We start from the raw sequence: 72089 nt of genomic DNA on the forward strand, positions 1-72089 counted from the left end.
TTGTCCTCAACGCTAAGCGCTATGTTTGCCACTGATCAACACAAGAAAAGTCCATAATGTCAAAGTGAAAAATAAAATCTACAAATTGTTCTAAATTAATTACAAATATAAAACAGAAAATAATTGATTGCATAAGTATTCACCCCCTTTGCTATGACACACCTAAATAAGCTCTGGTGCAACCAATTGTCTTTAGAAGTCACATAATTAGTTGAATGGAGTCCACCTGTGTGCAATTGAGGTGTTTCACATGATTTCAGGTTAAATAGACCTGTCTCTGGGAGGTCCCACAGTTGGTTAGTACATTTCCTAACAAAAACTACATGATGAAGATGAAGGAACATTCAAAGCAAATCCGGAATAAGGTTCTTCAAAAGCACCAATCAGGGGTAGGATATAAGAACATTTCCAAGGCATTGAATATCCTCTCAGAGCACAGTAAAGTCCATTATTAAGAAATGGAGAGAATATGGCACAACTGTGAATCTGTCTAGAACAGGCCGTCCTCAAAAACGGAGTATCCGGGCGTATAGGGCACTAGTCAGGGAGGCCACCAAGAGGCCTATGGCAACTCTAAAGGAGTTACAGTGTTCCACGGCTGAGCTGGGAGACACTGTGCATATGGCAACAATAGCCCGGGTGCTTCACAAAACTGGCCTTTATGGGAGAGTGGCAAAAAGAAAGCCATTGTTGAAAAGAACTCGCATCAAATCTCGGCTAGAGTTTCCCAGAAGACATGTGGGAGACTCTGAGACCAAGTGGAAGAAGATTCTATGGTCTGATGAGACCAAAATAGAGCTTTTTGGCCTCAACGCTAAGCGTTATGTTTGCCACTGATCAACACAAGAAAAGTCCATAATGTCAAAGTGAAAAATAAAATCTACAAATTGTTCTAAATTAATTACAAATATAAAACAGAAAATAATTGATTGCATAAGTATTCATCCCCTTTGCTATGACACACCTAAATAAGCTCTGGTGCAACCAGTTGTCTTTAGAAGTCACATAATTAGTTTAATGGAGTCCACCTGTGTGCAATTAAGGTGTTTCACATGATTTCAGGTTAAATACACCTGTCTCTGGGAGGTCCCACAGTTGGTTAGTACATTTCCTAACAAAAACTACATCATGAAGATGAAGGAACATTCAAAGCAAATCCGGAATAAGGTTCTTCAAAAGCACCAATCGGGTAGGATATAAGAACATTTCCAAGGCATTGAATATCCTCTCAGACCACAGTAAAGTCCATTATTAAGAAATGGAGAGAATATGGCACAACTGTGAATCTGTCTAGAACAGGCCGTCCTCAAAAACGGAGTATCCGGGCGTATAGGGCACTAGTCAGGGAGGCCACCAAGAGGCCTATGGCAACTCTAAAGGAGTTACAGCGTTCCACGGCTGAGCTGGGAGACACTGTGCATATGGCAACAATAGCCCGGGTGCTTCACAAAACTGGCCTTTCTGGGAAAGTGGCAAAAAGAAAGCCATTGTTGAAAAAAACTCGCATCAAATCTCGGCTAGAGTTTCCCAGAAGGCATGTGGGAGACTCTGAGACCAAGTGGAAGAAGATTCTATGGTCTGATGAGACCAAAATAGAGCTTTTTGGCCTCAACGCTAAGCGCTATGTTTGCCACTGATCAACACAAGAAAAGTCCATAATGTCAAAGTGAAAAATAAAATCTACAAATTGTTCTAAATTAATTACAAATCTAAAACAGAAAATAATTGATTGCATAAGTATTCACCCCCTTTGCTATGACACACCTAAATAAGCTCTGGTGCAACCAATTGTCTTTAGAAGTCACATAATTAGTTGAATGGAGTCCACCTGTGTGCAATTAAGGTGTTTCACATGATTTCAGGTTAAATACACCTGTCTCTGGGAGGTCCCACAGTTGTTTAGTACATTTCCTAACAAAAACTACATCATGAAGATGAAGGAACATTCAAAGCAAATCCGGAATAAGGTTCTTCAAAAGCACCAATCAGGGGTAGGATATAAGAACATTTCCAAGGCATTGAATATCATCTCAGAGCACAGTAAAGTCCATTATTAAGAAATGGAGAGAATATGGCACAACTGTGAATCTGTCTAGAACAGGCCGTCCTCAAAAACGGAGTATCCGGGCGTATAGGGCACTAGTCAGGGAGGCCACCAAGAGGCCTATGGCAACTCTAAAGGAGTTACAGTGTTCCACGGCTGAGCTGGGAGACACTGTGCATATGGCAACAATAGCCCGGGTGCTTCACAAAACTGGCCTTTATGGGAGAGTGGCAAAAAGAAAGCCATTGTTGAAAAAAACTCGCATCAAATCTCGGCTAGAGTTTCCCAGAAGGCATGTGGGAGACTCTGAGACCAAGTGGAAGAAGATTCTATGGTCTGATGAGACCAAAATAGAGCTTTTTGGCCTCAAAGCTAAGCGCTATGTTTGCCACTGATCAACACAAGAAAAGTCCATAATGTCAAAGTGAAAAATAAAATCTACAAATTGTTCTAAATTAATTACAAATATAAAACAGAAAATAATTGATTGCATAAGTATTCACCCCCTTTGCTATGACACACCTAAATAAGCTCTGGTGCAACCAATTGTCTTTAGAAGTCACATAATTAGTTGAATGGAGTCCACCTGTGTGCAATTAAGGTGTTTCACATGATTTCAGGTTAAATACACCTGTCTCTGGGAGGTCCCACAGTTGGTTAGTACATTTCCTAACAAAAACTACATCATGAAGATGAAGGAACATTCAAAGCAAATCCGGAATAAGGTTCTTCAAAAGCACCAATCAGGGGTAGGATATAAGAACATTTCCAAGGCATTGAATATCCTCTCACAGCACAGTAAAGTCCATTATTAAGCAACGGAGAGAATATGGCACAACTATGAATCTGTCTAGAACAGGCCATCGTCATAAACGGAGTATCCGGGCGTATAGGGCACTAGTCAGGGAGGCCACCAAGAGGCCTATGGCAACTCTAAAGGAGTTACAGTGTTCCACGGCTGAGCTGGGAGACACTGTGCATATGGCAACAATAGCCCGGGTGCTTCACAAAACTGGCCTTTATGGGAGAGTTGCAAAAAGAAAGCCATTGTTGAAAAAAACTCGCATCAAATCTCGGCTAGAGTTTCCCAGAAGGCATGTGGGAGACTCTGAGACCAAGTGGAAGAAGATTCTATGGTCTGATGAGACCAAAATAGAGCTTTTTGGCCTCAACGCTAAGCGCTATGTTTGCCACTGATCAACACAAGAAAAGTCCATAATGTCAAAGTGAAAAATAAAATCTACAAATTGTTCTAAATTAATTACAAATATAAAACAGAAAATAATTGATTGCATAAGTATTCACCCCCTTTGCTATGACACACCTAAATAAGCTCTGGTGCAACCAGTTGTCTTTAGAAGTCACATAATTAGTTGAATGGAGTCCACCTGTGTGCAATTAAGGTGTTTCACATGATTTCAGGTTAAATACACCTGTCTCTGGGAGGTCCCACAGTTGGTTAGTACATTTCCTAACAAAAACTACATCATGAAGATGAAGGAACATTCAAAGCAAATCCGGAATAAGGTTCTTCAAAAGCACCAATCAGGGGTAGGATATAAGAACATTTCCAAGGCATTGAATATCCTCTCAGAGCACAGTAAAGTCCATTATTAAGAAATGGAGAGAATATGGCACAACTGTGAATCTGTCTAGAACAGGCCATCCTCAAAAACGGAGTATCCGGGCGTATAGGGCACTAGTCAGGGAGGCCACCAAGAGGCCTATGGCAACTCTAAAGGAGTTACAGTGTTCCACGGCTGAGCTGGGAGACACTGTGCATATGGCAACAATAGCCCGGGAGCTTCACAAATCTGGCCTTTATGGGAGAGTGGCAAAAAGAAAGCCATTGTTGAAAAAAACTTGCATCAAATCTCGGCTAGAGTTTCCCAGAAGGCATGTGGGAGACTCTGAGACCAAGTGGAAGAAGATTCTATGGTCTGATGAGACCAAAATAGAGCTTTTTGGCCTCAACACTAAGCGCTATGTTTGCCACTGATCAACACAAGAAAAGTCCATAATGTCAAAGTGAAAAATAAAATCTACAAATTGTTCTAAATTAATTACAAATATAAAACAGAAAATAATTGATTGCATAAGTATTCACCCCCTTTGCTATGACACACCTAAATAAGCTCTGGTGCAACCAGTTGTCTTTAGAAGTCACATAATTAGTTGAATGGAGTCCACCTGTGTGCAATTAAGGTGTTTCACATGATTTCAGGTTAAATACACCTGTCTCTCGGAGGTCCCACAGTTGGTTAGTACATTTCCTAACAAAAACTACATCATGAAGATGAAGGAACATTCAAAGCAAATCCGGAATAAGGTTCTTCAAAAGCACCAATCAGGGGTAGGATATAAGAACATTTCCAAGGCATTGAATATCCTCTCACAGCACAGTAAAGTCCATTATTAAGCAACGGAGAGAATATGGCACAACTGTGAATCTGTCTAGAACAGGCCGTCCTCATAAACGGAGTATCCGGGCGTATAGGGCACTAGTCAGGGAGGCCACCAAGAGGCCTATGGCAACTCTAAAGGAGTTACAGTGTTCCACGGCTGAGCTGGGAGACACTGTGCATATGGCAATAATAGCCCGGGTGCTTCATAAAACTGGCCTTTATGGGAGAGTGGCAAAAAGAAAGCCATTGTTGAAAAAAACTTGCATCAAATCTCGGCTAGAGTTTCCCAGAAGGCATGTGGGAGACTCTGAGACCAAGTGGAAGAAGATTCTATGGTCTGATGAGACCAAAATAGAGCTTTTTGGCCTCAACGCTAAGCGCTATGTTTGCCACTGATCAACACAAGAAAAGTCCATAATGTCAAAGTGAAAAATAAAATCTACAAATTGTTCTAAATTAATTACAAATATAAAACAGAAAATAATTGATTGCATAAGTATTCACCCCCTTTGCTATGACACACCTAAATAAGCTCTGGTGCAGCCAATTGTCTTTAGAAGTCACATAATTAGTTGAATGGAGTCCACCTGTGTGCAATTAAGGTGTTTCACATGATTTCAGGTTAAATACACCTGTCTCTGGGAGGTCCCACAGTTGGTTAGTACATTTCCTAACAAAAACTACATCATGAAGATGAAGGAACATTCAAAGCAAATCCGGAATAAGGTTCTTCAAAAGCACCAATCAGGGGTAGGATATAAGAACATTTCCAAGGCATTGAATATCCTCTCACAGCACAGTAAAGTCCATTATTAAGCAACGGAGAGAATATGGCACAACTGTGAATCTGTCTAGAACAGGCCATCCTCATAAACGGAGTATCCGGGCGTATAGGGCACTAGTCAGGGAGGCCACCAAGAGGCCTATGGCAACTCTAAAGGAGTTACAGTGTTCCACGGCTGAGCTGGGAGACACTGTGCATATGGCAACAATAGCCCGGGTGCTTCACAAAACTGGCCTTTATGGGAGAGTTGCAAAAAGAATGCCATTGTTGAAAAAAACTCGCATCAAATCTCGGCTAGAGTTTCCCAGAAGGCATGTGGGAGACTCTGAGACCAAGTGGAAGAAGATTCTATGGTCTGATGAGACCAAAATAGAGCTTTTTGGCCTCAACGCTAAGCGCTATGTTTGCCACTGATCAACACAAGAAAAGTCCATAATGTCAAAGTGAAAAATAAAATCTACAAATTGTTCTAAATTAATTACAAATATAAAACAGAAAATAATTGATTGCATAAGTATTCACCCCCTTTGCTATGACACACCTAAATAAGCTCTGGTGCAACCAGTTGTCTTTAGAAGTCACATAATTAGTTGAATGGAGTCCACCTGTGTGCAATTAAGGTGTTTCACATGATTTCAGGTTAAATACACCTGTCTCTGGGAGGTCCCACAGTTGGTTAGTACATTTCCTAACAAAAACTACATCATGAAGATGAAGGAACATTCAAAGCAAATCCGGAATAAGGTTCTTCAAAAGCACCAATCAGGGGTAGGATATAAGAACATTTCCAAGGCATTGAATATCATCTCAGAGCACAGTAAAGTCCATTATTAAGAAATGGAGAGAATATGGCACAACTGTGAATCTGTCTAGAACAGGCCGACCTCAAAAACTGAGTATCCGGGCGTATAGGGCACTAGTCAGGGAGGCCACCAAGAGGCCTATGGCAACTCTAAAGGAGTTACAGTGTTCCACGGCTGAGCTGGGAGACACTGTGCATATGGCAACAATAGCCCGGGAGCTTCACAAAACTGGCCTTTATGGGAGAGTGGCAAAAAGAAAGCCATTGTTGAAAAAAACTTGCATCAAATCTCGGCTAGAGTTTCCCAGAAGGCATGTGGGAGACTCTGAGACCAAGTGGAAGAAGATTCTATGGTCTGATGAGACCAAAATAGAGCTTTTTGGCCTCAACACTAAGCGCTATGTTTGCCACTGATCAACACAAGAAAAGTCCATAATGTCAAAGTGAAAAATAAAATCTACAAATTGTTCTAAATTAATTACAAATATAAAACAGAAAATAATTGATTGCATAAGTATTCACCCCCTTTGCTATGACACACCTAAATAAGCTCTGGTGCAACCAGTTGTCTTTAGAAGTCACATAATTAGTTGAATGGAGTCCACCTGTGTGCAATTAAGGTGTTTCACATGATTTCAGGTTAAATACACCTGTCTCTGGGAGGTCCCACAGTTGGTTAGTACATTTCCTAACAAAAACTACATCATGAAGATGAAGGAACATTCAAAGCAAATCCGGAATAAGGTTCTTCAAAAGCACCAATCAGGGGTAGGATATAAGAACATTTCCAAGGCATTGAATATCATCTCAGAGCACAGTAAAGTCCATTATTAAGAAATGGAGAGAATATGGCACAACTGTGAATCTGTCTAGAACAGGCCGTCCTCAAAAACGGAGTATCCGGGCGTATAGGGCAATAGTCAGGGAGGCCACCAAGAGGCCTATGGCAACTCTAAAGGAGTTACAGTGTTCCACGGCTGAGCTGGGAGACACTGTGCATATGGCAACAATAGCCCGGGTGCTTCACAAAACTGGCCTTTATGGGAGAGTGGCAAAAAGAAAGCCATTGTTGAAAAAAACTCGCATCAAATCTCGGCTAGAGTTTCCCAGAAGGCATGTGGGAGACTCTGAGACCAAGTGGAAGAAGATTCTATGGTCTGATGAGACCAAAATAGAGCTTTTTGGCCTCAACGCTAAGCGCTATGTTTGCCACTGATCAACACAAGAAAAGTCCATAATGTCAAAGTGAAAAATAAAATCTACAAATTGTTCTAAATTAATTACAAATATAAAACAGAAAATAATTGATTGCATAAGTATTCACCCCCTTTGCTATGACACACCTAAATAAGCTCTGGTGCAACCAGTTGTCTTTAGAAGTCACATAATTAGTTGAATGGAGTCCACCTGTGTGCAATTAAGGTGTTTCACATGATTTCAGGTTAAATACACCTGTCTCTGGGAGGTCCCACAGTTGGTTAGTACATTTCCTAACAAAAACTACATCATGAAGATGAAGGAACATTCAAAGCAAATCCGGAATAAGGTTCTTCAAAAGCACCAATCAGGGGTAGGATATAAGAACATTTCCAAGGCATTGAATATCCTCTCAGAGCACAGTAAAGTCCATTATTAAGAAATGGAGAGAATATGGCACAACTGTGAATCTGTCTAGAACAGGCCGTCCTCAAAAACGGAGTATCCGGGCGTATAGGGCACTAGTCAGGGAGGCCACCAAGAGGCCTATGGCAACTCTAAAGGAGTTACAGTGTTCCACGGCTGAGCTGGGAGACACTGTGCATATGGCAACAATAGCCCGGGTGCTTCACAAAACTGGCCTTTATGGGAGAGTGGCAAAAAGAAAGCCATTGTTGAAAAAAACTCGCATCAAATCTCGGCTAGAGTTTCCCAGAAGGCATGTGGGAGACTCTGAGACCAAGTGGAAGAAGATTCTATGGTCTGATGAGACCAAAATAGAGCTTTTTGGCCTCAACGCTAAGCGCTATGTTTGCCACTGATCAACACAAGAAAAGTCCATAATGTCAAAGTGAAAAATAAAATCTACAAATTGTTCTAAATTAATTACAAATATAAAACAGAAAATAATTGATTGCATAAGTATTCACCCCCTTTGCTATGACACACCTAAGTAAGCTCTGGTGCAACCAATTGTCTTTAGAAGTCACATAATTAGTTGAATGGAGTCCACCTGTGTGCAATTAAGGTGTTTAACATGATTTCAGGTTAAATACACCTGTCTCTGGGAGGTCCCACAGTTGGTTAGTACATTTCCTAACAAAAACTACATGATGAAGATGAAGGAACATTCAAAGCAAATCCGGAATAAGGTTCTTCAAAAGCACCAATCAGGGGTAGGATATAAGAACATTTCCAAGGCATTGAATATCCTCTCAGACCACAGTAAAGTCCATTATTAAGAAATGGAGAGAAAATAGCACAACTGTGAATCTGTCTAGAACAGGCCGTCCTCAAAAACGGAGTATCCGGGCGAGAAGTGCACTAGTCAGGGAGGCCACCAAGAGGCCTATGGCAACTCTAAAGGAGTTACAGTGTTCCACGTCTGAGCTGGGAGACACTGTGCATATGGCAACAATAGCCCGGGTGCTTCACAAAACTGGCCTTTCTGGGAAAGTGGCAAAAAGAAAGCCATTGTTGAAAAAAACTCGCATCAAATCTCGGCTAGAGTTTCCCAGAAGGCATGTGGGAGACACTGAGACCAAGTGGAAGAAGATTCTATGGTCTGATGAGACCAAAATAGAGCTTTTTGCCCTCAACGCTAAGCGCTATGTTTCCCACTGATCAACACAAGAAAAGTCCATAATGTCAAAGTGAAAAATAAAATCTACAAATTGTTCTAAATTAATTACAAATATAAAACAGAAAATAATTGATTGCATAAGTATTCACCCCCTTTGCTATGACACACCTAAATAAGCTCTGGTGCAACCAGTTGTCTTTAGAAGTCACATAATTAGTTGAATGGAGTCCACCTGTGTGCAATTAAGGTGTTTCACATGATTTCAGGTTAAATAGACCTGTCTCTGGGAGGTCCCACAGTTGGTTAGTACATTTCCTAACAAAAACTACATCATGAAGATGAAGGAACATTCAAAGCAAATCCGGAATAAGGTTCTTCAAAAGCACCAATCAGGGGTAGGATATAAGAACATTTCCAAGGCATTGAATATCATCTCAGAGCACAGTAAAGTCCATTATTAAGAAATGGAGAGAATATGGCACAACTGTGAATCTGTCTAGAACAGGCCGACCTCAAAAACTGAGTATCCGGGCGTATAGGGCACTAGTCAGGGAGGCCACCAAGAGGCCTATGGCAACTCTAAAGGAGTTACAGTGTTCCACGGCTGAGCTGGGAGACACTGTGCATATGGCAACAATAGCCCGGGAGCTTCACAAAACTGGCCTTTATGGGAGAGTGGCAAAAAGAAAGCCATTGTTGAAAAAAACTTGCATCAAATCTCGGCTAGAGTTTCCCAGAAGGCATGTGGGAGACTCTGAGACCAAGTGGAAGAAGATTCTATGGTCTGATGAGACCAAAATAGAGCTTTTTGGCCTCAACACTAAGCGCTATGTTTGCCACTGATCAACACAAGAAAAGTCCATAATGTCAAAGTGAAAAATAAAATCTACAAATTGTTCTAAATTAATTACAAATATAAAACAGAAAATAATTGATTGCATAAGTATTCACCCCCTTTGCTATGACACACCTAAATAAGCTCTGGTGCAACCAGTTGTCTTTAGAAGTCACATAATTAGTTGAATGGAGTCCACCTGTGTGCAATTAAGGTGTTTCACATGATTTCAGGTTAAATACACCTGTCTCTGGGAGGTCCCACAGTTGGTTAGTACATTTCCTAACAAAAACTACATCATGAAGATGAAGGAACATTCAAAGCAAATCCGGAATAAGGTTCTTCAAAAGCACCAATCAGGGGTAGGATATAAGAACATTTCCAAGGCATTGAATATCATCTCAGAGCACAGTAAAGTCCATTATTAAGAAATGGAGAGAATATGGCACAACTGTGAATCTGTCTAGAACAGGCCGTCCTCAAAAACGGAGTATCCGGGCGTATAGGGCACTAGTCAGGGAGGCCACCAAGAGGCCTATGGCAACTCTAAAGGAGTTACAGTGTTCCACGGCTGAGCTGGGAGACACTGTGCATATGGCAACAATAGCCCGGGTGCTTCACAAAACTGGCCTTTATGGGAGAGTGGCAAAAAGAAAGCCATTGTTGAAAAAAACTCGCATCAAATCTCGGCTAGAGTTTCCCAGAAGGCATGTGGGAGACTCTGAGACCAAGTGGAAGAAGATTCTATGGTCTGATGAGACCAAAATAGAGCTTTTTGGCCTCAACGCTAAGCGCTATGTTTGCCACTGATCAACACAAGAAAAGTCCATAATGTCAAAGTGAAAAATAAAATCTACAAATTGTTCTAAATTAATTACAAATATAAAACAGAAAATAATTGATTGCATAAGTATTCACCCCCTTTGCTATGACACACCTAAATAAGCTCTGGTGCAACCAATTGTCTTTAGAATTCACATAATTAGTTGAGTGGAGTCCACCTGTGTGCAATTAAGGTGTTTCACATGATTTCAGGTTAAATACACCTGTCTCTGGGAGGTCCCACAGTTGGTTAGTACATTTCCTAACAAAAACTACATCATGAAGATGAAGGAACATTCAAAGCAAATCCGGAATAAGGTTCTTCAAAAGCACCAATCAGGGGTAGGATATAAGAACATTTCCAAGGCATTGAATATCATCTCAGAGCACAGTAAAGTCCATTATTAAGAAATGGAGAGAATATGGCACAACTGTGAATCTGTCTAGAACAGGCCGTCCTCAAAAACGGAGTATCCGGGCGTATAGGGCACTAGTCAGGGAGGCCACCAAGAGGCCTATGGCAACTCTAAAGGAGTTACAGTGTTCCACGGCTGAGCTGGGAGACACTGTGCATATGGCAACAATAGCCCGGGTGCTTCACAAAACTGGCCTTTATGGGAGAGTGGCAAAAAGAAAGCCATTGTTGAAAAAAACTCGCATCAAATCTCGGCTAGAGTTTCCCAGAAGGCATGTGGGAGACTCTGAGACCAAGTGGAAGAAGATTCTATGGTCTGATGAGACCAAAATAGAGCTTTTTGGCCTCAACGCTAAGCGCTATGTTTGCCACTGATCAACACAAGAAAAGTCCATAATGTCAAAGTGAAAAATAAAATCTACAAATTGTTCTAAATTAATTACAAATATAAAACAGAAAATAATTGATTGCATAAGTATTCACCCCCTTTGCTATGACACACCTAAATAAGCTCTGGTGCAACCAATTGTCTTTAGAATTCACATAATTAGTTGAGTGGAGTCCACCTGTGTGCAATTAAGGTGTTTCACATGATTTCAGGTTAAATACACCTGTCTCTGGGAGGTCCCACAGTTGGTTAGTACATTTCCTAACAAAAACTACATCATGAAGATGAAGGAACATTCAAAGCAAATCCGGAATAAGGTTCTTCAAAAGCACCAATCAGGGGTAGGATATAAGAACATTTCCAAGGCATTGAATATCCTCTCAGAGCACAGTAAAGTCCATTATTAAGAAATGGAGAGAATATGGCACAACTGTGAATCTGTCTAGAACAGGCCGTCCTCAAAAACGGAGTATCTGGGCGTATAGGGCACTAGTCAGGGAGGCCACCAAGAGGCCTATGGCAACTCTAAAGGAGTTACAGTGTTCCACGGCTGAGCTGGGAGACACTGTGCATATGGCAACAATAGCCCGGGTGCTTCACAAAACTGGCCTTTATGGGAGAGTGGCAAAAAGAAAGCCATTGTTGAAAAAAACTCGCATCAAATCTCGGCTAGAGTTTCCCAGAAGGCATGTGGGAGACTCTGAGACCAAGTGGAAGAAGATTCTATGGTCTGATGAGACCAAAATAGAGCTTTTTGGCCTCAAAGCTAAGCGCTATGCTTGCCACTGATCAACACAAGAAAAGTCCATAATGTCAAAGTGAAAAATAAAATCTACAAATTGTTCTAAATTAATTACAAATATAAAACAGAAAATAATTGATTGCATAAGTATTCACCCCCTTTGCTATGACACACCTAAATAAGCTCTGGTGCAACCAATTGTCTTTAGAAGTCACATAATTAGTTGAGTGGAGTCCACCTGTGTGCAATTAAGGTGTTTCACATGATTTCAGGTTAAATACACCTGTCTCTGGGAGGTCCCACAGTTGGTTAGTACATTTCCTAACAAAAACTACACGATGAAGATGAAGGAACATTCAAAGCAAATCCGGAATAAGGTTCTTCAAAAGCACCAATCAGGGGTAGGATATAAGAACATTTCCAAGGCATTGAATATCATCTCAGAGCACAGTAAAGTCCATTATTAAGAAATGGAGAGAATATGGCACAACTGTGAATCTGTCTAGAACAGGCCGTCCTCAAAAACGGAGTATCCGGGCGTATAGGGCAATAGTCAGGGAGGCCACCAAGAGGCCTATGGCAACTCTAAAGGAGTTACAGTGTTCCACGGCTGAGCTGGGAGACACTGTGCATATGGCAACAATAGCCCGGGTGCTTCACAAAACTGGCCTTTATGGGAGAGTGGCAAAAAGAAAGCCATTGTTGAAAAAAACTCGCATCAAATCTCGGCTAGAGTTTCCCAGAAGGCATGTGGGAGACTCTGAGACCAAGTGGAAGAAGATTCTATGGTCTGATGAGACCAAAATAGAGCTTTTTGGCCTCAACGCTAAGCGCTATGTTTGCCACTGATCAACACAAGAAAAGTCCATAATGTCAAAGTGAAAAATAAAATCTACAAATTGTTCTAAATTAATTACAAATATAAAACAGAAAATAATTGATTGCATAAGTATTCACCCCCTTTGCTATGACACACCTAAATAAGCTCTGGTGCAACCAATTGTCTTTAGAATTCACATAATTAGTTGAGTGGAGTCCACCTGTGTGCAATTAAGGTGTTTCACATGATTTCAGGTTAAATACACCTGTCTCTGGGAGGTCCCACAGTTGGTTAGTACATTTCCTAACAAAAACTACATCATGAAGATGAAGGAACATTCAAAGCAAATCCGGAATAAGGTTCTTCAAAAGCACCAATCAGGGGTAGGATATAAGAACATTTCCAAGGCATTGAATATCCTCTCAGAGCACAGTAAAGTCCATTATTAAGAAATGGAGAGAATATGGCACAACTGTGAATCTGTCTAGAACAGGCCGTCCTCAAAAACGGAGTATCTGGGCGTATAGGGCACTAGTCAGGGAGGCCACCAAGAGGCCTATGGCAACTCTAAAGGAGTTACAGTGTTCCACGGCTGAGCTGGGAGACACTGTGCATATGGCAACAATAGCCCGGGTGCTTCACAAAACTGGCCTTTATGGGAGAGTGGCAAAAAGAAAGCCATTGTTGAAAAAAACTCGCATCAAATCTCGGCTAGAGTTTCCCAGAAGGCATGTGGGAGACTCTGAGACCAAGTGGAAGAAGATTCTATGGTCTGATGAGACCAAAATAGAGCTTTTTGGCCTCAAAGCTAAGCGCTATGTTTGCCACTGATCAACACAAGAAAAGTCCATAATGTCAAAGTGAAAAATAAAATCTACAAATTGTTCTAAATTAATTACAAATATAAAACAGAAAATAATTGATTGCATAAGTATTCACCCCCTTTGCTATGACACACCTAAATAAGCTCTGGTGCAACCAATTGTCTTTAGAAGTCACATAATTAGTTGAGTGGAGTCCACCTGTGTGCAATTAAGGTGTTTCACATGATTTCAGGTTAAATACACCTGTCTCTGGGAGGTCCCACAGTTGGTTAGTACATTTCCTAACAAAAACTACATGATGAAGATGAAGGAACATTCAAAGCAAATCCGGAATAAGGTTCTTCAAAAGCACCAATCAGGGGTAGGATATAAGAACATTTCCAAGGCATTGAATATCATCTCAGAGCACAGTAAAGTCCATTATTAAGAAATGGAGAGAATATGGCACAACTGTGAATCTGTCTAGAACAGGCCGTCCTCAAAAACGGAGTATCTGGGCGTATAGGGCACTAGTCAGGGAGGCCACCAAGAGGCCTATGGCAACTCTAAAGGAGTTACAGTGTTCCACGGCTGAGCTGGGAGACACTGTGCATATGGCAACAATAGCCCGGGTGCTTCACAAAACTGGTCTTTATGGGAGAGTGGCAAAAAGAAAGCCATTGTTGAAAAAAACTCGCATCAAATCTCGGCTAGAGTTTCCCAGAAGGCATGTGGGAGACTCTGAGACCAAGTGGAAGAAGATTCTATGGTCTGATGAGACCAAAATAGAGCTTTTTGGCCTCAAAGCTAAGCGCTATGTTTGCCACTGATCAACACAAGAAAAGTCCATAATGTCAAAGTGAAAAATAAAATCTACAAATTGTTCTAAATTAATTACAAATATAAAACAGAAAATAATTGATTGCATAAGTATTCACCCCCTTTGCTATGACACACCTAAATAAGCTCTGGTGCAACCAATTGTCTTTAGAAGTCACATAATTAGTTGAGTGGAGTCCACCTGTGTGCAATTAAGGTGTTTCACATGATTTCAGGTTAAATACACCTGTCTCTGGGAGGTCCCACAGTTGGTTAGTACATTTCCTAACAAAAACTACACGATGAAGATGAAGGAACATTCAAAGCAAATCCGGAATAAGGTTCTTCAAAAGCACCAATCAGGGGTAGGATATAAGAACATTTCCAAGGCATTGAATATCATCTCAGAGCACAGTAAAGTCCATTATTAAGAAATGGAGAGAATATGGCACAACTGTGAATCTGTCTAGAACAGGCCGTCCTCAAAAACGGAGTATCCGGGCGTATAGGGCAATAGTCAGGGAGGCCACCAAGAGGCCTATGGCAACTCTAAAGGAGTTACAGTGTTCCACGGCTGAGCTGGGAGACACTGTGCATATGGCAACAATAGCCCGGGTGCTTCACAAAACTGGCCTTTATGGGAGAGTGGCAAAAAGAAAGCCATTGTTGAAAAAAACTCGCATCAAATCTCGGCTAGAGTTTCCCAGAAGGCATGTGGGAGACTCTGAGACCAAGTGGAAGAAGATTCTATGGTCTGATGAGACCAAAATAGAGCTTTTTGGCCTCAACGCTAAGCGCTATGTTTGCCACTGATCAACACAAGAAAAGTCCATAATGTCAAAGTGAAAAATAAAATCTACAAATTGTTCTAAATTAATTACAAATATAAAACAGAAAATAATTGATTGCATAAGTATTCACCCCCTTTGCTATGACACACCTAAATAAGCTCTGGTGCAACCAATTGTCTTTAGAATTCACATAATTAGTTGAGTGGAGTCCACCTGTGTGCAATTAAGGTGTTTCACATGATTTCAGGTTAAATACACCTGTCTCTGGGAGGTCCCACAGTTGGTTAGTACATTTCCTAACAAAAACTACATCATGAAGATGAAGGAACATTCAAAGCAAATCCGGAATAAGGTTCTTCAAAAGCACCAATCAGGGGTAGGATATAAGAACATTTCCAAGGCATTGAATATCATCTCAGAGCACAGTAAAGTCCATTATTAAGAAATGGAGAGAATATGGCACAACTGTGAATCTGTCTAGAACAGGCCGTCCTCAAAAACGGAGTATCCGGGCGTATAGGGCACTAGTCAGGGAGGCCACCAAGAGGCCTATGGCAACTCTAAAGGAGTTACAGTGTTCCACGGCTGAGCTGGGAGACACTGTGCATATGGCAACAATAGCCCGGGTGCTTCACAAAACTGGCCTTTATGGGAGAGTGGCAAAAAGAAAGCCATTGTTGAAAAAAACTCGCATCAAATCTCGGCTAGAGTTTCCCAGAAGGCATGTGGGAGACTCTGAGACCAAGTGGAAGAAGATTCTATGGTCTGATGAGACCAAAATAGAGCTTTTTGGCCTCAACGCTAAGCGCTATGTTTGCCACTGATCAACACAAGAAAAGTCCATAATGTCAAAGTGAAAAATAAAATCTACAAATTGTTCTAAATTAATTACAAATATAAAACAGAAAATAATTGATTGCATAAGTATTCACCCCCTTTGCTATGACACACCTAAATAAGCTCTGGTGCAACCAATTGTCTTTAGAATTCACATAATTAGTTGAGTGGAGTCCACCTGTGTGCAATTAAGGTGTTTCACATGATTTCAGGTTAAATACACCTGTCTCTGGGAGGTCCCACAGTTGGTTAGTACATTTCCTAACAAAAACTACATCATGAAGATGAAGGAACATTCAAAGCAAATCCGGAATAAGGTTCTTCAAAAGCACCAATCAGGGGTAGGATATAAGAACATTTCCAAGGCATTGAATATCCTCTCAGAGCACAGTAAAGTCCATTATTAAGAAATGGAGAGAATATGGCACAACTGTGAATCTGTCTAGAACAGGCCGTCCTCAAAAACGGAGTATCTGGGCGTATAGGGCACTAGTCAGGGAGGCCACCAAGAGGCCTATGGCAACTCTAAAGGAGTTACAGTGTTCCACGGCTGAGCTGGGAGACACTGTGCATATGGCAACAATAGCCCGGGTGCTTCACAAAACTGGCCTTTATGGGAGAGTGGCAAAAAGAAAGCCATTGTTGAAAAAAACTCGCATCAAATCTCGGCTAGAGTTTCCCAGAAGGCATGTGGGAGACTCTGAGACCAAGTGGAAGAAGATTCTATGGTCTGATGAGACCAAAATAGAGCTTTTTGGCCTCAAAGCTAAGCGCTATGCTTGCCACTGATCAACACAAGAAAAGTCCATAATGTCAAAGTGAAAAATAAAATCTACAAATTGTTCTAAATTAATTACAAATATAAAACAGAAAATAATTGATTGCATAAGTATTCACCCCCTTTGCTATGACACACCTAAATAAGCTCTGGTGCAACCAATTGTCTTTAGAAGTCACATAATTAGTTGAGTGGAGTCCACCTGTGTGCAATTAAGGTGTTTCACATGATTTCAGGTTAAATACACCTGTCTCTGGGAGGTCCCACAGTTGGTTAGTACATTTCCTAACAAAAACTACATCATGAAGATGAAGGAACATTCAAAGCAAATCCGGAATAAGGTTCTTCAAAAGCACCAATCAGGGGTAGGATATAAGAACATTTCCAAGGCATTGAATATCCTCTCAGAGCACAGTAAAGTCCATTATTAAGAAATGGAGAGAATATGGCACAACTGTGAATCTGTCTAGAACAGGCCGTCCTCAAAAACGGAGTATCTGGGCGTATAGGGCACTAGTCAGGGAGGCCACCAAGAGGCCTATGGCAACTCTAAAGGAGTTACAGTGTTCCACGGCTGAGCTGGGAGACACTGTGCATATGGCAACAATAGCCCGGGTGCTTCACAAAACTGGCCTTTATGGGAGAGTGGCAAAAAGAAAGCCATTGTTGAAAAAAACTCGCATCAAATCTCGGCTAGAGTTTCCCAGAAGGCATGTGGGAGACTCTGAGACCAAGTGGAAGAAGATTCTATGGTCTGATGAGACCAAAATAGAGCTTTTTGGCCTCAAAGCTAAGCGCTATGTTTGCCACTGATCAACACAAGAAAAGTCCATAATGTCAAAGTGAAAAATAAAATCTACAAATTGTTCTAAATTAATTACAAATATAAAACAGAAAATAATTGATTGCATAAGTATTCACCCCCTTTGCTATGACACACCTAAATAAGCTCTGGTGCAACCAATTGTCTTTAGAAGTCACATAATTAGTTGAGTGGAGTCCACCTGTGTGCAATTAAGGTGTTTCACATGATTTCAGGTTAAATACACCTGTCTCTGGGAGGTCCCACAGTTGGTTAGTACATTTCCTAACAAAAACTACATGATGAAGATGAAGGAACATTCAAAGCAAATCCGGAATAAGGTTCTTCAAAAGCACCAATCAGGGGTAGGATATAAGAACATTTCCAAGGCATTGAATATCATCTCAGAGCACAGTAAAGTCCATTATTAAGAAATGGAGAGAATATGGCACAACTGTGAATCTGTCTAGAACAGGCCGTCCTCAAAAACGGAGTATCTGGGCGTATAGGGCACTAGTCAGGGAGGCCACCAAGAGGCCTATGGCAACTCTAAAGGAGTTACAGTGTTCCACGGCTGAGCTGGGAGACACTGTGCATATGGCAACAATAGCCCGGGTGCTTCACAAAACTGGTCTTTATGGGAGAGTGGCAAAAAGAAAGCCATTGTTGAAAAAAACTCGCATCAAATCTCGGCTAGAGTTTCCCAGAAGGCATGTGGGAGACTCTGAGACCAAGTGGAAGAAGATTCTATGGTCTGATGAGACCAAAATAGAGCTTTTTGGCCTCAAAGCTAAGCGCTATGTTTGCCACTGATCAACACAAGAAAAGTCCATAATGTCAAAGTGAAAAATAAAATCTACAAATTGTTCTAAATTAATTACAAATATAAAACAGAAAATAATTGATTGCATAAGTATTCACCCCCTTTGCTATGACACACCTAAATAAGCTCTGGTGCAACCAATTGTCTTTAGAAGTCACATAATTAGTTGAGTGGAGTCCACCTGTGTGCAATTAAGGTGTTTCACATGATTTCAGGTTAAATACACCTGTCTCTGGGAGGTCCCACAGTTGGTTAGTACATTTCCTAACAAAAACTACACGATGAAGATGAAGGAACATTCAAAGCAAATCCGGAATAAGGTTCTTCAAAAGCACCAATCAGGGGTAGGATATAAGAACATTTCCAAGGCATTGAATATCATCTCAGAGCACAGTAAAGTCCATTATTAAGAAATGGAGAGAATATGGCACAACTGTGAATCTGTCTAGAACAGGCCGTCCTCAAAAACGGAGTATCCGGGCGTATAGGGCAATAGTCAGGGAGGCCACCAAGAGGCCTATGGCAACTCTAAAGGAGTTACAGTGTTCCACGGCTGAGCTGGGAGACACTGTGCATATGGCAACAATAGCCCGGGTGCTTCACAAAACTGGCCTTTATGGGAGAGTGGCAAAAAGAAAGCCATTGTTGAAAAAAACTCGCATCAAATCTCGGCTAGAGTTTCCCAGAAGGCATGTGGGAGACTGTCACAAAGACGGCCAGAGTGGGTGGCGTCAGACCGACAGGAATTCAAAACAAAGACAGTGGTTGATGATGAGCTGAGTGCAATGGCTGCACTCAGCGTTTATTAACAAATAAAAGGGTTGAAAACAGCACAAAACACGGGACACGGCACTATACGCCAAAGTAAAAAGACAAACAAAACGCACTAAACACAAACGGTGCTCGGAGACAAACAAACACGGTGAGTACACACACTTATCTTCACTTTTACGATCTTTAACTTAACTCTCTCTCCTCTCTCTCTCTCTCTCTCTCCCGTTCTCCTCTTCCGAACACCTAACCCTGAGTGCAAGAAATGTGCGTCTATATATACTATTGTGCTGGGATTCAATTACTAATTAATTATTCACTTGAATCCCAGCACGTGAATTAATTCTGTGCAACCCCGTGCTCACATATTACATTTAATCAGCACGTGAAGTGATTTGTGCTCTCCTCGTGCCTAAATACAAATCTACACTTTTTAAATACACGTGAAACACAGACCCGTTTATATCCCGTGTACCAATCTATACACCGACATTAACATACGCACGCATACATACAAACACAGAACACACAAATGCACACAGGGGCGGGGTACTTTGCCACATATACCCCCCCTTGTGCGCAGCACACATGGCCTCAACGGCCACCTCCCCCCTTAAAAACCCAGCAGTCCAGAACAAAGTCTCGGGCTGGGAAGGGAGGCTTCAGTGGGCCCTTGGCTGGCAATGCTGTCAGCACCCCTGCCGGTAGTGGCACGGCTGACAGCCTGTTGGTCCCGTCCTGCAGCGAAAAAGCTGCGGGGGCAGGTGGTCCCCCGACCTCCCCCTTCTTCGTAGCCGGCAGCTCCCTCCTGTGGGGCTCCGGCCACAAGAACTCCTGCAGCGAAACTGCTGCTGGGGAAAGTGGTCTCCAGACCTCCTCCCCCTTCTTCGTGGCCGGCAGCTCCCCTTTCTGGGGCTCCGGCCACCGTACTCCCTGCGGAGGTACGGGCAGCAGAGGCAGCTCCTGCTCCTCTGCTCCCGGCGGTGGTGGAGGCAGAGGCAGCTCCAGCTCCTCTGCTCCTGGCGGTGGTGGAGGCAGAGGCAGCTCCAGCTCCTCTGCTCCTGGCGGTGGTGGAGGCAGAGGCAGCTCCAGCTCCTCTGCTCCTTGCGGTGGTGGTGGCGGAGACAGAGGCAGCTCCTGCTGTTCTGCTCCTTGCGGTGGTGGTGGCGGAGGCAGAGGCAGCTCCTGCTCCTCTGCTCCTTGCGGTGGTGGTGGCGGAGGCAGAGGCAGCTCCTGCTCCTCTGCTCCTTGCGGTGGTGGTGGCGGAGGCAGAGGCAGCTCCTGCTCCTCTGCTCCTGGCGGTGCTGGCTCCCTCTGCTGTGGCGGCTGGGCATGTGCGCGCCGTGCTGCCTTCAGCAGCATAGCGAGAGGCTGCTGGGGGACACCAGCATCCTGCCCTTCTCCCCCCCAAAAATTTTCAGGGGGTTGAGCCTGTAACTCCTCCCCTTCTGGCTCTTGGGACTGAACCAGCAGGCATTTTCCCTCTGCTGGTGGCTTGGGTCCCAGGGCTGTGGAAGCCCCGACTTGCCTCCTTTTGGGCTGTGGACGCACCGACTCCTCCCTTTTGGGCTGTGGACGCCCCGACTCCTCCCTGTTGGGCTGTGGACGCCCCGACTCCTCCCTGTTGGGCTGTGGACGCCCCGACTCCTCCCTGTTGGGCTGTGGACGTTCGGGCTCCTCCCACTCAGGCGTAGGACGTTCGGGCTCCTCCCACTCAGGCGTAGGACGTTCGGGCTCCTCCCACTCAGGCGTAGGACGTTCGGGCTCCTCCCACTCAGGCGTAGGACGTTCGGGCTCCTCCCACTCAGGCGTAGGACGTTCGGGCTCCTCCCACTCAGGCGTAGGACGTTCGGGCTCCTCCCGCTTGGGCTGTGGACGCTCAGGCTCCTCCCACTTGGGCGTAGGACACTCGGGCTCCTCCCGCTTGGGCTGTGGACGCTCAGGCTCCTCCCATTTGGGCTGTGGACGCTCAGGCTCCTCCCGCTTGGGCTGTGGACGCTCAGGCTCCTCCCACTTGGGCTGTGGAGGCAAAACCAGCAGGCATTCACCCTCTGCTGGTGGAGATGGGGACAGCAGGTACTCACCCTCTGCTGGTGGAGATGGGGACAGCAGGTACTCACCCTCTGCTGGTGGTCCTGCTACCTGGGCTGCTGTTCCGTTGATGGTTGCCTCCAGGTAGCTGAGGACAAACTCCACACCTTCCTCCAAGGTGTTTGGGGTGTGTTCCTCCTGAAAGGCCTCCCATCTCTCACTGTCCATCATCCACAGGGCCCGGACGACCATGGGCAGAGACTGGGCCTCCAGCCCAGCATTCTCCAGGAACCAGCCCCGCAGTTTGATGGCGTCTTCTGCCATTGATTTTTTGTTTTGTTTTGTTTTTTTCCCCCAAAACAATATTTGTAATTTTTTTTTTTTTTTTTTTTTTTTTTTTTTAATCCATACCCCTCCTGGTCTGACGCTTGAAGGCGCGGCTATCCCACGAAGACACCACGTGTCACAAAGACGGCCAGAGTGGGTGGCGTCAGACCGACAGGAATTCAAAACAAAGACAGTGGTTGATGATGAGCTGAGTGCAATGGCTGCACTCAGCGTTTATTAACAAATAAAAGGGTTGAAAACAGCACAAAACACGGGACACGGCACTATACGCCAAAGTAAAAAGACAAACAAAACGCACTAAACACAAACGGTGCTCGGAGACAAACAAACACGGTGAGTACACACACTTATCTTCACTTTTACGATCTTTAACTTAACTCTCTCTCCTCTCTCTCTCTCTCTCTCTCCCGTTCTCCTCTTCCGAACACCTAACCCTGAGTGCAAGAAATGTGCGTCTATATATACTATTGTGCTGGGATTCAATTACTAATTAATTATTCACTTGAATCCCAGCACGTGAATTAATTCTGTGCAACCCCGTGCTCACATATTACATTTAATCAGCACGTGAAGTGATTTGTGCTCTCCTCGTGCCTAAATACAAATCTACACTTTTTAAATACACGTGAAACACAGACCCGTTTATATCCCGTGTACCAATCTATACACCGACATTAACATACGCACGCATACATACAAACACAGAACACACAAATGCACACAGGGGCGGGGTACTTTGCCACAGAGACTCTGAGACCAAGTGGAAGAAGATTCTATGGTCTGATGAGACCAAAATAGAGCTTTTTGGCCTCAACGCTAAGCGCTATGTTTGCCACTGATCAACACAAGAAAAGTCCATAATGTCAAAGTGAAAAATAAAATCTACAAATTGTTCTAAATTAATTACAAATATAAAACAGAAAATAATTGATTGCATAAGTATTCACCCCCTTTGCTATGACACACCTAAATAAGCTCTGGTGCAACCAATTGTCTTTAGAATTCACATAATTAGTTGAGTGGAGTCCACCTGTGTGCAATTAAGGTGTTTCACATGATTTCAGGTTAAATACACCTGTCTCTGGGAGGTCCCACAGTTGGTTAGTACATTTCCTAACAAAAACTACATCATGAAGATGAAGGAACATTCAAAGCAAATCCGGAATAAGGTTCTTCAAAAGCACCAATCAGGGGTAGGATATAAGAACATTTCCAAGGCATTGAATATCCTCTCAGAGCACAGTAAAGTCCATTATTAAGAAATGGAGAGAATATGGCACAACTGTGAATCTGTCTAGAACAGGCCGTCCTCAAAAACGGAGTATCTGGGCGTATAGGGCACTAGTCAGGGAGGCCACCAAGAGGCCTATGGCAACTCTAAAGGAGTTACAGTGTTCCACGGCTGAGCTGGGAGACACTGTGCATATGGCAACAATAGCCCGGGTGCTTCACAAAACTGGCCTTTATGGGAGAGTGGCAAAAAGAAAGCCATTGTTGAAAAAAACTCGCATCAAATCTCGGCTAGAGTTTCCCAGAAGGCATGTGGGAGACTCTGAGACCAAGTGGAAGAAGATTCTATGGTCTGATGAGACCAAAATAGAGCTTTTTGGCCTCAAAGCTAAGCGCTATGCTTGCCACTGATCAACACAAGAAAAGTCCATAATGTCAAAGTGAAAAATAAAATCTACAAATTGTTCTAAATTAATTACAAATATAAAACAGAAAATAATTGATTGCATAAGTATTCACCCCCTTTGCTATGACACACCTAAATAAGCTCTGCTGCAACCAATTGTCTTTAGAAGTCACATAATTAGTTGAGTGGAGTCCACCTGTGTGCAATTAAGGTGTTTCACATGATTTCAGGTTAAATACACCTGTCTCTGGGAGGTCCCACAGTTGGTTAGTACATTTCCTAACAAAAACTACATGATGAAGATGAAGGAACATTCAAAGCAAATCCGGAATAAGGTTCTTCAAAAGCACCAATCAGGGGTAGGATATAAGAACATTTCCAAGGCATTGAATATCATCTCAGAGCACAGTAAAGTCCATTATTAAGAAATGGAGAGAATATGGCACAACTGTGAATCTGTCTAGAACAGGCCGTCCTCAAAAACGGAGTATCTGGGCGTATAGGGCACTAGTCAGGGAGGCCACCAAGAGGCCTATGGCAACTCTAAAGGAGTTACAGTGTTCCACGGCTGAGCTGGGAGACACTGTGCATATGGCAACAATAGCCCGGGTGCTTCACAAAACTGGTCTTTATGGGAGAGTGGCAAAAAGAAAGCCATTGTTGAAAAAAACTCGCATCAAATCTCGGCTAGAGTTTCCCAGAAGGCATGTGGGAGACTCTGAGACCAAGTGGAAGAAGATTCTATGGTCTGATGAGACCAAAATAGAGCTTTTTGGCCTCAAAGCTAAGCGCTATGTTTGCCACTGATCAACACAAGAAAAGTCCATAATGTCAAAGTGAAAAATAAAATCTACAAATTGTTCTAAATTAATTACAAATATAAAACAGAAAATAATTGATTGCATAAGTATTCACCCCCTTTGCTATGACACATCTAAATAAGCTCTGGTGCAACCAATTGTCTTTAGAAGTCACATAATTAGTTGAGTGGAGTCCACCTGTGTGCAATTAAGGTGTTTCACATGATTTCAGGTTAAATACACCTGTCTCTGGGAGGTCCCACAGTTGGTTAGTACATTTCCTAACAAAAACTACACGATGAAGATGAAGGAACATTCAAAGCAAATCCGGAATAAGGTTCTTCAAAAGCACCAATCAGGGGTAGGATATAAGAACATTTCCAAGGCATTGAATATCATCTCAGAGCACAGTAAAGTCCATTATTAAGAAATGGAGAGAATATGGCACAACTGTGAATCTGTCTAGAACAGGCCGTCCTCAAAAACGGAGTATCCGGGCGTATAGGGCAATAGTCAGGGAGGCCACCAAGAGGCCTATGGCAACTCTAAAGGAGTTACAGTGTTCCACGGCTGAGCTGGGAGACACTGTGCATATGGCAACAATAGCCCGGGTGCTTCACAAAACTGGCCTTTATGGGAGAGTGGCAAAAAGAAAGCCATTGTTGAAAAAAACTCGCATCAAATCTCGCCTAGAGTTTCCCAGAAGGCATGTGGGAGACTCTGAGACCAAGTGGAAGAAGATTCTATGGTCTGATGAGACCAAAATAGAGCTTTTTGGCCTCAACGCTAAGCGCTATGTTTCCCACTGATCAACACAAGAAAAGTCCATAATGTCAAAGTGAAAAATAAAATCTACAAATTGTTCTAAATTAATTACAAATATAAAACAGAAAATAATTGATTGCATAAGTATTCACCCCCTTTGCTATGACACACCTAAATAAGCTCTGGTGCAACCAGTTGTCTTTAGAAGTCACATAATTAGTTGAATGGAGTCCACCTGTGTGCAATTAAGGTGTTTCACATGATTTCAGGTTAAATACACCTGTCTCTGGGAGGTCCCACAGTTGGTTAGTACATTTCCTAACAAAAACTACATCATGAAGATGAAGGAACATTCAAAGCAAATCCGGAATAAGGTTCTTCAAAAGCACCAATCAGGGGTAGGATATAAGAACATTTCTAAGGCATTGAATATCATCTCAGAGCACAGTAAAGTCCATTATTAAGAAATGGAGAGAATATGGCACAACTGTGAATCTGTCTAGAACAGGCCGACCTCAAAAACTGAGTATCCGGGCGTATAGGGCACTAGTCAGGGAGGCCACCAAGAGGCCTATGGCAACTCTAAAGGAGTTACAGTGTTCCACGGCTGAGCTGGGAGACACTGTGCATATGGCAACAATAGCCCGGGAGCTTCACAAAACTGGCCTTTATGGGAGAGTGGCAAAAAGAAAGCCATTGTTGAAAAAAACTTGCATCAAATCTCGGCTAGAGTTTCCCAGAAGGCATGTGGGAGACTCTGAGACCAAGTGGAAGAAGATTCTATGGTCTGATGAGACCAAAATAGAGCTTTTTGGCCTCAACACTAAGCGCTATGTTTGCCACTGATCAACACAAGAAAAGTCCATAATGTCAAAGTGAAAAATAAAATCTACAAATTGTTCTAAATTAATTACAAATATAAAACAGAAAATAATTGATTGCATAAGTATTCACCCCCTTTGCTATGACACACCTAAATAAGCTCTGGTGCAACCAGTTGTCTTTAGAAGTCACATAATTAGTTGAATGGAGTCCACCTGTGTGCAATTAAGGTGTTTCACATGATTTCAGGTTAAATACACCTGTCTCTGGGAGGTCCCACAGTTGGTTAGTACATTTCCTAACAAAAACTACATCATGAAGATGAAGGAACATTCAAAGCAAATCCGGAATAAGGTTCTTCAAAAGCACCAATCAGGGGTAGGATATAAGAACATTTCCAAGGCATTGAATATCATCTCAGAGCACAGTAAAGTCCATTATTAAGAAATGGAGAGAATATGGCACAACTGTGAATCTGTCTAGAACAGGCCGTCCTCAAAAACGGAGTATCCGGGCGTATAGGGCAATAGTCAGGGAGGCCACCAAGAGGCCTATGGCAACTCTAAAGGAGTTACAGTGTTCCACGGCTGAGCTGGGAGACACTGTGCATATGGCAACAATAGCCCGGGTGCTTCACAAAACTGGCCTTTATGGGAGAGTGGCAAAAAGAAAGCCATTGTTGAAAAAAACTCGCATCAAATCTCGCCTAGAGTTTCCCAGAAGGCATGTGGGAGACTCTGAGACCAAGTGGAAGAAGATTCTATGGTCTGATGAGACCAAAATAGAGCTTTTTGGCCTCAACGCTAAGCGCTATGTTTGCCACTGATCAACACAAGAAAAGTCCATAATGTCAAAGTGAAAAATAAAATCTACAAATTGTTCTAAATTAATTACAAATATAAAACAGAAAATAATTGATTGCATAAGTATTCACCCCCTTTGCTATGACACACCTAAATAAGCTCTGGTGCAACCAGTTGTCTTTAGAAGTCACATAATTAGTTGAATGGAGTCCACCTGTGTGCAATTAAGGTGTTTCACATGATTTCAGGTTAAATACACCTGTCTCTGGGAGGTCCCACAGTTGGTTAGTACATTTCCTAACAAAAACTACATCATGAAGATGAAGGAACATTCAAAGCAAATCCGGAATAAGGTTCTTCAAAAGCACCAATCAGGGGTAGGATATAAGAACATTTCCAAGGCATTGAATATCATCTCAGAGCACAGTAAAGTCCATTATTAAGAAATGGAGAGAATATGGCACAACTGTGAATCTGTCTAGAACAGGCCGTCCTCAAAAACGGAGTATCCGGGCGTATAGGGCAATAGTCAGGGAGGCCACCAAGAGGCCTATGGCAACTCTAAAGGAGTTACAGTGTTCCACGGCTGAGCTGGGAGACACTGTGCATATGGCAACAATAGCCCGGGTGCTTCACAAAACTGGCCTTTATGGGAGAGTGGCAAAAAGAAAGCCATTGTTGAAAAAAACTCGCATCAAATCTTGGCTAGAGTTTCCCAGAAGGCATGTGGGAGACTCTGAGACCAAGTGGAAGAAGATTCTATGGTCTGATGAGACCAAAATAGAGCTTTTTGGCCTCAACGCTAAGCGCTATGTTTGCCACTGATCAACACAAGAAAAGTCCATAATGTCAAAGTGAAAAATAAAATCTACAAATTGTTCTAAATTAATTACAAATATAAAACAGAAAATAATTGATTGCATAAGTATTCACCCCCTTTGCTATGACACACCTAAATAAGCTCTGGTGCAACCAATTGTCTTTAGAAGTCACATAATTAGTTGAGTGGAGTCCACCTGTGTGCAATTAAGGTGTTTCACATGATTTCAGGTTAAATACACCTGTCTCTGGGAGGTCCCACAGTTGGTTAGTACATTTCCTAACAAAAACTACATCATGAAGATGAAGGAACATTCAAAGCAAATCCGGAATAAGGTTCTTCAAAAGCACCAATCAGGGGTAGGATATAAGAACATTTCCAAGGCATTGAATATCCTCTCAGAGCACAGTAAAGTCCATTATTAAAAATTGGAGAGAATATGGCACAACTGTGAATCTGTCTAGAACAGGCCGTCCTCAAAAACGGAGTATCCGGGCGTATAGGGCACTAGTCAGGGAGGCCACCAAGAGGCCTATGGCAACTCTAAAGGAGTTACAGTGTTCCACGGCTGAGCTGGGAGACACTGTGCATATGGCAACAATAGCCCGGGTGCTTCACAAAACTGGCCTTTATGGGAGAGTGGCAAAAAGAAAGCCATTGTTGAAAAAAACTCGCATCAAATCTCGGCTAGAGTTTCCCAGAAGGCATGTGGGAGACTCTGAGACCAAGTGGAAGAAGATTCTATGGTCTGATGAGACCAAAATAGAGCTTTTTGGCCTCAAAGCTAAGCGCTATGTTTGCCACTGATCAACACAAGAAAAGTCCATAATGTCAAAGTGAAAAATAAAATCTACAAATTGTTCTAAATTAATTACAAATATAAAACAGAAAATAATTGATTGCATAAGTATTCACCCCCTTTGCTATGACACACCTAAATAAGCTCTGGTGCAACCAATTGTCTTTAGAAGTCACATAATTAGTTGAGTGGAGTCCACCTGTGTGCAATTAAGGTGTTTCACATGATTTCAGGTTAAATACACCTGTCTCTGGGAGGTCCCACAGTTGGTTAGTACATTTCCTAACAAAAACTACATCATGAAGATGAAGGAACATTCAAAGCAAATCCGGAATAAGGTTCTTCAAAAGCACCAATCAGGGGTAGGATATAAGAACATTTCCAAGGCATTGAATATCCTCTCAGAGCACAGTAAAGTCCATTATTAAAAATTGGAGAGAATATGGCACAACTGTGAATCTGTCTAGAACAGGCCGTCCTCAAAAACGGAGTATCCGGGCGTATAGGGCACTAGTCAGGGAGGCCACCAAGAGGCCTATGGCAACTCTAAAGGAGTTACAGTGTTCCACGGCTGAGCTGGGAGACACTGTGCATATGGCAACAATAGCCCGGGTGCTTCACAAAACTGGCCTTTATGGGAGAGTGGCAAAAAGAAAGCCATTGTTGAAAAAAACTCGCATCAAATCTCGGCTAGAGTTTCCCAGAAGGCATGTGGGAGACTCTGAGACCAAGTGGAAGAAGATTCTATGGTCTGATGAGACCAAAATAGAGCTTTTTGGCCTCAAAGCTAAGCGCTATGTTTGCCACTGATCAACACAAGAAAAGTCCATAATGTCAAAGTGAAAAATAAAATCTACAAATTGTTCTAAATTAATTACAAATATAAAACAGAAAATAATTGATTGCATAAGTATTCACCCCCTTTGCTATGACACACCTAAATAAGCTCTGGTGCAACCAATTGTCTTTAGAAGTCACATAATTAGTTGAGTGGAGTCCACCTGTGTGCAATTAAGGTGTTTCACATGATTTCAGGTTAAATACACCTGTCTCTGGGAGGTCCCACAGTTGGTTAGTACATTTCCTAACAAAAACTACATCATGAAGATGAAGGAACATTCAAAGCAAATCCGGAATAAGGTTCTTCAAAAGCACCAATCAGGGGTAGGATATAAGAACATTTCCAAGGCATTGAATATCCTCTCAGAGCACAGTAAAGTCCATTATTAAAAATTGGAGAGAATATGGCACAACTGTGAATCTGTCTAGAACAGGCCGTCCTCAAAAACGGAGTATCCGGGCGTATAGGGCACTAGTCAGGGAGGCCACCAAGAGGCCTATGGCAACTCTAAAGGAGTTATAGTGTTCCACGGCTGAGCTGGGAGACACTGTGCATATGGCAACAATAGCCCGGGTGCTTCACAAAACTGGCCTTTATGGGAGAGTGGCAAAAAGAAAGCCATTGTTGAAAAAAACTCGCATCAAATCTCGGCTAGAGTTTCCCAGAAGGCATGTGGGAGACTCTGAGACCAAGTGGAAGAAGATTCTATGGTCTGATGAGACCAAAATAGAGCTTTTTGGCCTCAACGCTAAGCGCTATGTTTGCCACTGATCAACACAAGAAAAGTCCATAATGTCAAAGTGAAAAATAAAATCTACAAATTGTTCTAAATTAATTACAAATATAAAACAGAAAATAATTGATTGCATAAGTATTCACCCCCTTTGCTATGACACACCTAAATAAGCTCTGGTGCAACCAGTTGTCTTTAGAAGTCACATAATTATTTGAATGGAGTCCACCTGTGTGCAATTAAGGTGTTTCACATGATTTCAGGTTAAATACACCTGTCTCTGGGAGGTCCCACAGTTGGTTAGTACATTTCCTAACAAAAACTACATCATGAAGATGAAGGAACATTCAAAGCAAATCTGGAATAAGGTTCCTCAAAAGCACCAATCAGGGGTAGGATATAAGAACATTTCCAAGGCATTGAATATCTCTCAGAGCACAGCAAAGTCCATTATTAAAAATTGGAGAGAATATGGCACAACTGTGAATCTGTCTAGGACAGGCCGTCCTCAAAAACGGAGTATCCGGGCGTATAGGGCACTAGTCAGGGAGGCCACCAAGAGGCCTATGGCAACTCTGAAGGAGTTACAGTGTTCCACGGCTGAGCTGGGAGACACTGTGCATATGGCAACAATAGCCCGGGTGCTTCACAAAACTGGCCTTTATGGGAGAGTGGCAAAAAGAAAGCCATTGTTGAAAAAAACTCGCATCAAATCTCGGCTAGAGTTTCCCAGAAGGCATGTGGGAGACTCTGAGACCAAGTGGAAGAAGATTCTATGGTCTGATGAGACCAAAATAGAGCTTTTTGGCCTCAACGCTAAGCGCTATGTTTGCCACTGATCAACACAAGAAAAGTCCATAATGTCAAAGTGAAAAATAAAATCTACAAATTGTTCTAAATTAATTACAAATATAAAACAGAAAATAATTGATTGCATAAGTATTCACCCCCTTTGCTATGACACACCTAAATAAGCTCTGGTGCAACCAATTGTCTTTAGAAGTCACATAATTAGTTGAGTGGAGTCCACCTGTGTGCAATTAAGGTGTTTCACATGATTTGAGGTAAATACACCTGTCTCTGGGAGGTCCCACAGTTGGTTAGTACATTTCCTAACAAAAACTACATCATGAAGATGAAGGAACATTCAAAGCAAATCCGGAATAAGGTTCTTCAAAAGCACCAATCAGGGGTAGGATATAAGAACATTTCCAAGGCATTGAATATCCTCTCAGAGCACAGTAAAGTCCATTATTAAGAAATGGAGAGAATATGGCACAACTGTGAATCTGTCTAGAACAGGCCGTCCTCAAAAACGGAGTATCCGGGCGTATAGGGCACTAGTCAGGGAGGCCACCAAGAGGCCTATGGCAACTCTGAAGGAGTTACAGTGTTCCACGGCTGAGCTGGGAGACACTGTGCATATGGCAACAATAGCCCGGGTGCTTCACAAAACTGGCCTTTATGGGAGAGTGGCAAAAAGAAAGCCATTGTTGAAAAATACTCGCATCAAATCTCGGCTAGAGTTTCCCAGAAGGCATGTGGGAGACTCTGAGACCAAGTGGAAGAAGATTCTATGGTCTGATGAGACCAAAATAGAGCTTTTTGGCCTCAACGCTAAGCGCTATGTTTGCCACTGATCAACACAAGAAAAGTCCATAATGTCAAAGTGAAAAATAAAATCTACAAATTGTTCTAAATTAATTACAAATATAAAACAGAAAATAATTGATTGCATAAGTATTCACCCCCTTTGCTATGACACACCTAAATAAGCTCTGGTGCAACCAGTTGTCTTTAGAAGTCACATAATTATTTGAATGGAGTCCACCTGTGTGCAATTAAGGTGTTTCACATGATTTCAGGTTAAATACACCTGTCTCTGGGAGGTCCCACAGTTGGTTAGTACATTTCCTAACAAAAACTACATCATGAAGATGAAGGAACATTCAAAGCAAATCCGGAATAAGGTTCTTCAAAAGCACCAATCAGGGGTAGGATATAAGAACATTTCCAAGGCATTGAATATCTCTCAGAGCACAGCAAAGTCCATTATTAAAAATTGGAGAGAATATGGCACAACTGTGAATCTGTCTAGAACAGGCCGTCCTCAAAAACGGAGTATCCGGGCGTATAGGGCACTAGTCAGGGAGGCCACCAAGAGGCCTATGGCAACTCTGAAGGAGTTACAGTGTTCCACGGCTGAGCTGGGAGACACTGTGCATATGGCAACAATAGCCCGGGTGCTTCACAAAACTGGCCTTTATGGGAGAGTGGCAAAAAGAAAGCCATTGTTGAAAAAAACTCGCATCAAATCTCGGCTAGAGTTTCCCAGAAGGCATGTGGGAGACTCTGAGACCAAGTGGAAGAAGATTCTATGGTCTGATGAGACCAAAATAGAGCTTTTTGGCCTCAACGCTAAGCGCTATGTTTGCCACTGATCAACACAAGAAAAGTCCATAATGTCAAAGTGAAAAATAAAATCTACAAATTGTTCTAAATTAATTACAAATATAAAACAGAAAATAATTGATTGCATAAGTATTCACCCCCTTTGCTATGACACACCTAAATAAGCTCTGGTGCAACCAATTGTCTTTAGAAGTCACATAATTAGTTGAGTGGAGTCCACCTGTGTGCAATTAAGGTGTTTCACATGATTTCAGGTTAAATACACCTGTCTCTGGGAGGTCCCACAGTTGGTTAGTACATTTCCTAACAAAAACTACATCATGAAGATGAAGGAACATTCAAAGCAAATCCGGAATAAGGTTCTTCAAAAGCACCAATCAGGGGTAGGATATAAGAACATTTCCAAGGCATTGAATATCCTCTCAGAGCACAGTAAAGTCCATTATTAAGAAATGGAGAGAATATGGCACAACTGTGAATCTGTCTAGAACAGGCCGTCCTCAAAAACGGAGTATCCGGGCGTATAGGGCACTAGTCAGGGAGGCCACCAAGAGGCCTATGGCAACTCTAAAGGAGTTACAGTGTTCCACGGCTGAGCTGGGAGACACTGTGCATATGGCAACAATAGCCCGGGTGCTTCACAAAACTGGCCTTTATGGGAGAGTGGCAAAAAGAAAGCCATTGTTGAAAAAAACTCGCATCAAATCTCGGCTAGAGTTTCCCAGAAGGCATGTGGGAGACTCTGAGACCAAGTGGAAGAAGATTCTATGGTCTGATGAGACCAAAATAGAGCTTTTTGGCCTCAACGCTAAGCGCTATGTTTGCCACTGATCAACACAAGAAAAGTCCATAATGTCAAAGTGAAAAATAAAATCTACAAATTGTTCTAAATTAATTACAAATATAAAACAGAAAATAATTGATTGCATAAGTATTCACCCCCTTTGCTATGACACACCTAAATAAGCTCTGGTGCAACCAATTGTCTTTAGAAGTCACATAATTAGTTGAATGGAGTCCACCTGTGTGCAATTGAGGTGTTTCACATGATTTCAGGTTAAATACACCTGTCTCTGGGAGGTCCCACAGTTGGTTAGTACATTTCCTAACAAAAACTACATGATGAAGATGAAGGAACATTCAAAGCAAATCCGGAATAAGGTTCTTCAAAAGCACCAATCAGGGGTAGGATATAAGAACATTTCCAAGGCATTGAATATCCTCTCAGAGCACAGTAAAGTCCAATATTAAGAAATGGAGAGAATATGGCACAACTGTGAATCTGTCTAGAACAGGCCGTCCTCAAAAACGGAGTATCCGGGCGTATAAGGCACTAGTCAGGGAGGCCACCAAGAGGCCTATGGCAACTCTAAAGGAGTTACAGTGTTCCACGGCTGAGCTGGGAGACACTGTGCATATGGCAACAATAGCCCGGGTGCTTCACAAAACTGGCCTTTATGGGAGAGTGGCAAAAAGAAAGCCATTGTTGAAAAGAACTCGCATCAAATCTCGGCTAGAGTTTCCCAGAAGGCATGTGGGAGACTCTGAGACCAAGTGGAAGAAGATTCTATGGTCTGATGAGACCAAAATAGAGCTTTTTGGCCTCAACACTAAGCGTTATGTTTGCCACTGATCAACACAAGAAAAGTCCATAATGTCAAAGTGAAAAATAAAATCTACAAATTGTTCTAAATTAATTACAAATATAAAACAGAAAATAATTGATTGCATAAGTATTCACCCCCTTTGCTATGACACACCTAAATAAGCTCTGGTGCAACCAGTTGTCTTTAGAAGTCACATAATTACTTTAATGGAGTCCACCTGTGTGCAATTAAGGTGTTTCACATGATTTCAGGTTAAATACACCTGTCTCTGGGAGGTCCCACAGTTGGTTAGTACATTTCCTAACAAAAACTACATCATGAAGATGAAGGAACATTCAAAGCAAATCCGGAATAAGGTTCTTCAAAAGCACCAATCAGGGGTAGGATATAAGAACATTTCCAAGGCATTGAATATCCTCTCAGAGCACAGTAAAGTCCAATATTAAGAAATGGAGAGAATATGGCACAACTGTGAATCTGTCTAGAACAGGCCGTCCTCAAAAACGGAGTATCCGGGCGTATAAGGCACTAGTCAGGGAGGCCACCAAGAGGCCTATGGCAACTCTAAAGGAGTTACAGTGTTCCACGGCTGAGCTGGGAGACACTGTGCATATGGCAACAATAGCCCGGGTGCTTCACAAAACTGGCCTTTATGGGAGAGTGGCAAAAAGAAAGCCATTGTTGAAAAGAACTCGCATCAAATCTCGGCTAGAGTTTCCCAGAAGGCATGTGGGAGACTCTGAGACCAAGTGGAAGAAGATTCTATGGTCTGATGAGACCAAAATAGAGCTTTTTGGCCTCAACACTAAGCGTTATGTTTGCCACTGATCAACACAAGAAAAGTCCATAATGTCAAAGTGAAAAATAAAATCTACAAATTGTTCTAAATTAATTACAAATATAAAACAGAAAATAATTGATTGCATAAGTATTCACCCCCTTTGCTATGACACACCTAAATAAGCTCTGGTGCAACCAGTTGTCTTTAGAAGTCACATAATTACTTTAATGGAGTCCACCTGTGTGCAATTAAGGTGTTTCACATGATTTCAGGTTAAATACACCTGTCTCTGGGAGGTCCCACAGTTGGTTAGTACATTTCCTAACAAAAACTACATCATGAAGATGAAGGAACATTCAAAGCAAATCCGGAATAAGGTTCTTCAAAAGCACCAATCAGGGGTAGGATATAAGAACATTTCCAAGGCATTGAATATCCTCTCAGAGCACAGTAAAGTCCATTATTAAGAAATGGAGAGAATATGGCACAACTGTGAATCTGTCTAGAACAGGCCGTCCTCAAAAACGGAGTATCCGGGCGTATAGGGCACTAGTCAGGGAGGCCACCAAGAGGCCTATGGCAACTCTAAAGGAGTTACAGTGTTCCACGGCTGAGCTGGGAGACACTGTGCATATGGCAACAATAGCCCGGGTGCTTCACAAAACTGGCCTTTATGGGAGAGTGGCAAAAAGAAAGCCATTGTTGAAAAGTACTCGCATCAAATCTCGGCTAGAGTTTCCCAGAAGGCATGTGGGAGACTCTGAGACCAAGTGGAAGAAGATTCTATGGTCTGATGAGACCAAAATAGAGCTTTTTGGCCTCAACGCTAAGCGTTATGTTTGCCACTGATCAACACAAATAAAGTCCATAATGTCAAAGTGAAAAATAAAATCTACAAATTGTTCTAAATTAATTACAAATATAAAACAGAAAATAATTGATTGCATAAGTATTCACCCCCTTTGCTATGACACACCTAAATAAGCTCTGGTGCAACCAGTTGTCTTTAGAAGTCACATAATTAGTTTAATGGAGTCCACCTGTGTGCAATTACGGTGTTTCACATGATTTCAGGTTAAATACACCTGTCTCTGGGAGGTCCCACAGTTGGTTAGTACATTTCCTAACAAAAACTACATCATGAAGATGAAGGAACATTCAAAGCAAATCCGGAATAAGGTTCTTCAAAAGCACCAATCAGGGGTAGGATATAAGAACATTTCCAAGGCATTGAATATCCTCTCAGAGCACAGTAAAGTCCATTATTAAGAAATGGAGAGAATATGGCACAACTGTGAATCTGTCTAGAACAGGCTGTCCTCAAAAACGGAGTATCCGGGCGAGAAGTGCACTAGTCAGGGAGGCCACCAAGAGGCCTATGGCAACTCTAAAGGAGTTACAGTGTTCCACGGCTGAGCTGGGAGACACTGTGCATATGGCAACAATAGCCCGGGTGCTTCACAAAACTGGCCTTTATGGGAGAGTGGCAAAAAGAAAGCCATTGTTGAAAAAAACTCGCATCAAATCTCGGCTAGAGTTTCCCAGAAGGCATGTGGGAGACTCTGAGACCAAGTGGAAGAAGATTCTATGGTCTGATGAGACCAAAATAGAGCTTTTTGGCCTCAACGCTAAGCGCTATGTTTGCCACTGATCAACACAAGAAAAGTCCATAATGTCAAAGTGAAAAATAAAATCTACAAATTGTTCTAAATTAATTACAAATATAAAACAGAAAATAATTGATTGCATAAGTATTCACCCCCTTTGCTATGACACACCAAAATAAGCTCTGGTGCAACCAATTGTCTTTAGAAGTCACATAATTAGTTGAATGGAGTCCACCTGTGTGCAATTAAGGTGTTTCACATGATTTCAGGTTAAATACACCTGTCTCTGGGAGGTCCCACAGTTGGTTAGTACATTTCCTAACAAAAACTACATCATGAAGATGAAGGAACATTCAAAGCAAATCCGAAATGAGGTTCTTCAAAAGCACCAATCAGGGGTAGGATATAAGAACATTTCCAAGGCATTGAATATCCTCTCAGAGCACAGTAAAGTCCATTATTAAGAAATGGAGAGAATATGGCACAACTGTGAATCTGTCTAGAACAGGCCGTCCTCAAAAACGGAGTATCCGGGCGTATAGGGCACTAGTCAGGGAGGCCACCAAGAGGCCTATGGCAACTCTAAAGGAGTTACAGTGTTCCACGGCTGAGCTGGGAGACACTGTGCATGTGGCAACAATAGCCCGGGTGCTTCACAAAACTGGCCTTTATGGGAGAGTGGCAAAAAGAAAGCCATTGCTGAAAAAAACTCGCATCAAATCTCAGCTAGAGTTTCCCAGAAGGCATGTGGGAGACTCTGAGACCAAGTGGAAGAAGATTCTATGGTCTGATGAGACCAAAATAGAGCTTTTTGGCCTCAACGCTAAGCGCTATGTTTGCCACTGATCAACACAAGAAAAGTCCATAATGTCAAAGTGAAAAATAAAATCTACAAATTGTTCTAAATTAATTACAAATATAAAACAGAAAATAATTGATTGCATAAGTATTCACCCCCTTTGCTATGACACACCTAAATAAGCTCTGGTGCAACCAATTGTCTTTAGAAGTCACATAATTAGTTGAATGGAGTCCACCTGTGTGCAATTAAGGTGTTTCACATGATTTCAGGTTAAATACACCTGTCTCTGGGAGGTCCCACAGTTGGTTAGTACATTTCCTAACAAAAACTACATGATGAAGATGAAGGAACATTCAAAGCAAATCCGGAATAAGGTTCTTCAAAAGCACCAATCAGGGGTAGGATATAAGAACATTTCCAAGGCATTGAATATCCTCTCAGAGCACAGTAAAGTCCATTATTAAGAAATGGAGAGAATATGGCACAACTGTGAATCTGTCTAGAACAGGCCGTCCTCAAAAACAGAGTATCCGGGCGTATAGGGCACTAGTCAGGGAGGCCACCAAGAGGCCTATGGCAACTCTAAAGGAGTTACAGTGTTCCACGGCTGAGCTGGGAGACACTGTGCATATGGCAACAATAGCCCGGGTGCTTCACAAAACTGGCCTTTATGGGAGAGTGGCAAAAAGAAAGCCATTGTTGAAAAAAAACTCGCATCAAATCTCGGCTAGAGTTTCCCAGAAGGCATGTGGGAGACTCTGAGACCAAGTGGAAGAAGATTCTATGGTCTGATGAGACCAAAATAGAGCTTTTTGGCCTCAACGCTAAGCGCTATGTTTGCCACTGATCAACACAAGAAAAGTCCATAATGTCAAAGTAAAAAATAAAATCTACAAATTGTTCTAAATTAATTACAAATATAAAACAGAAAATAATTGATTGCATAAGTATTCACCCCCTTTGCTATGACACACCTAAATAAGCTCTGGTGCAACCAATTGTCTTTAGAAGTCACATAATTAGTTGAATGGAGTCCACCTGTGTGCAATTAAGGTGTTTCACATGATTTCAGGTTAAATACACCTGTCTCTGGGAGGTCCCACAGTTGGTTAGTACATTTCCTAACAAAAACTACATCATGAAGATGAAGGAACATTCAAAGCAAATCCGGAATAAGGTTCTTCAAAAGCACCAATCAGGGGTAGGACATAAGAACATTTCCAAGGCATTGAATATCCTCTCAGAGCACAGTAAAGTCCATTATTAAGAAATGGAGAGAATATGGCACAACTGTGAATCTGTCTAGAACAGGCCGTCCTCAAAAACGGAGTATCCGGGCGTATAGGGCATTAGTCAGGGAGGCCACCAAGAGGCCTATGGCAACTCTAAAGGAGTTACAGTGTTCCACGGCTGAGCTGGGAGACACTGTGCATGTGGCAACAATAGCCCGGGTGCTTCACAAAACTGGCCTTTATGGGAGAGTGGCAAAAAGAAAGCCATTGCTGAAAAAAACTCGCATCAAATCTCAGCTAGAGTTTCCCAGAAGGCATGTGGGAGACTCTGAGACCAAGTGGAAGAAGATTCTATGGTCTGATGAGACCAAAATAGAGCTTTTTGGCCTCAACGCTAAGCGCTATGTTTGCCACTGATCAACACAAGAAAAGTCCATAATGTCAAAGTGAAAAATAAAATCTACAAATTGTTCTAAATTAATTACAAATATAAAACAGAAAATAATTGATTGCATAAGTATTCACCCCCTTTGCTATGACACACCTAAATAAGCTCTGGTGCAACCAATTGTCTTTAGAAGTCACATAATTAGTTGAATGGAGTCCACCTGTGTGTAATTAAGGTGTTTCACATGATTTCAGGTTAAATACACCTGTCTCTGGGAGGTCCCACAGTTGGTTAGTACATTTCCTAACAAAAACTACATGATGAAGATGAAGGAACATTCAAAGCAAATCCGGAATAAGGTTCTTCAAAAGCACCAATCAGGGGTAGGATATAAGAACATTTCCAAGGCATTGAATATCCTCTCAGAGCACAGTAAAGTCCATTATTAAGAAATGGAGAGAATATGGCACAACTGTGAATCTGTCTAGAACAGGCCGTCCTCAAAAACGGAGTATCCGGGCGTATAGGGCACTAGTCAGGGAGGCCACCAAGAGGCCTATGGCAACTCTAAAGGAGTTACAGTGTTCCACGGCTGAGCTGGGAGACACTGTGCATATGGCAACAATAGCCCGGGTGCTTCACAAAACTGGCCTTTATGGGAGAGTGGCAAAAAGAAAGCCATTGTTGAAAAAAACTCGCATCAAATCTCGGCTAGAGTTTCCCAGAAGGCATGTGGGAGACTCTGAGACCAAGTGGAAGAAGATTCTATGGTCTGATGAGACCAAAATAGAGCTTTTTGGCCTCAACGCTAAGCGCTATGTTTGCCACTGATCAACACAAGAAAAGTCCATAATGTCAAAGTGAAAAATAAAATCTACAAATTGTTCTAAATTAATTACAAATATAAAACAGAAAATAATTGATTGCATAAGTATTCACCCCCTTTGCTATGACACACCTAAATAAGCTCTGGTGCAACCAATTGTCTTTAGAAGTCACATAATTAGTTGGATGGAGTCCACCTGTGTGCAATTAAGGTGTTTCACATGATTTCAGGTTAAATACACCTGTCTCTGGGAGGTCCCACAGTTGGTTAGTACATTTCCTAACAAAAACTACATCATGAAGATGAAGGAACATTCAAAGCAAATCCGGAATAAGGTTCTTCAAAAGCACCAATCAGGGGTAGGATATAAGAACATTTCCAAGGCATTGAATATCCTCTCAGAGCACAGTAAAGTCCATTATTAAGAAATGGAGAGAATATGGCACAACTGTTAATCTGTCTAGAACAGGCCGCCCTCAAAAACGGAGTATCCAGGCGTATAGGGAACTAGTCAGGGAGGCCACCAAGAGGCCTATGGCAACTCTAAAGGAGATACAGTGTTCCACGGCTGAGCTGGGAGACACTGTACATATGGCAACAATAGCCCGGGTGCTTCACAAAACTGGCCTTTATGGGAGAGTGGCAAAAAGAAAGCTATTGTTGAAAAAAACTCGCATCAAATCTCGGCTAGAGTTTCCCAGAAGGCATGTGGGAGACTCTGAGACCAAGTGGAAGAAGATTCTATGGTCTGATGAGACCAAAATAGAGCTTTTTGGCCTCAACGCTAAGCGCTGTTTGCCACTGATCAACACAAGAAAAGTCCATAATGTCAAAGTGAAAAATAAAATCTACAAATTGTTCTAAATTAATTACAAATATAAAACAGAAAATAATTGATTGCATAAGTATTCACCCCCTTTGCTATGACACACCAAAATAAGCTCTGGTGCAACCAATTGTCTTTAGAAGTCACATAATTAGTTGAATGGAGTCCACCTGTGTGCAATTAAGGTGTTTCACATGATTTCAGGTTAAATACACCTGTCTCTGGGAGGTCCCACAGTTGGTTAGTACATTTCCTAACAAAAACTACATCATGAAGATGAAGGAACATTCAAAGCAAATCCGGAATAATGTTCTTCAAAAGCACCAATCAGGGGTAGGATATAAGAACATTTCCAAGGCATTGAATATCCTCTCAGAGCACAGTAAAGTCCATTATTAAGAAATGGAGAGAATATGGCACAACTGTGAATCTGTCTAGAACAGGCCGTCCTCAAAAACGGAGTATCCGGGCATATAGGGCAATAGTCAGGGAGGCCACCAAGAGGCCTATGGCATCTCTAAAGGAGTTACAGTGTTCCACGGCTGAGCTGGGAGACACTGTACATATGGCAACAATAGCCCGGGTGCTTCACAAAACTGGCCTTTATGGGAGAGTGGCAAAAAGAAAGCCATTGTTGAAAAAAACTCGCATCAAATCTCGGCTAGAGTTTCCCAGAAGGCATGTGGGAGACTCTGAGACCAAGTGGAAGAAGATTCTATGGTCTGATGAGACCAAAATAGAGCTTTTTGGCCTCAACGCTAAGCGCTATGTTTGCCACTGATCAACACAAGAAAAGTCCATAATGTCAAAGTGAAAAATAAAATCTACAAATTGTTCTAAATTAATTACAAATATAAAACAGAAAATAATTGATTGCATAAGTATTCACCCCCTTTGCTATGACACACCAAAATAAGCTCTGGTGCAACCAGTTGTCTTTAGAAGTCACATAATTAGTTGAATGGAGTCCTCCTATGTGCAATTAAGGTGTTTCACATGATTTCAGGTTAAATACACCTGTCTCTGGGAGGTCCCACAGTTGGTTAGTACATTTCCTAACAAAAACTACATCATGAAGATGAAGGAACATTCAAAGCAAATCCGGAATAAGGTTCTTCAAAAGCACCAATCAGGGGTAGGATATAAGAACATTTCCAAGGCATTGAATATCCTCTCAGAGCACAGTAAAGTCCATTATTAAGAAATGGAGAGAATATGGCAAAACTGTGAATCTGTCTAGAACAGGCCGTCCTCAAAAACGGAGTATCCGGGCGAGATGTGCACTAGTCAGGGAGGCCACCAAGAGGCCTATGGCAACTCTAAAGGAGTTACAGTGTTCCACGGCTGAGCTGGGAGACACTGTGCATATGGTAACAATAGCCCGGGTGCTTCACAAAACTGGCCTTTATGGGAGAGTGGCAAAAAGAAAGCCATTGTTGAAAAAAACTCGCATCAAATCTCGGCTAGAGTTTCCCAGAAGGCATGTGGGAGACTCTGAGACCAAGTGGAAGAAGATTCTATGGTCTGATGAGACCAAAATAGAGCTTTTTGGCCTCAACGCTAAGCGCTATGTTTGCCACTGATCAACACAAGAAAAGTCCATAATGTCAAAGTGAAAAATAAAATCTACAAATTGTTCTAAATTAATTACAAATATAAAACAGAAAATAATTGATTGCATAAGTATTCACCCCCTTTGCTATGACACACCAAAATAAGCTCTGGTGCAACCAGTTGTCTTTAGAAGTCACATAATTAGTTGAATGGAGTCCTCCTGTGTGCAATTAAGGTGTTTCACATGATTTCAGGTTAAATACACCTGTCTCTGGGAGGTCCCACAGTTGGTTAGTACATTTCCTAACAAAAACTACATCATGAAGATGAAGGAACATTCAAAGCAAATCCGGAATAAGGTTCTTCAAAAGCACCAATCAGGGGTAGGATATAAGAACATTTCCAAGGCATTGAATATCCTCTCAGAGCACAGTAAAGTCCATTATTAAGAAATGGAGAGAATATGGCACAACTGTGAATCTGTCTAGAACAGGCCGTCCTCAAAAACGGAGTATCCGGGCGTATAGGGCACTAGTCAGGGAGGCCACCAAGAGGCCTATGGCAACTCTAAAGGAGTTACAGTGTTCCACGGCTGAGCTGGGAGACACTGTGCATATGGCAACAATAGCCCGGGTGCTTCACAAAACTGGCCTTTATGGGAGAGTGGCAAAAAGAAAGCCATTGTTGAAAAAAACTCGCATCAAATCTCGGCTAGAGTTTCCCAGAAGGCATGTGGGAGACTCTGAGACCAAGTGGAAGAAGATTCTATGGTCTGATGAGACCAAAATAGAGCTTTTTGGCCTCAACTCTAAGCGCTATGTTTGCCACTGATCAACACAAGAAAAGTCCATAATGTCAAAGTGAAAAATAAAATCTACAAATTGTTCTAAATTAATTACAAATCTAAAACAGAAAATAATTGATTGCATAAGTATTCACCCCCTTTGCTATGACACACCTAAAGAAGCTCTGGTGCATCCAATTGTCTGTAGAAGTCACATAATTAGTTGAATGGAGCCACCTGTGTGCAATTAAGGTGTTTCACATGATTTCAGGTTAAATACACCTGTCTCTGGGAGGTCCCACAGTTGGTTAGTACATTTCCTAACAAAAACTACATCATGAAGATGAAGGAACATTCAAAGCAAATCCGGAATAAGGTTCTTCAAAAGCACCAATCAGGGGTAGGATATAAGAACATTTCCAAGGCATTGAATATCCTCTCAGAGCACAGTAAAGTCCATTATTAAGAAATGGAGAGAATATGGCACAACTGTGAATCTGTCTAGAACAGGCCGTCCTCAAAAACGTAGTATCCGGGCGTATAGGGCACTAGTCAGGGAGGCCACCAAGAGGCCTATGGCAACTCTAAAGGAGTTACAGTGTTCCACGGCTGAGCTGGGAGACACTGTGCATACGCCAACAATAGCCCGGGTGCTTCACAAAACTGGCCTTTATGGGAGAGTGGCAAAAAGAAAAAAACTTGCATCATATCTCGGCTAGAGTTTCCCAGAAGGCATGTGGGAGACTCTGAGACCAAGTGGAAGAAGATTCTATGGTCTGATGAGACCAGAATAGAGCTTTTTGGCCTCAACGCTAAGCGCTATGTTTGGCGTAAGCCTAACACCGCACATCATCCTGAGAACACCATCGCTACCGTGAACCATGGTGGTGGCAGCATCATGCTATGGGGATGCTTCTCTGCGTCAGGGCCTGGAAAGCTTGTGAAGATAGAGGGCAAAATGGATGCGGCAAAGTACAGAGAAATCCTGAAGGAAAACCTGCTGAAGTCTGCAAGAGACCTGGGACTTGGGAGAAGATTCATCTTCCAGCAGGACAATGACCCCAAACATACAGCCAAAGCCACACTGGAGTGGCTTAAAAACAAAAAGGTCAATGTCCTGGAGTGGCCCAGTCAAAGCCCGGACCTCAATCTAATTGAGAATATGTGGAAAGAGTAGAAAATTGCTGTTCACCAAAGGTCCCCATCCAACTTGACGGAGCTTGAGCAATTTTGCAAAGAAGAATGGGCAAAAATTGCAGTGTCCAGATGTGCAAAGCTGGTAGAGTCTTATCCAAATAGACTCATGGCTGTAATTGCTGCCAAAGGTGCCTGATTCCAACCATCAGATGGTGCAAGGGAGAACCGACCTTTGGTAAGTATACTAACTAGGCTACATGGCCCAAAAGTTTTAAGAATAGGGTCCTATATTTCAAACTACATTTATGTAGTAATAATATTCAAATAATGGGCTCTATTTACTAAAGTGTTTTAAGGAATGCTTCAGTATCAATACACATGTTTGGAGTTTAAATAATGCTTTAAAAATCTGAATAAGACCTAAAACAAAGTAGTCTCAATGGCTTTTATTACTTTAAACATTATTAAGTCAAAAAGGATTTAAAGTAATAGTCCTTAACAAAACATTCGAACATCAGAACACTCCTTAAAGATTAGTAAATAGGGACAATAATTCCAAATAGAGCTTCTAAAGCCTTCATACCTGACCATAAGTTTAAGTATAAAATAGACACCTACCACAGCCTGGCAACCTCAGTAAAACTGCATGCCTTTTCATGCGTTATTGCTTGCTTATACAAGCTTTTACAGAATTAAAATGTGATTGTTCTTACCAATAATCGCATCCACAATATCTGGATTAAGGGGTTGTTTTGCTTGTGAATCCTTATGTGCATTGGATTTGAATCCAGTCAGGGATTTATTGGCAAGTTCTTCAGCAGTGTGAAATACCCGTAATAGGTCTGCAGTTAGCTTCATTGTGTCTTTGTGACAACACATCTGTAGCTTCCTTTTTGATACTGACGCTTTTTCAGTCCGTTGTACCTTCTAAAATCATAAACAAATGTGTGGGTAAGTGAAATAGTTATATAATATATACATATATCAAACTGCATGAAAATACCTCCTTTTTATCACTTTTACGCCATGGATACTGTGTACTTCAGTATTTTTGGAGACAAACCTCTCCATATAGTAACACCCTCTTGTTCGGGTTATACCTTAGTATTATGCTCCCTCGCCTTTGGTTCAGGGCATTACTAAGCCTGCAGACGGTCATCGGGTAGTAACCTAAATAACACAATTTTCCTACCTCATCTCTCTTTTCCCCCATTGTTGTATATTGGTGTTGGCATAGTTGGTGGTGGACAAATCCATTTTCAGTAATTCCACTCGTTCCAGTATATCTGGGAGTTCTAAAGTATATGTTGAAATGTTAGCTGTCTTTTGCTGTTTATTATTTTTATATTTTATTTTATTATTTGTAGTATTTATGACTAAATGCGTTATATTATATAGTTATGATTAGATTAGTCTGCACTTCACATTCTTAAAAATAAATATTAGGCCACATTAAAGTATTTCTATCATTGTCATGATAGTTGTTTTGGTCCCGGCATTTATCCCGCTTACACTTGGAAGGGGTTTCCTCCTTTTCATAATTAAGTATACACTTTGCTTTTTGTGAAACAGTCTGCCAGTCCCCTAAAAAATAGTTCATATTTAATCATATTTATACTGTGCCTACACTGGTTAAAATTCAACAGTGGGTCTTTATACACCTTGTAACGGAAACATGGTACCCCATAATGTTCTCGTACTAAGGTGAAAATAGCCTTGATTTGTATGTTACTATAGATATCAATAGTAATACGAAAATACCATACAAAGTAGTAATAACAGCTTTTAAAGTGAAGGTAGTGTTCTGAGAGAATTAGGTATAATTTTACCTCAGTAACTTAGAGTAAGAGTTATGATTATACAGCAGTATTGATTGTATGTTCACTGTTTAGTATGTAGGCTAGTTCATTAAAACAAAAAAAGTAAATGTCACAATATATATACAGTGCCTTGCATAAGTATTCACCCCCCTTGGACTTTTCCACATTTTGTAGTGTTACAACCTGGAATTAAAATGTATTTAATTGGGATTTTTACCATTTGATTTACACAACATACTTAACACTTTGAAGGTGCAAAATATTTTTTATTGTGACACATTTTTTGTTTTGTTTAATTAAACAAAAAAAAAGACATTTGTTGGTTGCATAAGTATTCACCCCCCTGAGTCAATACTTGGTAGAAGCACCTTTGGCTTTGGGTAAGTCTCTACCAGCTTTGCACATCTGAATCCTGCAAATTTTGCCCATTCTTCTTGGCAAAATTGCTCAAGCTCTGTCAAGTTGGATGGGGACCGTTGGTGAACAGCAATTTTCAAGTCTTGCCACAGATTCTCAATCGGATTGATGTCTGGGCTTTGACTGGGCCATTCTAAGACATTCAGGTTCTTGTTTTTAAACCACTCCAGTGTAGCTTTGGCTGTGTGTTTAGGGTCATTGTCCTGCTGGAAGGTGAACCTTCCCAGTCACTGGTCCTCTTGCAGACTGAAACAGGTTTTCCTCTAGAATTTCCCTGTATTTGGCTCCATCCATCTTGCCCTCAGTCCTGACCAGTTTCCCAGTCCCTGCCGATGAAAAGCATCCCCATAACATGTTATAACATGCTGCCACCACCATGCTTCACCGTGGGGATGGTGTTCTCAGGGTGATGAGCAGTGTTGGCTTTGCGCCACACATAGCGTTTTGCGCTAAGGCCAAAAAGTTCAATTTTGGTCTCATTAGACCAGAGAACCCTTTTCCACATGTTTGCTGTGTCTCCCACATGCCTTTTGGCAAAATCCAAACAGGATTTGATATGGGTTTTTTTCAGAAATGGCTTTCTTCTCGCCACTCTTCCATAAAGCCCAGCTTTGTGGAGCGCCTGGGTTATAGTTGTCCCATGGACGGTTTCTCCCATCTCAGCTGTGGATCTCTCCAGCTCCTTCAGAGTTACCATTGACCTCTTGGTTGCTTCTCTGACTTATGCCCTCCTTACCTGGTCACTGAATTTTGGTGGACGGCCTTCTCTAAGCAGAGTCGCGGTTGTGCCATATTCTTTCCATTTCTTAATAATGGATTTAACGGTGCTCCGGGGGATGTTCAAAGTTTGGGATATTTTTTTATAACCCAACCCTGATTGGTGCTTCTCCAGAACTTTATCCCAGAATTGTTTAGATAGCTCCTTGGTCTTCATGATGCTGTTTGTTTTGATATGCTCTTTAACAAACTGTGGCCTTCCAGAAACAGGTGTATTTAATCTGAGGTCATGTGACACTTTAATTGCACACAGGTGGACTCCATTCAACTAATTATGTGACTTCTGAAGGCAATTGGTTGCACCAGAGCTTATTTAGGGGTGTCACAGCAAAGGGGGTGAATACTTATGCAATCAAGACAGTTTTTTATTTGTAAATAATTTTGAAAAATATGTAGATTTTTTTTCCCCACTTTGACATTATGGACTATTTTGTGTAGATCAGTCACAAAAAATCCTAATTAAATCCATTTTAATTCCAGGTTGTAATATTACAAAATGTGGAAAAGTCCAAGGGGGGTGAATACTTATGCAAGGCACTGTATATATATATATATATATATATATATATATATATACTGTTTACTGTAAGCAAGGGTGTCCATCCCATACCTTCAGTTTCCTCAGCATTATTTAATCTTTTTAGTTGATTGACAAATTGATATAGAGCATTACACTTTGTCTTACCTATTGCCAGTACATAAGATGGACAGGTTAACCATTTTGGATTTTTCTTTTGAAGGTCCCCTTTTCCACTAGGTTTAAGTCCACCATCTCATAAACATTTTTGGTTTCAATTACATTATTTTTGTAACTACGTTCATCAAATTCTACAATCCACTCTTTCTTGCCAATTTCTATCGCATTCTCTTCAAAAAAAATCAAACAATGCAAATGACATTTTCTCCATCTCTTTACTGCTCCATGAAGTGGTATGTAATACTGTGGGAGCCACCTGTCAAACACAAACGGTCACTTTGCTGGTCTCGTGCAGGTACATTTGAAAAGTAGGGCGCGCGCCATGCAGGCAGTCAGCAGCACTTCTCTCTTTTGTTGACAGTTTACTCTCCGATAAGGTGACTTTTATTGAAATGGAGAGGGTGTCATAAACGTTTCTTACATCATGAAGCAGAAGAAGATATGCCTCGTATGACAAAAGTAAGGAGAGGGATAGAAATAAATGAATGTACTTATAGCCAGCCTGGCTGCTCAACGGAAAATGAGGAGGAACCAACTGAGACTTCCCTTAACACTGTCCTAACACCTGATCAAGTTTTCTTCCTCGGTGATGAAACAGGACTTCTTGAAAACCACGAGGAGAACTGTCCTGCCGAAAAAATAGGTTTTGGATATAATGTTACCGAGGGATAATTCTACTCTTATATTCGTTATTTGAAAGGAAGTGTAAAGGCAATTCGATATCCCATACATTGAGTTATATTATAGGACACTTAAAAAAAAAATGTGCTTCAGATGTTTACTTTATTTATGTATGGGTGAATCGGCTTTACAGAAGAGTGTAATTCAGTTTCCCTGGATCTCGCTCAGCTATTTCATAGCTCCAATACAAAATCACAAGGGAATGCCATTTAACCCTACGAGAGTATTAATTCTAAGGAGTAAATTAAAGCATGTCTTAATGATCCGGTTTTATAGATAAAAACTGTACATTTCAAATGGTTTTCGTGGTAGAAATATGTTTTAATATAACTCGCCCTGCGGCCTCGAACACCAGTTGCATGAGGATTCCCCTGAGATCAATGTGGCTATAAGCAATTATACTACTTTGAACTTGAAGTAGGCTGCTACATTGTAGACCTCTAACCAAAATAAACAAAGTTACAACTGTGTTGATATGAGGGAAGGGTATACGTCTGACTGTAGTTTGAACCACCCAAAAAATAGATTGCAAAAATGAGAATTCTGAATTTAAATAAATGTAAAATCTACTTTATTATACACTAAATTATTACTGTTTTACAGCTGTCCGATGAAGAGGTTTCCAATTCAGGTGAAGATGAAACGGAGTTTAATAGGGCTTCCTGCCTCTCCACCCAGTGTGAATTTGAAGTGGACTGTCAAAATGTAAGTAAAATTATATTAAGAAAAATACCTACAGACGTGCTCAAATTTGGTACCCCTCCACAAAAAACGAAGAATGCACAATTTTCTCTGAAATAACTTGAAACTGACAAAAGTAATTGGCATCCGCCATTGTTTATTCCATATTTAATAGAAATCAGACTTTGCTTTTGATTTTTTATTCAACATAATATTGTAAATAAGAAAACAAATGAAAATGGCATGGACAAAAATGATGGGACCGCTAACCTAGTATTTTGTTGCACAACCTTTAGAGGAAATCACTGCAATCAAACGTTTTCTGTAGCTCTCAATGAGACTTCTGCACCTGTTAACAGGTAGTTTGGCCCACTCTTCCTGAGCAAACTGCTCCAGCTGTCTCAGGTTTGATGGGTGCCTTCTCCAGACTGCAAGTTTCAGCTCTTTCCATAGATGTTCGATAGGATTCAGATCAGGACTCATAGATGGCCACTTCAGAATAGTCCAATGTTTTGTTCTTATCCATTCTTGGGTGCTTTTAGCTGTGTGTTTTGGGTCATTATCCTGTTGGAGGACCCATGACCTGCGACTGAGACAGAGCTTTCTGACACTGGGCAGTACGTTTCGCTCCAGAATGCCTTGATAGTCTTGAGATTTCATTGTGCCCTGCACAGATTCAAGGCAACCTGTGCCAGGCGCAGCAAAGCAGCCCCAAAACATAACCGAGCCTCCTCCATGTTTCACTGTAGGTATGGTGTTCTTTTCTTTGAAAGCTTCATTTTTTCGTCTGTGAACACAGAGCTGATGTGACTTGCCAAAAAGCTCCAGTTTTGACTCATCTGTCCAAAGGACATTCTCCCAGAAGGATTGTGGCTTGTCAATATGCATTTTAGCAAATTCCAGTCTGGCTTTTTTATGTTTTTCTTTCAAAAGTGGAGTCCTCCTGGGTCTTCTTCCATGGAGCCCACTTTCGCTCAAAAAGCGACGGATGGTGCGATCAGAAACTGACGTACCTTCACCTTGGAGTTCAGCTTGTATCTCTTTGGCAGTTATCCTTGGTTCTTTTTCTACCATTCGCACTATCCTTCTGTTCACTCTGGGGTCGATTTTCCTCTTGCGGCTGCGCCCAGGGAGGTTGGCTACAGTTCCATGGACCTTAAACTTCTTAATAATATTTGCAACTGTTGTCACAGGAACATCAAGCTGCTTGGAGATGGTCTTGTAGCCTTTACCTTTACCATGCTCGTCTATTATTTTCTTTCTGATCTCCTCAGACAACTCTCTCCTTTGCTTTCTCTGGTCCATGTTCAGTGTGGTGCACACAATGGTACCAAACAGCACAGTGACTACTTTTCTCCATTTAAATAGGCTGAATGACTGATTACAAGATTGGAGACATGTGTGATACTAATTAAGGAAACTAATTAGTTTGAAATATCTCTATAATCCAATTATTTATTATCTTTTCTAAGGGGTACCAACAAATGTGTCCAGGCCATTTTAGAATATCTTTGTAGAATAAGCAATAATTCATCTCTTTTCACAGCTTCTTTGCTTTATTCTATGACATACCAAAGGCATGCAAGTATACATGATAAAATAGCTTTTAATTTCATCACTTTTCAGGAGGAATGAAGCATTATTTCAATGAGCTGTAAGGGTACCAACAAATTTGAGCACGTCTGTATATAATCTTTTAAATGTTATATAATCTTACCGTGTATACTGTATGCTTAACATCCAATCCCATAACATGTAATGACAATTATATGCACAACTGCATTACATTTACTTAATTTACATTTATTTAGAACTAACGAGTGTATATAGTTTGCTTTGACCAATTTCACAACCAATTTGCTAACAGCCTAGGCTTACAGCTCTGTCTATCCCTTGACACATTACATTGTTAAATTATTTTGCATAAATGAATGCGAGTACTTTATGTAAGCAATTTAAAATAGTTCATAAGCACAATAACACACATACAGAGACCACCGATGCCTTGGGTACATTATTTTAAAATGAACATGCAAGACCTAAGATGGCATTGCTTGTAGTGTTCAAGTATAATATTGTAGCGTTGAGCATGCTATGGGCAATGTTCTGCGGCGGTGACGGTGGAAAATAAAAGATCAGACCAGGCAGTGAGGTTAAAATGGAATAGCTCTTAACTTGAACCACACTAAATAGGGATACGTCTCCAATTCCCTATAACAGTCGTACTTGGAGTTTGAAGATTATTAATTATTACGGTTTACTGCAGCGGCGTTCGATCGATTTCTGTTCGATCGATCCCAAAACCCCACGTGAAGCTGCAACTTAACTAGCGGTCTTGAAGTGCATCATATGGTGGTTTCTTAAGAGCGTAGGCAGGTTTGAAACACATGAATTATTTAGCAAAATCAAGTGTGCAGATATATTTTTCGTTTGGTGAACTATTATGTTTTTGGTTTCTATGGTGTCACAATGCATTACCCAAACATTTCACGATTCCCTCAGACCGCTCGTGAACTCAAGTAGAAGTTCAAGAGCTAGTAGTTTCAATGATGTTTGGGAAACACTTACCTAAACGATGGTCTTACTACATTGGTTTGGTAAAGTAGCTATTGAGAAAAGCGAACCCGACTCAGAACACAGAACAGAACAGAACACAAACAGCGCACTCACGTCAACACTTGCAGACTGCACAGAAACAGCAGGCAAGATAACAGCGGGGAGAGAGAGACACACACAAAATACAATACAACCCTGGCGCCCACAACACTTAACACAGTACACACTGGACAAAAATTGTTTTCAAATTCCCCTGTCTAAATACACCCCCACAGTCCATCCATTCGCACCACCGCTACAGTATCTTACACTTTTGCAAATCCAGAATTAAACCATTTTTACGAATTTTATGAATTGTGATATATCCTGTTGTGTTTGTTTAAAGTTATGCATTCCAGATAACGTTTCTGATCAATGATAATACCATTTAAGATTTCCTGTAGGTTCTACTCTTCCTAACTGTATTTCCTCTCTTCTGTAGGATGAGTTTGACAATCACCCACTATATCCAGGAGCACCGCTCAGTAAAAATGAAAGTGACCTTTGCATTGAAACATCGACTGACAGATTCTGCTTTGGATAATCTTCTTGAACTTATGTCATGTCATGTTAAAGACTTTCCTAAAACAACCAAATACTATCTGTACAAAAAGTTCAATTGTGCAGACTTGTCATCTATGGTGCTGCATTTTTTTTGTAAAATATGCCAATCATAAATCTGCCCTGAGAATGATAATGTAGATTCCTGTCCAGAATGTGGTGAGGGGTTTAATAAAGAATTAAACAAAAAGGCTGGTCACTTTTTCATCCAGCTCCCATTGAAAAAGCAGGAACTGCTTGAAAAAGAAGCCGTTTTAGATTCCATCCAGAAAAATGTCCACACTAGAAGCAGAGAGATAGGTGATGTCACATCTGGGAAACTGTACCAAAAAGTAAGGAATTCCACACAGTTTGGTCAGAATGGCATTTCTCTTCAGTGGAACAGTGATGGTGTTTAAGTATTTAAATCATCCAGAAGCAGTTTCTGGCCTATTCAGGTAATGGTGAATGAACTCCCATACAAGTTAAGAATCAACAATGTTCTGTTGTCATGTCTGTGGTTTGGCCCAGGAAAGCCCAGGATGGATAGCTACTTGAGTGTTTTTGTTAAAGAGTTAACTGATTTGCACAAAACAGGTGTAACAGTAATAATTCCAGGAGAAGGTCAGAAGGTTGTTAAAATACATACTTTAATTTGTTCAGCAGATTCGGTGGCTAGACCAGCCCTTCGTAACACAACCCTGTTTAATGGCAAGTATGGTTGTGACTTTTGTCTGCATCCTGGTCAGCATGTTCACAAGGGAAGTGAATTCACTTGAGTACACCCCATTAAAGAAAAAGATCCACCTATAAGAACTCATGAACAGCACAAAGCAGATGCAATTGCTGCTTCTGAAAGTGGAAACCCAGTGAATGGTGTTAAAGGCTCTTCCCCGTTGTTGTTTTTACCTGTTTTGAATATGTCACGGTCTTTTGTATCTGAATACATGCACTGTGTTCTTCTTGGTGTAGTAAGGGGGATTTTACCTTTGAGATACATTCAACATTGGTTTTACTTGGTCTATTCAGTGAATAATCTTTTGACAGACTCAATTACTAGAGAAACTCTTAGAAAAGTAAGTGTGGTTCTTAAGGAGTTTGTAAACCAAACTGAGACTCTGTGTGGTAAAAGTCACTTGACCTTTAATGTCCATCTACTTCTGCATTTACCTAGAGGTGTTAGTGACTGGGGAGCTCTTTGGGCAACCTCTGCTTTCCCTTATGAAGGGTACAACAGGGTATTAAAAAGCCTTTTCTAGGGTACACAGAGCGTATCAAAACAAGTGTGTGAAATGTATACTGTGATAAAAAAGGTAAAAAAGCTACAAGCATACAAAGTGCCAGTGAACCTGTACATATTTTCTTAAAAAAACTTATTGGATCAACAAGAATTTCTACTTGGTCATCAAGTTAAAAAAGAAGTACTTGTGTATGACAGGTTTATTTACAATCATGTTTTGTATCGCACTAAAAACTATAACCATGTAATGAAAAGGTCTAACTTTACAGCTGAATTGCAAAATAGTCATGTTGTTGAACTAACCTCTCTTCTGCTAGTAAAGTGCAGAGATGGGCCATGCTCTGTTCATGGGAGAGAGATAGCTATATTGACTGTGAAGAAACTGGAAAAAAATTGCAGATTTTATATACAGTAGAGAGTTTAGCATATCCTCAAACTTTCTCATTGAAATTCACAAGAATGATAAAACAGAGGCTGTGTTTTTGGACCATTTGGAAAGGAAATGTGTTAGGATGTCAATTGATGAGAAGAGTTCTGTGAATTTCATGCCAAATGAAGTTGAAAGGGATTAGGTGTTTCATACTTTAAAATGAGCGTTTCAACAATTCTTCACAAATTAATCAATGTTAACCATGTTTTCATCAGAATGTACAAAACAATTTTCATACGAAATTATTATTACTAAATTATTAAAGAGTAAATAGATTCAAATTCCATTTTAATGTTGTTTTTTGTTTTACTTATTCCTAATCTTGTTATGAGGTTGGCAATCATTCGGAGTTCTTTGCTGCAATATTAAGTTTTATCATTTTTCTCCTATAGTTTTCTCTAAGTAGCTTTGAGCTAAATTACTGCTCTAGACTGCTAAGTGACTGTCCATTTTTTTATTTTCTGATTCCAAAAGTTCATATGATGCTTGCTATGACCTTTCAACTCTGTTGGCAGCATTACAGGACCTATTAGAATCAGGAAGCGCAACAGAAATTTTAGATGAACATGAAGCATTATCAAGCCTTATAACATGGACATGCAGACATGTTTGTCAGCGTGAGCAATACACAGTTAATGCCTGTGTCTTCCTGATGTTTTACATATCACAGACAGCTGTTTCTCACAGCTAGAGCACCACTTGGAAATTAAATACTGTGCAAGTAAAGAAGGAAGGCAGCTTGCAGGAAAATTAAAAAAAGAACACAAGTGACTGCAATTGTCCTGCCCTTTTCACAAATCACAAATTCACAGCCTAGCGATAAGGACGTGGTACAACTCTTTCTGTTTTGACATGTGTAACGTGCAGTGTTGTGTGGTATAGTGCCATTACGGATTCTGTCCCCTGTCGATGAGAAGAGAGGAGGTTAAGAGCTCTAAAACCATGTATGCAGACGAGCTCGGCTCTTTTTCATTGTGGTTTAGATGCTCACTTGGAGTGCGTAGGGTTGCCAGTTCACGCCCAGCCTCCACCCTGTTACACATGTATGAACAGGATAATATAGTATTGTTATTGTCAAAAAGAAAACGTATATGGTTAAAGTAAAGGAGTCTGTACATCTGTTGATTTATTTATATTTTTTAAAAATGTGCATATTTGTATATAATAATTTATTATATCTATTTAAAATTTTGTAGGACAATAAATTATGTCCATATTCATTATGGCTGCTGCTTTGTCTTTTTAAATATTAAGGGTTACTTGAAGTTATCTGCAGGCAACACTTGTGTTATTTACTATGATGTGCTTTTATTTTGTTTTAAAAAGTTTACACACCCCAGCTATATCAGAAATATTTTAAAACAGAATAAAATAAAACAAAAACAGCTCTGCTTAAATTTATTATACATTATTTTGTTCCTACTAATGTGCTATTTTCAGTATCTGGTAATTAAATAAATAGGTTTATTAAACGGTTTATTAAAAGTTAAGTATTTTGCTTTATTCAATCTATAAACCTAGTATATACTGTAAAAGTCATTCTTACATTTTCAGTCCTAAACAGAGTCATAGTATTATTCTTTTGCATACTATAGGAGGAGTCCTATTGAGGTACTATAGGGAGACCCTTTTGAGTACTATAGGAGGATACTTTTTTTTAAAGAATCCTACAGGATTCCTTTAAAACCCTTTTAGTCCTATAGAGAGTCCTATAGTACTACTATAGGATTCTATGGGACATTTCCGTAAGGGTGACTATGGTCATGTAACTCAATTCTGACCCTGGTCAAGTAGCACTATTCTGACTCTGGTCATATGACAAATGACTGCTTCCTAACGCAATTTGTCAAGGCACCGACGAGACGGGAAGCATGCCTTGATTTAGTCTTTTCAAATAACGAAGACAGAATAACTAAAACAGAGGTCAGAGAGCCATTGGCAAACTCAGACCACAACATGGTTTCATTTGAAGTGATTTTCAAAACCCAAAAAGTAATGACTAAAGCTAAGGTTTACAATTTTAGAAAAGCAAACTATGAAGGTATGAAACAGAGACTAACAGAAGTAGATTGGAGTAAAATAGAGAAAACATCCACAGAAAAGGATGGCTGTTTTTTAAAAATGTAGTACTAGAGGTGCAAAACAATTACATCCCAAAAGTAGACAAATCTAAATCTAAAACAAAATGGCCAAAATGGTTTAATAGATCAATTTAAAAAAAAAAAATATTCAGCTGAAAAAAGGCACTTTACAGAGCGTTTAAAAGGGACCAAAAACAAAGTACACATAAAGAGTACTTGGAACTGCAAACATAAGTCAAAAAGGAAGTTAGAAAGGCCAAGAGAGAGAGAGAGAGAGAGAGAGAAATGAACATTGCTAAGGGGGCTAACACCAATTCCAAAATGTTTTTCCAATATATTAAAAGCAAGAGAATCTTCAAAAGAGGAGGTTAAATGTCTAAGAGACACAAATGGCAAAATCATAGACAAAAAAATAGCGAATATATTAAATGATTACTTTTCACAAGTTTTTACAAAGGAGGATACGGACAACATGCCCCACATGCCCCACATGTTGACCTGTTCCTATCCAGTTTTAAATAACTTTAGCATAACAGAGGCAGAAGTGTTAAAGGGACTAGGAGCTCTTAAAATAAACAAATCCCCTGGGCCGGATGAGATCCTCCCAATAGTACTCAAAGAAATGAAAGAAGTTATTTACAAACCGCTAATCAAGATCATGCAACAGTCTCTTGACACAGGGGTTGTACCGACAGACTGGAAAATTGCAAACGTAATACCGATCCACAAAAAGGGAGACAAAACTGAACCAGGTAACTACAGGCCAATAAGCCTGACTTCTATTATATGTAAACTTATGGAAACTATAATAAGATCCAAAATGGAAAATTACCTATATGGTAACAATATCCTGCGAAACAGTCAGCATGGTTTTAGGAAAGGGAGATCGTGTCTAACTAACCTGCTTGATTTTTTGAGGATGCAACATCGACAATGGATAATTGCAAAGCATATGACATGGTTTATTTAGATTTCCAGAAAGCTTTATAAATAAAGCAAGCATTGCTATTATAAAAAGATACCCTTTCTACTTCAACAGACGCATACTGCAGCGAAAACAAAAACGGAAGTACTTTGGAAACACACTGATGACGTCTCCCTACACGTCTCTTCTTACAGAAAGAGGTGGCAGGGCAGCTTTGTGATTAAGGGAAGAAAAGAAAGCATTACCTCACACAAAAATACCGGAGTAAGGAGCCACTTTGCTGTAATTACACCACCATACTTTAGAAAGGGACTCAGCTGTGTAGGGTTTCATTCTGTAGTTTAGTTTTGGACTTTGTTGTGATCTGTATTTCATTTACTTGCACTTATCTGCTCCCTATTGCACTTAACCTAATCTGAAGTATTTTGTATTTCACATGCGCTCGTAGCTAACCCGGATATAACGATCAACACTGTTCTCCGCTCTGGAGCTGCCCCGATATCAAATCTTACTGGGTTTTGTAATCGCTCTTATTAGGACTGAAATCATTGTATTTTGTAGCTTTGCTCTTAATTGTACTGTAATTCTGGATATGCATTTTTTTGTATACAACTGTAAGGTCGCCCTGGGTAAGGGCGTGTGATAAGAAATAAATAAATAAATAAATAATAATAATAATTTAACCTTTGTTTTTATATGCGTGCGTCTCATGTGCTTCACAAAATTATAACTATATAAATAAAATGTATTATTATTATTGTTAGTAAAAAAAAAAAATATTAAATGTTAACTCCCCTTTTTTTTGGTTAATAACTTCTGTACATTGAGTTGCTGTAGTTTGAGGAGACTTGATGGGATCCGGCTCTCAGCGTGCTGAAACATACTTCATAATAAACACGGCACTTGTCTCTGTTTTAAGCCTGCGAGGCTGGGTTTTGTATTATGTGGTGTGGGCTCGGTGCTCTGTATTTTGAAACGGCTTTCAGAAGCAGACAGTAGCATATACAGGTGTTTAGGTGTGTTATGGTTCCTGGGCTTTTCAGTTACTGTGCCCCGCATCTAAGGAATTCTCTTGCTCGGAATATTCGGGAAGCAGGTGCAATAACTTCTAGTTTAAGACTTTATTTAAAACCTGACTTTCAGTCCATAGCTTTGATTAGATTATCCAATCTTTGTGTTGTTAAGCACTCAGGCGCTATGGACGTGTAAAATTGTACCGCATAGAAACACTGGCAGCTATAGCTCTGGTTACAGTAATACTTACCGGGGTCTCCTATCTGTACCGACGTATCACTATCGGTATCACTTCAACTTATAGAGTCAGCCATCTTGCGTAAACACAGAAAACACTGACGTTACACTGTACACCCAAGAACGTGTGACGCGTTTAATATCTGAACGGCACGTGTGTATACATGTATAATAGAAACGTTCTATTCCTAAACAGCAGTGTTTATACGTCATCAGGTGTTGACGTTTAGTCATTTGGAACTCTAAATAACGCTCAACGTTATGTGTTTTTAATCTGTGCTTTTTTTTTGGATAAGTTGAATGTTTATATTTTAAACACCAGCCCTGTTATAAACCTGTACGAATGTTTAAAAAATGTTTTACAAATCATAAACGCGTCCATGAGTTTACAAAACAAACTAAATCCTAAACACATTTAGAATTATAAACACAGTGACGTGTTTGAAAAGCGTGACAAATACGTGTTTTAAAGTTAAACACTCGGTCTTACTGCGTACGATATTCGACTGCAACATTATTTTTGTTATTGTTTAGGCTCGATAGGTATTTAAAAAATTAGGTTAACATGTATATTTACAAAATTAATAACAAATGTAAAATGGGGCTCCCGAGTGGCGCATCCAGTAAAGGCGCTCCACGTGGAGTGCAGGATGCGCTCTATAGTCTGGACGTCGCGAGTTCAAGTCCAGCTTATTCCTTTGCCGACGGAGGACAGGAGCTTCCAGGGGGCGGCGCTCAATTGGCCACGCGCCGCCCGAGGGGAGGGAGGGCTAGGTTGGCCAGGGTGTCCTCGGCTCACCGCGCACCAGCGACCCCTGTAGTCTGGCTGGGCGCCTGCGGGCTTGCCTGTAAGCTGCCCGAGAGCTGCGTTGTCCACCAACGTTGTAGCTCTTGGGTGGCTACATGGTGAGTCCGCAGTGTGAAAAAAAGCAGTCGGCTTTTATATATATAGTGTTTTAAATTATTATGTTTTGTTTTACTATTAGTTTTACTTGTTTAGTTGTAGTTTATATAGTTTTTAGCGAAAGCTAAACATGGCAACGTACGTGGTCTTTCTATAATGAGCAACGGGAGTGAAGTTGGTTCGGAGGATTTCGATACCAGCAACAGTGATGCTGACTTATCACTCAGTGATTATGATGAAGAGGATGTGGAGCCAAGAACAATACAAACTGTACGAACAGAAGAGCATGCAGTTACTTTACAGGTAAGCCAGCTGCAAACGGGAAGCTGTTTGGTTTGAAATGGCAGTGCTGTGACTAAATACTATCAAAACACAGCACTGGGTACAGGCAATGCGGCAGCCAGATCCATCACAATGCCTGTGCAAAGTAGCTGTGTACAAGCATTTGTGACTATCCCTCCAACACAAGCGAAGCAGACACTGTAAAAAAGGTACAGGGTCTGCTATGAAAATTAAAACAAAAGAAAAGACAAAAGAAAAGAAAAATGTGCAGTGGTTGCGAAGGCAATCCCGGGTTCTGTTGTATTGAACATTTCAATAAATGGCACAGAGCAAGTCAAAACTGGCACACGTTTTGAAGTTGTATTTATTTGATAATTACTGTTTACTGATTATTATTGTTATTAGCAGCTTTTTTGTTTTCATTGTTAAAAAAAAACAAAAAACGTTTTTATCTCTATATTGAATATGGGTATGTAGTACACAGCAGCATAAAGGGTTAATGAAAAACACAGTTTAAGTCATTTATTTGTGTTTTATTCATCATATGTTAACATTTTATAGCAACTACAGATTTGAAAACATTATTATTATTATTATTATTATTATTATTATTATTATTATTATTATTTTCAAAATCTGGTACCTGGGAAGGGGTTTCATTTTTACATCTGGAGTTGAAGTGGTTAATAATAAATGAAAATACTTACTGTTAAAAGGCTAGCAAGTTGGTTAAACTCTCCTGGTAGCATTAAGCTTGCTGTGCAGTATTGCTTGAATAGTGTACGAGTGTTTGCCTTCAATTGTTTGTATAAAGTTATTTAAAGATTTTGTTTTCCTAAGCTTTATTGACAAAACCCAGAAGTGTGTGTGGGGTGGCGCAGTTGTTGACATTCGTGTGAGCTGTTTTTAATCAAACTGTCAGATTGTAATCTGTCTGCATCCATCCGTTGTTGATATTAAGAGTTATTTCTTCACCACTTCCAAACCCAAATATTACACTACGAATTGTGTTTTGTTTGCTGTCACTGAAAGCAGATCAGCGCTCAGCCTTTGCTGGGAACACGTGACGTGGGTGTAAAAAAAGTCACGTGATAGAGGGATACTACAGTATAGTTTTATGTCGTAGAGATTGGCTATCCAATGTGTCACTCATTCTGGAGCTGTGTATAGCAATTGCGAAATGATGCGGCAGGGGCGGGGCTTTACTTCAAACAGATATCGCGTGGTTTGACTGTGGCGCTGAACTGTAAGATCGCAATGTACATATTTCTATTTTTTAGTTTGTATTTATACTGCTGGGTTTTTACTGGAGCAATCTAGGTAAAGTACCTTGCTCAAGGGTACAGCAGCAGTGTCCCCTACCAGGGATTGAACCCACGACCTTCCAGTCAAGAGTCCAGAGCCCTAACCACTACTCCACACTGTATAAAAAAAATATTACTGTGTTATTATTATTATTATTATTATTATTATTTATTTAATTTGTTTTGCATTCCACTTTGTATCATGAAAGAAAATTAAAACGTTGATTAATATACGAGTTTTGCAAGTATGACCTGTATCATAATATTGCAGACAGAAACGGACCCCGATTGTAGCGGCGGTAAGAATCCAAGAGTACAACTTTTATCTTCCAAAATAGAAAGCTATTTTATTGATGAAATCGAGTGAACAGCAACACTCGGGCTGCTCTTAGCTGACCGCCAGAGCGCCCCAGGAGAACGCCCCCCACTGCCCCGTGCCTGACAACGGGGTACCGGCAGGACACCCCCGTCCCGCCCCCGCGTCTCCAGCAGAGTAAATCTCCGCGACAACAGAGATCAAATCATGTGAGAGAAGGGAACACGCGGATATCACGTGACTAACACGCTGTCACCGCCCCGCTTTCATTGGAAGAGTCACGCGGAATGATTTGAGACACGTGATCAGTCCTCTCTCATTGGTTAACGCCCGTCGCTGGATGTTTCCACAGCGTGATTTGTACCATCGTCCACAAAACCGTTTTTTCCAGTATTTTTTTGTTAAATTGGTTATTGCAAAGTCAAATTTGAAAAACACCAAACCCGGTAGCCGATTCCACAAAAAAAGACCACGTTTTTCCTAACACTAAAAGGTAAGTGCTGAGTTATTTATTACTCAAAGTGAAATGTATGTATTTGTTAATCTCCATCGATATGCATGAACATTCGTGTGTGTGTGTGTGTGTGTGTGTGTGTGTGTGTGTGTGTGTGTGTGTGTGTGTGTGTGTGTGTGTGTGTGTGTGTGGGGTCGGATTGACAGGCTCAACAAACCCTGTGAACGGGGTAGCATCTGGTGAAATACTTTTTGAGATACAGCATGGCGAAGAAAACAGCTTGTAAAAAAAAAAAAAAAAAAAAAAGAAAAATGAAGACGCTTTTGTATACACCTGTATCTCGAAAAGTACTGCTAATTTAGGAACCACACTTGGCATACACATAGTCCCGGGAGTGTAGATGTGCAACGGGGTATATATTTTCGGAGGGGTCCTGGTTTTACCGAAATTGAACCAAAAAAGATAACTGTCTGACGTCAGTGCCTGGTAGCGTTGCTTTCGACCGTTCATTTCACTGAATAAATAGGGAGGCATTGAATAGCCTATAGTTCAGCACACACGGGTCAGATCTGTGTTTCTGTCCGGTTAAAACTGGTAATCAGTGATAATAATGAGTGTTTGTGCCTTCAGTACTGGAGAAACTAATAATAATTTGTTCATTTAGGAAATACGTTTGCTTCCCCAAACACTCGTTTTTTTTGGCAGCCTAATAGAAGAACAAGTCAGCTGACTGGCCAAGCTTTATTTCTGATGAGCTCTCATTTTGGCAGGCGTCACAAATCTCCGCCAATTTACGTAGTTTTAGTGCCTCATTTGTTGAGCAATGAAAGAAGGCTTTGTGCAATATGAAAACAGCGGTAGGAATATTATTTTCTTCAGTGCGCTGAAACTATCTGAATATTCTTACAAACATTGCTGCACATTCATTCGAAGCCAAAAAGTCGACGTCTGTGTCTAAAATGGCAAGTGATGTGTGAGATTAACATAAAAACCAACAACAACAAAGTGATGCTTCAGATTTGGCAAGCGAGTCAGAATCGAGGGATACAGACCGCTGCAGGTAATGCACATCGCTCGAAAGTGCTTCACACTTTCCAGACACTGGGCAAAGGTACATGCTACGTATAGTGATCAACGTTTTGTTTTGTTGTGATCCTATTTTCTGTTATGAGGAGAGTAATAAACGAAAATTGTGGGGGGGTTTTGTACAACGCCACCTTTTCCACATATATTTTTTGAAGCGTTTATTTAAGTTACATTTGACAGTTTTCACTTGCATGCACAGCTTAAAAAAGAAAAAGTAAACCCCAGTAATGCTGTTACTTCATGAAAATGTGTCATTTGCCACTTTGTTTATTGCGAAGAAACTACAATGGCAGGGATAAAAAAAGAAAGAAAAAAGCGATATCTACTTATGTACTGTTTCTGCCTGAAATACACACGTGGAAAGTGTATACTTTTATAGTTAATCCAGTGGAGCAAAGTAAAGCCTTCACAACCTATTCTGGAATAGTACAGTTTTACATATTTTAGGATAAATAGTATTGTGCTGCAAGCATTCAAGTTAACTAACGAGCTTTCGTTAGTTAACTTGAATGCTTGCAGCACAGTGATTGTCAGAACATTTTCTAGTTTTAATAAAATTAAAATGAATAACATGTTGTTTTAATAGCATTACAGTGAGATTTGTATAATTGTTTGTTTGCAAGGTGTCATTTGAATACTGGTCAGGAAATGGTATTTGCTTAATATTTTTATTATTAATGGTGATCAAACATTGTAACTTGTTAAGTAGTTATTTCTGAGATGTATTAGTTGATTGGTGCAAGTGCAGTTTTGCAACGTTTTGTTACTGTATGTAAAGTCTGATCGGATAGTCAGATTTTCACGACCATTTAAACAACCCCCCACCACTACGCACATCTTGAGCGCCCTGTGGCCCCCCAAGGTTTGGAAATGTCCTTATCTGGCCCGCCAGAGAATGTAATTGAGTACCACTGCTGTAAATGCTTATGATCTTGTATAGCGTAGGTTCTAAAAAAAAAAAAGTGAGACGATAATGTTTTGCCAAATAGAATAAAATACAAATGCATACTGTTATATGTATGCGTGTTATATATTCCATATTTAAGCACATACATTAAACACTTTCTGCTATTTGTTTACTGTATATCGCTGCCAAAGGAAGTTTGAGATTTTTTAAATTAACACAAAGTTGTTCTTCAACTGCTACAGAATGTTTATCTTGAAGAGACCTTCTTCACAACACGAAGTAATTTACTGACACTATCGAGAATCTCTTATATCAAATCATTAATCGTGGTAGCTAGCGTCACTTGCAGAGACTTACGCAGGTAGGCCTATATATTAATTTAGCTGTAAGACATTTTCCATCGCTGAAAAAAAAATAGACTTCATGATTAATCTAACTTCAGGTAATTCAGTGAAATATTTTACTTGCCGATATATATTTGGGGACGGCCCACCCCTCCAGACTAGGACATATTTTAATGCCTTCTATGTAATGAATTAAACATTTGCACAATATTCTAGTTCACAATTTAAAATGGAGAAAATGTAATCCCACTATATTGCTATCTATTGCTAGTCAATTATGTTAATGATTTAAACTATTGACAACATGTTTAAGAACATATGAAGTGGGAAGCGTTTAAAATCTTGAAAAAAAATGTATGTACAGTACTGTGCTTAATACGAGTTAGGCCTAATGTATGTACTCTACTGTACTTAATACGTTTCTGATTTTACATTTCTGGATTGCAATGAGATATAAAATACATCTTACAGTATGTCTTTAAAAAATGTAGAGTTTTGACATAGGTTAGATTTAGGTTTATGTTAAGTTGTGTGCTTAACTGTTTGGGTTTATTTTAAGTTTTTTGACTGTAGTAGTAAACAAAAAAAACACGTTTCAAAGGCATGTGGAAATGCGGGTGCATGAACGTTTTATCATTTTTTTTACAAATGGTAATTTGGAGCTTCAAGGAATTTTCCTGTGCTAAGTTTAAACAAGAAGAATGACTTTGTTCGGATAATTTTGTACAGTGGACATATATATGTATGGCATATTATATCATACGTTTGCTTCTGGCCAGAGCCAGTTTGGCGGGTAAATACTTTTGTCTCTGTTCCATTTGGTGGGGGTGGGGGGGAACCCTCGAATTCACCTGCAGTTGCAGATTTTCTTTTTCTCTCTCCAAATGTTAAGCCACACAAAACAAGCAAAGTTGGGTTGCAAATGCATCGTTTTGATTGGGTCGTCAGCCAAGCAGGAAAAACATTTAATTGGATTATTGTACTGTGCTTGCTGTTGCCTGATGCTAGAGCTTCTTATTTATGATGGTAACTTGAGGTATTTCAGTAGAAATGTTCTACTTTAGTTCAGTAGGATTTTTGATGTCATTACAGAAGTAACACTTTTTTTATTCCGTTTGATACTAGACATATTCAAAGCTACACTGCAGTCGTTATCAGTAGAGTATGTACATAACACTGATTGCATACATTCAACTTTTGCTATACAATATTTAAGAACTGGTAGACCATAGATTGATGCATGAAAAATACACAGCCAAATCTGATGTAGAGTCGACTCCACTTATTTGCATATTGAATAATTGTATAATAATTGCTTAACTGCATAGCATGCAGCTGGTCCCGTTTTTAAGCGCATAATTTTCTATGATTGTATGGTACTAAATGCACATTTCGCGGTCCCGAAGTCCGTTGTTCATTGCATTTTAATTTGGATAATTGCATAATGCGAGCAATGTTCAAAAAATATATATGTTTGCGTTTGAGTTTCAAAAATAGCAGTGACGTAAGCGCATAGCAACTGTATGACAGCGGGAAAAGCAGGCACGAAAGACAGTTTTTTACAGTTGTTTATCAGCTCAATCGGCCGACTACTATGCATACTTCCATAAAATTATTTTTTTGCTACGTTGTAGTCAGAAGATCTATAGTAAGGTACTGTGCACCCCTGTTTAACTTTTATTTTTTACTGTACTGTATTACAATATATGAGTTTAGGCCGGCTGTAATATACGGTACATTAGTTTACATTATTTTACTTTTCATATCATAAGTTGCCAGAGAATAGTGTTTTGTATTGAGCGTATAACATTTCAAGTTGGTTTATTTTTGTGAACTTGTCCAATATTTTAAGTTACTCGTAATGAAATATAAAAAATAAATAAAGTTATGAATCTGATCAAAACGAATCATATACATGTACGCCCACTGTATTCCCTCACTCGGCGGTCCGAGCCCATGCAATTATGCTGTCTCCTGTAACTTGTATCCTCTTTTACTTGTTTCACTATCTATCATGAATCATGGAAATACTGTACAGGTGAAAATGCCATATTGATGAGCTTGATAGTTTAAGACGTATAGTTCATGTATCAATAACATAAATGTAAAATTTGGAAAAACAGAACAGGCTGAGTAGGAGCCGTTAACATTGGATTGGCCCAACTATACCTTTGATATTACTATATAAACAGTACTGTAGTATTTGTGTTTTTATTATACTGCAGTGAATGTAATTACAGGGTGTTGCCAACCAAAAACATAAAAATACAACATTTTCCAAGTACACCTGGAGGTCATGTGTTAACTTGTCGTTTTATTTGTTTTAGTGTAATGAAGACAAGATCCATCTACAAATACACAGGCTGTGATTAAAGCCTGACATCACAACTTCATAATCGTATATAATCATTATTTTAGTCATTGAGCAGACGCTTTTGTCAGAAACAACTTACAGAGACTATTTATTTAACTAGGAGAGTTACCCATTGAGACGGAGGCCTCATTACAAGAGGGTCCGGGGGAGGGGGGGAAGTGGGGCACAAACACACTTTTAACCCTAATTAAGGTAGAGGGACTTTAGGTAGGCCGGATTGTATAACCTGCTTTTTGGATTTGGCCATGACACCGGGATTAACATACCTGCTCTTACGAAGAGTGCCATGGGATCTTTAACATCCACACAATGTGGACAGGACCTCGGTTTAAAGATTGAAGTACTACTGAGCCAATTATATTTAAGTCAAACAATTACAAACAAAAACCCCAAAAACTACAATAAAAATCTAGATAAACACAATATAGAATTGTCCCCTGCTAAATGAATAACAAACTCTGTGTTGTGAATTATTCAGTCAGGAGTGGTCGGAGATTTGGTGGATAAATATAACGCCACTCTGGCAAATAGTCTTGACACTATTGCACCTTATAAAATAAAGAAACTATCTACAAAAATATTTTCTCCTTGGTTTAATGATACAACACGTATGCATAAACGTATGTGTCGCAAATTAGAACGCAGATGGGAGATCGACTGGACTTCAGATATATTATCAAAGCTGGAAAGATAGTATTTTAACATATAGAACGTCACTGTCTTTAGCTCGATCTGTTTATTTCTCCGATCTTGTTGACAAAAATCAGATTTATTTTTCAGTCAACAGCAAGATTAACAAATCCGCAATCAGAGCGCGTTACACAGAATATTCCTCCAGTAAGCTGTGAATCACTTCAATAAAAAAGTGACCGACATTAGGAATCAGTTGAGCAACTACATACTGATATAAACAATTATACAAATATTCTTGGTCCGTCTGAACCCAACCAAATCTTACAGCACTTTTGCTTGACATGTGAACAAGAGCCGGATGCCATAATTAAAAAGACTAAACCCACAACATGTGCATTAGATCCCATTCCTACTACACTTTTGAGAAAAGTATATCCAAAAATAAATAACACAGTTTTAAATATTATTAACAGCTCACTCTCATCAAGTACTGTTCCAAATTCTTTGAAGACTGCGTAGTAAAACCCCTGCTCAAGAAGCCTACCCTTGATCCCAATGTGCTTAATAATTACAGGCCTATTTCTAATCTCCCTTTTTTTTGTCCAAAGTGTTAGAAGAGTAGTGGCTGAACAATTAAATAGATTTCTTGCTGCACAGAATATTTCTGAGAAATTTCAGTCAGGTTTCAGGCCTTATCATAGCACCGAGACGGCACTAATTCGAGTGGTAAATGATATGTTGATGACTTCTGACATGGGCTCGCCTTCAGTACTTGTTCTACTGGATCTAAGTGCTGCTTTCAACACCATTGATCATTCTGTCATAATTAATCGCCTTGAACATTTAGTGGGATTGTCAGGTACTGTCTTGTTCTGGTTCAGATCCTATCTCTCTAATAGGTTTCAGTTTGTTAAAGTTGAGGAGGCGACCTATTTTATGTCAAAGGTTACGTGTGGGGTTCCTCAGGGTTCAATTCTTGGCCCAATTCTGTTCTCTCTATATATGTTACCTTTGGGAAATATCATTCGTAGACACAGAGTTCATTTTCATTGCTATGCTGATGACACTCAGCTTTGCCTGTCTCTCAAACAGGGTGATGTATCTGCTGCTAATATTTTGAATACCTGCCTTGCTGACATTAAACATTGGATGTTTAAAAGCTTTTTAATGTTAAACTCAGACAAAACAGAATTGATGATAATGAGACCTCAGAAGCAATACAAGAACATAGATTCATCTGATTTTCTACTCGACGGTCTCTGTACAGATTCTAGAGCAGAGATAAAAAAAACCTAGGTGTCACTTTTGATTCAGACCTCTCCTTTGAATCACACATTAAAAATGTTACAAAAATGTTCTTTTTTCATTTAAGAAACATAGCTAGACTGAGAGGTATGCTTTCCAAGCAGAATGCAGAGAGATTGGTGCATGCTTTTATATCTTCAAGGATTGATTAATGTAACAGCCTTTTTGCTGGTATTAGTAACAATGTTATATCTCGGCTGCAACTTGTACAGAATGCTGCTGCAAGAGTTTTAACTGGGAGTAAGAAACAAGATCATATCACCCCTGTGCTAGCGTCCTTGCATTTGCTTCCTGTTCGATTTAGGATCGATTTTAAGGTGCTATTATTACCCCACAAGGCTCTAAATTGCTTAGCTCCACCCTATTTAAAGGATCTTTTAAAACCATACGTTCCTAATCGTCCACTTCGATCACAGGATGCCAGGCTACTTTCCATACCAAGTATTCAGAAACAAAACTCAGGTGGTAGATGCTTGAGTTACATTGCACCGAAATTATGGAACGACTTCCCAGTACTATAAAGGAAGCTCCTTCTGCCAATGCTTTTAAATCTCATTTAAAAACACACTTGTATAGCTTAGCTTACGCAAGTTTTTAAAGTGATATTCTCTCGCTTCTGTATATGTATATAACATATAATTATATGTGTGTTTTATTGCTGATTTTATATATATATATATATATATATATATATATATATATATATATATAAATTTCTATGTGTGTTCTATTTTCTGATTATTGATATATATATACAGACGTGCTCAAATTTGTTGGTACCCCTCCACAAAAAACGAAGAATGCACAATTTTCTCTGTAATAACTTAAAACTGACAAAAGTAATTGGCATCCGCCATTGTTTATTCCATATTTAATAGAAATCAGACTTTGCTTTTGATTTTTTATTCAACATAATATTGTAAATAAGAAAACAAATGAAAATGGCATGGACAAAAATGATGGGACCGCTAACCTAATATTTTGTTGCACAACCTTTAGAGGCAATCACTGCAATCAAACGTTTTCTGTAGCTCTCAATGAGACTTCTGCACCTGTTAACAGGTAGTTTGGCCCACTCTTCCTGAGCAAACTGCCCCAGCTGTCTCAGGTTTGATGGGTGCCTTCTCCAGACTGCAAGTTTCAGCTCTTTCCATAGATGTTCGATAGGATTCAGATCAGGACTCATAGATGGCCACTTCAGAATAGTCCAATGTTTTGTTCTTATCCATTCTTGGGTGCTTTTAGCTGTGTGTTTTGGGTCATTATCCTGTTGGAGGACCCATGACCTGCGACTGAGACAGAGCTTTCTGACACTGGGCAGTACGTTTCGCTCCAGAATGCCTTAATAGTCTTGAGATTTCATTGTGCCCTGCACAGATTCAAGGCACCCTGTGCCAGGCGCAGCAAAGCAGCCCCAAAACATAACCGAGCCTCCTCCATGTTTCACTGTAGGTATGGTGTTCTTTTCTTTGAAAGCTTCATTTTTTCGTCTGTGAACATAGAGCTGATGTGACTTGCCAAAAAGCTCCAGTTTTGACTCATCTGTCCAAAGGACATTCTCCCAGAAGGATTGTGGCTTGTCAATATGCATTTTAGCAAATTCCAGTCTGGCTTTTTTATGTTTTTCTTTCAAAAGTGGAGTCCTCCTGGGTCTTCTTCCATGGAGCCCACTTTCGCTCAAAAAGCGACGGATGGTGCGATCAGAAACTGACGTACCTTCACCTTGGAGTTCAGCTTGTATCTCTTTGGCAGTTATCCTTGGTTCTTTTTCTACCATTCGCACTATCCTTCTGTTCACTCTGGGGTCGATTTTCCTCTTGCGGCCGCTCCCAGGGAGGTTGGCTACAGTTCCATGGACCTTAAACTTCTTAATAATATTTGCAACTGTTGTCACAGGAACATCAAGCTGCTTGGAGATGGTCTTGTAGCCTTTACCTTTACCATGCTCGTCTATTATTTTCTTTCTGATCTCCTCAGACAACTCTCTCCTTTGCTTTCTCTGGTCCATGTTCAGTGTGGTGCACACAATGGTACCAAACAGCACAGTGACTACTTTTCTCCATTTAAATAGGCTGAATGACTGATTACAAGATTGGAGACATGTGTGATACTAATTAAGGAAACTAATTAGTTTGAAATATCTCTATAATCCAATTATTTATTATCTTTTCTAAGGGGTACCAACAAATGTGTCCAGGCCATTTTAGAATATCTTTGTAGAATAAGCAATAATTAATCTCTTTTCACAGCTTCTTTGCTTTATTCTATGACATACCAAAGGCATGCAAGTATACATGATAAAATAGCTTTTAATTTCATCACTTTTCAGGAGGAATGAAGCATTATTTCAATGAGCTGTAAGGGTACCAACAAATTTGAGCACGTCTGTATATATATATATATATATATATTTGTATGTGTTTTTTATCATGTAAAGCGCTATACAAAACTAAAGATTGATTGATTGATTGATTGATTGATATGGAGGCAGTTGCAGTTGTTTGCTATCACACACAGCATACAGTTATGTGCTGCTTCCCATTTCCAGTCATCATTACTCACACCTGTTTTTCTCCCAATTTGTGAACTGTGGTATTGCTTGGCATGTCGAAAATTATGGGGGTCTGATCAGAAACATTTGTTAGAAACACTGAAGTAGTAAAAACATATCTTTTTAAATTCCTCAGGAAGCTAATGATGCTTCTTTGAAAATGGCTGCCTGCATGTCATGGATGATTCGAGATCGGGCAGGGACGTCTTTGTTCGCCTTTTCTCGTCAGTCAGTCACTTTGCTGTTTATGTACTCGGGTAGTCGCGTCTTTTGTTGGTGATTTTTAATACACACATCACTACTGTACTCTAATTTAAGACGCAGGATATTTTTGAGAAGCAAAATAATGGTTAAAGTGCATCTTAAAATGAAGGAATATGGTAGTTAACTGTCAAAACTGCAACTTTTGTTTACATGTATATGTCCATATAAAAATGTAAATGTTATCCGCAAACCACAAATCCATGTTAGTGCACAGGCAGTGTAGTGGTCAATTATTATTATTATTATTATTATTATTATTATTATTATTATTATTTATTTTTTTCTTAAGGTCCATGCCACATTACTCATGGTTGAAGGACTCAAGATGGCAGAGAACCAAGAGATGGCTGAGAAAATGGATGGGCAGAAACCCTTGGATCCTTCCCCACTCTTGGAATATGGTAATTAAATCAGGAAGTACTTCACTATATACTGCTGAATATCACATTATGGGGACTCTCTCTACCTTTGGGAGACATATAACATGCCCCTACAAAGTGATTTCATGTGTTTCACATCTACTGTTACCGTGCATGTGATTCTCTTCTTTCAGAAACTTCGGAACAAGAGTCTTATTCAGACAGGGGCCAGCTAGGTGGGAGACTTCAAGGGGTGGCTGAGATAGAGAATCCCCTCAATGGGATCGGGACTAAAGTAACAAGAGGTATGTTCACAACTGAAGGAGGACAGGAAGGGCCTCACAATGATGGACAACCAGAAGACATTCAGAACAAGGGACAGCTGGATTGGCTTGAAAGTTGCTGCCTAAACAACCCAGGTAGATACAGTTTGAGGCATTTACTTGTGTGTTCATCTCTAATGCAGACAAAAGCCACCAAATGTACATTGCTGTGCAAAAGTTTTAGACACATTCTCGAGTTACAATATCTCAAAATAAACTATACTTGAGCAGCTAATATGAAGTGTTGTAGTAGCTAACCCATCACATTTATCCAGCTCTTTCCATAGATGTTTGATAGGATTCAGATCAGGACTCATAGAAGGCCACTTCAGAATAGTCCAATGTTTTGTTCTTATCTATTCTTGGGTGCTTTTAGCTGTGTGTTTTGGGTCATTATCCTGTTGGAGGACCCATGACCTGCGACTGAGACAGAGCTTTCTGACACTGGGCAGTATGTTTCGCTCCAGAATGCCTTGATAGTCTTGAGATTTCATTGTGCCCTGCACAGATTCAAGGCACCCTGTGCCAGGCGCAGCAAAGCAGCCCCAAAACATAACCGAGCCTCCTCCATGTTTCACTGTAGGTATGGTTCTCAACGGGGGGGGGGGGGATGTATTTTTATTTGATATAAAATGTATACATGACATGGTAGTATTAAATCAGGTTGATTCTATGGTAGTATAACCCGCCCCCCCCCCCTCCAGAAAAAAGAAATAAAATTGTGCAAAATGTCTAAGACTTTTTCACAGCAGTGTATATCTCCACAAGTCACTCCATTAATTATCAGTCTCGGAGCCTGTCGCTACTGGAGAGAAATATTGTTTTTGATAAGTCTCTACCTTTGGGAGACATATAATATGTCCCCACAAGGTGATTTCATGTTAAATCAGAAAGGGCGCTACAATATACTGTTGAATGTCACATTATGGGGACT

Source organism: Acipenser ruthenus, unplaced genomic scaffold (genome assembly GCF_902713425.1).
Source record: "Acipenser ruthenus unplaced genomic scaffold, fAciRut3.2 maternal haplotype, whole genome shotgun sequence".
NCBI classification, from domain to species: Eukaryota; Metazoa; Chordata; class Actinopteri; order Acipenseriformes; family Acipenseridae; genus Acipenser; species Acipenser ruthenus.